General features: G+C 39.0%; 1 protein-coding gene and 1 pseudogene across 1 annotated transcript; both read right to left on the bottom strand.

Annotated features, from left to right (window-relative positions):
* Positions 1 to 28,829: 28,829 nt before the first annotated feature.
* LOC131370818 (protein kinase C epsilon type-like) lies at positions 28,830 to 34,256 on the bottom strand. Its single transcript, XM_058418327.1, has 9 exons — positions 34,221 to 34,256; positions 33,353 to 33,451; positions 32,488 to 32,596; positions 31,410 to 31,459; positions 31,242 to 31,307; positions 30,828 to 30,920; positions 30,678 to 30,722; positions 30,539 to 30,604; positions 28,830 to 29,951 (listed from the first exon to the last, which is right to left on the bottom strand). The coding sequence occupies exons 1-9, from the start codon at positions 34,254 to 34,256 to the stop codon at positions 28,830 to 28,832; spliced, it is 1,686 nt and encodes a 561-aa protein (XP_058274310.1).
* A 19,065-nt stretch (positions 34,257 to 53,321) lies between these two features.
* On the bottom strand, positions 53,322 to 58,814 carry LOC131370817 (protein kinase C epsilon type-like; annotated as a pseudogene).
* Positions 58,815 to 66,951: the final 8,137 nt, after the last annotated feature.

The following is a 66,951-nucleotide window of genomic DNA, read 5'->3' as shown; positions in this document are numbered from 1 at the left end:
GTGCAGGCCAGTCAAGTTCATCCACACCAGACTCTGTCATCCATGTCTTTATGGACCTTTGCTATGTGCACTGGTGCACAGTCATGTTGGAAGAGGAAGGGGCCAGCTCCAAACTGTTCCCACAAAGTTGGGAGCATGGAATTGTCCAAAATGTCTTGCTATGCTGAAGCATTCAGAGTTCCTTTTCACTGGAACCAAGGGGCCAAGCCCAGCCTCTGAAAAACAACCCCACACCATAATCCCCTCCACCAAACTTTACACCTGGCACAATGCAGTCAGACAAGTACCGTTCACCTGGCAACCGCTAAACCCAGACTCGTCCATCAGATTGCCAGACGGAGAAGCGCGATTCGTCACTCCAGAGAACTACTCCACTGCTCTCAGAGTCCAGTGGCGGCGTACGCATGACTCCACTGCATCCCGACGCTTATGCTGCACTTGGTGATGTATGGCTTGGATGCAGCTGCTCCTCGGCCATGGAAACCCATTCCGCATGAAGCTCTCTGCGCTACTGTTCTTGAGCTGATCTGGAAGGCCACATGAAGTTTGGAGTGTCTGTAGCGTATTGACTCTGCAGAAAGTTGGCGACCTTCTTCAAGCACTATCGCGCACTTTCAGCATCCGCTGACCCCGCTTCTCCATCAGTTTACGCGTGGGCCTACCACTGCGTGGCTGAGTTGCTGTCGCTTCCCAAACACTTCCACGCTTCTTATAATACAGCTGACAGTTGACTGTGGAGATATTTAGGAAGCGAGGAGAGATTTCACGACTCGGATTTGTTGCACAGGTATGCGTCTAGCTATCACAGTTCCACGCTGGAATTCCCACTGAGCTCCTGAGAGCGACCCATTCTTTCACAAATGTTTGTAAAACAGTCTGCATGTGCCTACTAGGTGCTTGATTTTATACACCTGTGGCCATGGAAGTGATTGGAACACCTGACTCTGATTATTTGGATGGGTGAGTTTAATACTTTTTTGGCAATATAGTGTATTTACATTTCTGAACCTTCTTTGCTGAGGATCTAAGTGTCTAATAAACTATCTGACTGTTTACAACTGTTACCACTACCAATGTAAGATTTTCTTAAACCATTGTTCATTTTGTGATGGCAAGTCTTTTTCATTGTTATGCAAGTCTTGTTTAATGTTCTTAATTTGCAGAGTTGCACTTGCATTTAATATTAACTTGATTAAAAATACTTGGAAAACAAATGGTAAAGGCTATATTTTTATATGGAGACATTAATTTGGCTGTATTGTAGCTCTGTAATTTACCAAACAGTCTTAAAACCAACATGAGAAAGAATCGATAAAAATCGTGAATCGTGATTTTTCCAGAAGAAATCGTGATCTAATTTTTTTCCATATCGCCACCCCTATATATATACAGTGATAGTATATATCATGCGTGTGACAGATATAATCCACTGAAACAAATCAGCATTTGTACTCAAGTACAGCTGTAACATACAAGCTATGTTTCAAATGTGTCTGCCACTCCACTGTAATATTTCAACAGCATGTCTCCCGTTTAATTGCTGCACTTCCATGCCGGCTATAATACCTCATCAATCACGTTAACCACCTACAGTACGTTAAAAGAGCGATTAGGTTGAATGACTTCCCCAAGTTTTTTTCTTCCACACTTCATTTCAGTAAGCTTTTTCCTCGCCACTGTCTCCTCTCACTGGGATCTAAACCTGCACCTGATTTCTGTCAAGTTTCATCTTGACAATTGCAGTTGAAGGGAATTTTCTGACATGGGGACAGGGTTAAAGAGCAGCTTGCATTATTTTGGCTGAGATTTTTTATTATTATTATTATTATTATTATTATTATTATTATTATTATTATCATTGATTGTCATAAAAATCCCATATTCCAACTGCAACAGCAAGTCAACAAGTGTCAGGCAAAGTGCTGAAAAAAAACAAAATTTTCAATAAAAGTGGTTGAATAAAACAAAAACAAACATAGTATTGATATTTCCATACAGGGATATCCTTGATGCATTGTGCATCCTTTACTGAATAAAACTAAAGGTCTCTCTCACTCACTCACACACTCACTCACACTCACTCACACACTCACTCACACTCACACTCACTCACACACACTCACTCTCACACTCACTCACACACACTCACTCACACACACTCACTCACACTCACTCACACTCACTCACACTCACACACACTCACACACACTCACACACACACTCACACAGCTACACTCTGAGAAGCAAAAACTGCATTTTGGCACAGTGACTGTAATGTACAGTCTGTATGTAGATGACTGTAGTGACTTTTTAGAAGACGAATAATGTACAGCAACAACAAGTTGTAACAATCTGCCTAGATACAGATTTTCTCCCGCCTGAGGCACTAGTACACACACACACACACACACAATCACACACAATACACACACACAACACACACACACACACACACACACACACACACACACACACACACCCCATTTCGTTGTCAATGCAAAAAGACAGGAATTCTCATTGCCCCCTTGACAGTGAGGGAACTGCAGAAACCGCAGAGACTCCTGGATCCCTCGAGCTGCGTCCGGATGCGTCCCAATTAAACAGCCGGAATTACCGCGAGAGGAGCAGAGAGCCTGATCGGTTGAGGTCCAAACGCTGATTTTTAAACTAAACCCGTTAAACCTCGACGGTAAAAACGGGACAGATGCATACTGAACATCCTGTGTGGAGTTTCTCTCCTGTTCCCCTCCTCTTTCTTTCTTTGGCTGCACTTCGGTAACCTTTCGGACAGCAGCAAAAACTCTCCGCCGCTCTCTGCTCAGCGTGCACGCCGCTTAAACTCTCGCCGCGACGCTTGCGCCACTCTTGGCAACTCGTTGAAAAAGAGGGCGCCGATCTGTCACGCGCTTTCCTCGCCGCCGATTTGCGTTACGGGCGAGCCCGAGCAGCCGCGCACAATTGCCGGTGTCACGCGCTGCCTCAGACTCGCTGGGCTTTTAAAAGGGCGCTCGCGTGCGCCACCTGCTGCACGGACAGCGGTGAGGCGCGAGCCAGATCACCCAAATCTCACACTCGCCGCAACCTGCTCAATATACATACACTCTGCCTGCACGTATTTTAGGAACACCTGTACACACTCGTGCAGGTGTCCATCATGTGGCCTCAGTGCAGTGCATAAACATAATGGAGATCAGGGATACGGGTCACGAGCTTAACGCTCATCTTAAAGATGAAAAATGTGAACTCATTCATTCGGACTGTGGCATGATTGTTAGTGCCAACCCGGCTGGATCGAGAAATTTGAGTAACTGCTGATCTGAGATTTTCACATCCAACTGTCTCTAGAGTTTACATAGATTGGTGAAGAAAAACAAACTAGTGAGCATCAGTTCTGCAGGCAGAAACACTGTTGGTGAGAGGTCAATGGAAATTGGCCAGACATTTTTTTCCACCTACAGGTGAAGCAGGCCCAGGTGCGACAGCGGAAAGCCACGTTGGAATCGCCACGGACTGGACGCTCACCTGTCCCAGGTAAATTCGCTGCATGAAACAAATCAGAGATCCTGGAGAACGACTTCAGGAGCCTGGTTGAGAAGGTACGCAGAACATCACCCATGACGAGGATCACTGTGTAAGGACCACTGCCCACGTTCCAGTGAGGAATCGAGAGGTTCAGTAGGCTATTTGCTTTTAATGAATGGTTACAGTCATAGTGTGAAGATCAGAAATTACCCTTTGTTGATAACTGGAATGTTTTTTGGGAGCATCCTAGGCTCTACCATACTAATGGCCTGCACCCTAGCAGAGTTGGAGCAGCAGTCCTCTAGCACAACATTTCCAGGACACTACGCACTCATCTGACTGGTAAGTCATACCTCAGATCACAATTATAATAGCTAGGGTTCAACTCACCATACTGATACAAGTGCACACAAAGCTCGTCCTATAGAAACTGTGTCTGTTCCTCAATAGTGAGATCAAAGAATAAATTTGTTAAAAGCTCTCGAAATTATATAATCACCATAAAACCAGAAAAAGGCCAAATAAGCATCCAAAAACTATTTCTAATGTTTGTGCTTCTCAACATTAGATCCCTTCCACCTAAAACACTTATTGTTAATAAATGATATCAGATTATAGTCTTGATGCACTCTGCCTTACTGAAACCTGGCTTAGACCAAATGACTAAATTGGTCTGAATGAGTCTATTCCGCCAGGATATTTCTATAAGCATGAGCCCCGCTTTTCAGACTGGTCGAGGTGGTGGTGTTGCAACTATCTTTAACAAATTTCTTACCGTTACTCAGTAAACAGGACCCAGGGTTAACTCAATCAAAGTGCTTATCCTTAATGTTACACTCACTGACACACATAATAATTCCCTGCTATATCTCGCTCTGGCCACCGTGTATAGACCCCGGGGCCCTACGTTGTTTTTCTTAAAGAGTTTGCACATCTACTCTCAGACCTATTGATTAAGTGTTGATTGTAGGAGACTTTAACACTCATGTAGATCGATGCTAATGCTTTTGGACTGCATTTTTGGATTAACTAAATTCCTTTGGGGTTAAAACAAAACATTACTAGACCAACTCATCGCTTTTAATCATACGCTAGATTTAATTATATCACATGGAACAGATGTCACTGTTATAGATATTCTACCTCAAAGCCATGATATCACAGACCATCACCTTTTAGCAGTGGCGGGCCATGTATTTCACACCTAGGCCTTCACTGGTGTCCTTCCTGAATGAATCCACCTCTATACCATCATTATGACACCATGGCAATAGATACTAATCAACCGTTAAATAGCAAAGTAAAAACAAAATTAGTCTACAGTATTTCACACCTCACAAGGAATAGTCAATTTTATTACACTCCACCTTGAAAATGCATTTGTAAGGATGTCTGCAACTAAATCGATTTCTTCTCCTCTGTCAGCCACTGTGAGTTAAAATATATATATTTTATTTAGTGTGCGGTTTTGTGCGGTTTGCTGCCTCTGACTACTCCAATTATCCAATCAAAGGACGGAAATTGCTGACGTAATCGTAATGCCTGCTGGATGGCCCCAGTGACGCCTAACTCTAAATCTGTTTGGTTAATGTAACAATTTCATTGCCACTTATTTTAAGTCACGGACGCCTGCACTATTGATTCTGAAGGCCTTAAGGCAGATTTCTTTCACCCTGGCAACACATGATGTCAGCCACTGGCTGAATTATGATTGGATAAATACTCTTATCATAAATATACACTACTGGAAGCAGCGCAACCAAGAGAAAAGCTATGAAATGTAGAGAATAGACTATTGGTAATAATTAAATACACATTAATGGAAAAATATATTAAATATATTAAAATGCAAGTCAGTGATTCAGATCACTGCTGTTTAGGCCAGCAGAGAAGGCCTTGTTGGCCCTGACGGTCCACCACTGCCTCTTAGTGTACACTCTACCTGTAGAACATATTAGCCATGTTAGCTCTGTTACTGATTTGGTAGAAAGATTAATCTGACCACCAAAGGCAGATTCACGAGTAACCTGCTGGAACTGTCTCAACTTCTTACTAGACCCCTAAATACAGATGATCGAGATGAAGTTACTAAAAGCATAGGCACTATTTTTACCAGCACTCTAGGCACACTGTTGCCCCCATCCGATTAAAAAAGGTCGGAGATTAAAGACACCTGCACCATGGTACACTTGTCATACTCATGCCCTCAAGAGAGCAACCCGTGAACCTCGAGCGAAAGTGGAGATAAACTAAATTAGAAGTTTTTAGAATTGTGTATAAAGACTGTATGTCCGGCTATAGACAGTCTCTAAAAGCTGCTAGGGCCAAGCATCTGAGCAAACTGATAGCAATAAACCAAAACAATCCCAGATTCTTATTTAGTACAGTGGCTAGACTAACAAAACATCAGATATCCAGAGAGAGTATTCCATCACAGTTTAGTAGTGAGGACTTTGTGAATTTCTGCACTGAAAAAAATTGATAGTATCAGGAACAAAATAATGGATGTTCAACCTCTGACAGCATCCTGTGATCCAGTCCAGCCTAAAGCTCCACATCTAGAGCTACAATGCTTTACGGGTATAGGACAGGAAGAGCTGTATGAACTTGTCAGCACGGCTAAATCAACAACGTGTTTGTTAGACCCGATTCCAACTAGATTACTAAAAGAAGTGATACATACAGCTGGAGAGCCTCTTCTAAACATTATTCATTCTTTCGCTATATTTAGGTCATGTCCCTAAACCACTCAAGTTGGCAGTCATTAAGCCTCTTCTTAAGAAACCTAAACTAGACCCTAATGAAATAACAAATTACAGACCGATTTCAAACCTTCCGTTTATATCTAAAATATTAGAAGAGGTGGTGTCTGCTCAATTATGCTCCTTCTTACAGGAAAACAATATCTTTAAAGAATTTCAGTCAGGATTCAGGCCCCATCATAGTACAGAAACTGCGCTAGTTAAAATCACAAATGACTTGTTTTTAGCTTAGGACCAAGGCTGCATCTCAATATTAGTCTTACTTGATCTTAGTGCTGCATTCGACACTATAGATCATAATATCCTCATAGATCACTTACAAAATCACATGGGTATTCAGGGACAGGCATTAAAATGATTTAGATCCTACCTGTCTGATCGATAGCATTTTGTAGATCTAAATGGAGAACTGTCCGGTGTAATGGCAGTGAAATACAGGGTCCCGCAAGGGTCAGTTTTGGGACCTCTGCTTTTTTCAATATACATGCTTCCCTTGGGTAACATCATTAGAAGACATGGGATTAGTTTCCATTGTTATACTCCACTTATATATCTCTTCTAAACCAGATGAAATATCTACATTGTCTAGATTAACTCGGTGTGTCAAAAATATAAATGATTGGATGATCGATAATTTTCTATTACTAAATCCAGATAAGACAGAGATATTACTTATTGGTCCAAAAACCAGTACACAGAAGCTCTCAGAGTTCAGCTTGCATTTAGAAGGATGTACTATTACTAGTAGCTCAACAGTGACCTTCCAGACTGTAATGCATTGTGTAATGCATTACTAGGTGGTTGTCCTGCATCTTCAATAAACAAGCTAAGAAGATTTCTGCTCATGACTGATGGTTTTTGGTCAGCATACTGATTTGTACAGAGAAAAAAACAGCTTGCGTGGATGAAACATTCAAGTACAAAGTAAATGGAACAACGTTGTACAACCTTCTTTCACATTAATTCAAGGTTGTTTAAAAAGACACTCAGCACCAAGTTACAAAAATGGTCTACTCAATGTATCCTAAAATAGATTTGTTCATCTTAGTGACGTGGTTTAAAAGGACAGTAACTGGATCCACTCTCCAGTAGACTCTTATTTCACACAGTGCAGTGAGGCAGACCGACATTTTCCCTTAAAAATTCCTATTTTTCTTTGTTTAAAGACTCTGAACAGCATAATTGCACCTCTGTAATGACTGATGATCTTCCAGTCCGATAACAATCGAAGGTTAATTCACAGTATGTCATTTTAATGTTCTCTTTTGTATATATCTTTCCAATTGAGTTTTTCTACATCCCTTAAATTTATATTCTTAAATATAAAAATGAACTTATGAACTTAAATTCATATTTACATCATCGCAACTAACCAGAAATGTTTAGGGCAGCCAGATGTGTGCTTTCATGTTATAATTAAGTCAGTCATACTGTGTTAACCTTTAGAGATTAATGATGCCTTGAGGCATGTTGGCTCTTAACACACGTGACACATACTAGATACTGTAGAATTGGTCCGATCCTTTATGTCATGAGACAAATATTTTTCTCCCTGTGAAAATGACAGAAGCTAAAGTTTTGTAGTTCAATGAACTTATTACAATACAAACATACTTTTCCTCCACATTCACTGACTTTCTGAAACGCCAAAGTAGCAAGGCCAGATTTCCTTCTCTACCATTGCTGACGGCTCCATCAGTTGTAATGCCAGCCATCTTCTCCCACTTTAATTCATTAATTCATTTCAAGACATTCTTTGACGAACTCTCCAGTAGCGAATGCTCTTCCACATTTAGCAATTAGAGCAGAAATCTGATAACTGACCCGTGTGGCGCTTTCTTGTGCTGATGAAGGACGTAGCAGCACGCTCTGCTCGAATTGAAGTTTGGCAAGCAGCTCATTGATTGATGGCGATTGTTGCAAAGCACGTGGCGCTGCACCTTGAATTGCGCATGTACATAAAAAAAATCTGATTAATTTACATTTCATTTCAGTTTACTGTTTTGTAGGTCAACAATAAAACAAACAAAAATTTTATGTTAAATTAGAAATGACGATCTGTGTCAAAGGCATCCCCCCTCCCCCTCCCCCTCCCTCTTTTCTCAGATAGTATGGCTAGTATGTACAGATAGTTTGGGCATCTCTGCTCTAGCAGAATGATTTTAATCTTCATAAGGCCCACTAGATTTCTTCAGCTCATTGGTTCAGAAAGAAGGCCATTATTTCCACCACATTAAGCAAACAGACGTCACCAGAGTTTATATTGTAAAATTTTATTTCATGTCAGAAATATGTGTGTGTACGAGTGTCTGTCTCGGTATGTGCGCGTACGTGAGTTGAGAAGCTATCAAAAGGAAAAATATATATTACACAAATAAATCGAACGTCAGCGGCACGACACATAGAGAGAAAACGGGAGATGAGTGTAGTGCGGAGTGTGGTGAGGGCTTGGTGGGGTTAGGGGGTGATGGTTGGTCGTCATGGTTACAGGTTTCTGCAGTTTGCTGCTCTTTTGCCCGTCTGTGGTGGGCGGCACGCTGATGTCCACTACGTTGTTCCCTGGAGTAATGTCCCAGGAGTAATGAATGTGAACGAGGTGGGTTATTTACCCTGTTATGGTTTTCCCATAATGCTTTGGGAAGAGAAGAGAAAGATAAAATAGACAGACTAACCACAAATTCTCAAATTATACAAAAGGGGAAAAGAGAGCGAGAGAGATAGCAAGAGAGAGAGAGAGAGAGCATGAGAGCTAGAGAAAGAGAGAAAGAAAGAGTGAGAGAGCAAGAGAGAGAGAGATCGAGAAAGAGTGAGAGATGTTTACTGCTGTTATAAAGGTTACAATAACAGAGGAAATACAGCATGAAGACACACTTATGATAAATTTGAATGATTTATTTTGAAAAATAGAAATCAGCAATGCAGCTGTCAGTGTGTAAAGGTGTGTGTGTGTGTGTGTGTGTCTGTGTGTAAAGGTGTGTGTGTGTCTGTGTGTAAAGGTGTGTGTGTGTGTGTGTCTGTGTGTAAAGGTGTGTGTGTGTCTGTGTGTAAAGGTGTGTGTGTGTCTGTGTGTAAAGGTGTGTGTGTGTCTGTGTGTAAAGGTGTCTGTGTGTGTCTGTATGTGTGTGTGTGTGTTAATAGATTTTAGAATAAACAACAAATTTTTCTTGGTGTTATTCAATAAAGAGAACTTTCTAGAAGCACTCCTAGCCCTTCAGCATTCAGCAGGGAATTAATGCTGTACGTCGCCCAAAATGATGTCATCAGTAACCTTTTCTGTGAACGTCAATGAACATGCGAATCGATGAAATGTGTACAAAATACTGCAACCTTTGTCTTATCTGTGTGCCCAGATGTTATCGGTGGAGATGTGCGACATCAGGAGATGGAGAGAGATGAGGGCCTGGCCAAGCTGCAAAATGTCATATCAGGCTGGTATCTCTTTCGTATTATAATAGCATTCATATTTGGATTATGCGTAACACAATATGTAATATAGTTGAATATATATTAGATTATTCCCATCTTTGCTGTGTGTATGAGGAGTTTGCATGTTCTCCCGGTGCTTCGGGGGTTTCCTCCGGGTTCTCCAGGGTTTCTTCTTCCTGTCTAAAGACATGCGTTGGTGAGCAGTTTGTAACTGCTGTAACATAAGCAATAACAGGCATAAACTTCACATTCCACAAGACTAAATGTAACTATAAATGGATAAAAAGTGCATGCTGTGCTTTAATAACTGAATCTTGTTTTACTTGTACAATAACAAGAAAAATATTTGTACATAAAATTTTGCCATTTCCTGAACAGCATACGTTTTTGTTGCCATGGTAACAGTATCCCAACCCAGTGCTTATTATTTTCGAGACATAAATAAGAGAAGGTTATGGATTTCTGAGCTTTTCCATTTACATTCTCAGTGTAGAAACAGTCAATCGTTCTCTTCTTTATTAATTAATGTCTCTTCTTTCATTAACAACAAAATATCCTGCACAATATCTACTCACTGAGATTGTCCAGAAGGGTCAGTCTTAAAGCAGCTCCTCACCAATTCCTTAAATATACTATATTGCTATATTGCCAAAAGTTTTTTTTGGACACCCCTCCAAATCATTCAATTCAGGTGTTGTTTTTCAGGGGTTGGGCTTGACCCCTTAGTTCCAGTGAAAAGAACTGTCGGAGAAAAATATAATATACCCAGCTTTGAATTATATACCTAGCCTTAAAAAGTAGCTTAAGTGCTAATGTACTCAATGCTCTAAGCTCTGACTTAGCAATATTCTGCCTAAAGAGTAGTGTGTATCTATCAAGAATAATTTAGCCATTTATTACGCAGTAAGTAGTTAACTCTGATTAATAATAGCTATAATAATCAGAGAAAGTCTCATAGTCTTTATAATAAACATGCAGAATTATTATTGGCAGCATGCTAGCGTAATAACCACACTGGGACTGAAGGAACAGAAAAGAGGAGAGATTTATTGAAACATTAGGAGTTACAACTCAGTCAGCCAGCCTATCCAATGGGATCAGTGGGACCGGAGGGTCAGTTGTAGAAGACGGAATCTCGGGATCCTGAGGAGAAGTTGGAGAGTAATCAGTGGGAGAAGTTGGGGGTGAATAGTCAGGAGAAGACTGAGGAATATCATGAACACTGTAAGGCATGGGCACAAATTCAGGAGAAAGCTGGGGAAGGTCAGGGGAATTAGGAAATGAAGAGGAGTCAGAGGAAGAATCATTAGAGGAAATCTCAACAGGGAAATCCTCAGTCTGGACGCCGTGAGAGGTGGTGCGTGTCCAATGCCAGTAGAAGGTCTGAGTAGACTGATCACAGGTTGTGGGGTGAAATTGGGTGCTCTGATCAAAATAGACGGTATCTCTCACGATATGGTGGGCAAGGTAAGGAGACTCAGGAATAGAGGATTCAGATAGGTGCTCCAGGAAACCAGTAAGTTCAATGGCCAAACAGGATAGCTGATACTGGCGATAGCGTCGCAGAGCACCCCTGGGACTTCTCCGGAAGATAGCGCGGCGGGCTGACTGAGCTAGGAAAAAGTAATGGGAAATGAGTGAAGATGAGTGAAGTGCATATTGTGTGACTATGTAGTCAGCAAAAGAGAGCGTGTACTAAGGTAGGAGGAACACAGTGTGGGAAGTAGGCCAGGTCACTGTGACATGACAGTGACAGGCAGGTAGAGGAGACAACAGCATAGGAATACTAGCAACCAACAGTGATGAAAAGGGAAAAGGATATGAGGCAGCTTAATGGCACAGCTTAGTTTAAAATTAGTAAAACAAAAAAACTTAGATCAAGTAGGTAGAGAGAAAAGTCATCATGACATAGAGGAAGAGAGCAAGGTACTTACACATTGTTGTGGAGGGCAACGCGCGAGGTCAGGATGAGCCGAGGAAGCACCTTTGAGAGGTGATGGTCAAATGAAGTCAATAAGGAAGTGGCGCCTATAAGTAAGCGCCAATTTTTATAAAAAATGGTTGACTTAGCCTAAAAATAAGGGGAACTGGTGAGGAGGAAAATTGACGTCATCGAGGGGAGGATGGTATCAATTTAGGGGCGGTATCGGGACAAATGCGAAAATAATGGGAACTGGGAAAACGTATGTAAACTAAGGAAGGAGGGACTAAAGTAGCCATACACTGAATATAATGGGAAATTGCTGGAAATATTTAAATTAGAGAAAAGGAGGCGCCCCGGGGCGCCTGGGGTATAAGTAGAGGGGACTTTTTCGGGGTTGGAGAGACCAGCTGCTCTCTTCAGATATGCATGGTGTTGACTGCATGACTGAATAAAGAAACCCGCTTCTTCTCATCTGTTGACTGAGATCTCTTTTATTTCGGCTAAGTTTTATAGATTGTGGAGGTTATTGGGAAAGCTAAGAGTAATAGATACAGACAAAATTCCACCCTGTGATATGTCCACTCGGAGGGGGCTCTGAGTTCCAACAGAACTCTTAATGCTTCAGCATACCAAGACATTTTGGACAATTGTATTTTCCCAACTTTGTGGGATCAGTTTGGGGATGACCTCTTCCTGTTCCAAGATGACTGTGCACCAGTGCACAAAGCAAGGTTCATAAAGACATGGATGAGCGAGTTTGGTGTGGAGGAACTTGACTGGCGGAGCCTTGAACTTGAGAGCGAAGACTGTGAGCCAGGCCTTCTCATCCAACATCAGTGCCTGACCTCACAAATGCGCTGCTAGAGCAATGGTCAAAGATTCCCATAAATACACTCCTAAACCTTGTGGAAAGCCTTCCTAGAAGAGCGGGCCAACTCCATATTAAACCTTAAGGATTTCATTAAAGTTTCATGTCATTAAAGTTCATGTAAAGGTAGATGTCCCAAAACTTTTGGCATTATAGTGTATATACAAATAGTGCTTACCTTGCTCATCTCCACTTGTTGCAAGTCTATTTGTTATACTGTACTGTATTAATTATCCAAACACTATAAGAGCTTATCTGTAGTTATAACTTGAAGTTTTCAAGCGTGCCTTCAATGTAATGAAAACTTCTGCAGAAACACGATACCACTAAGCCATCAGCTATCTTAGATTGCACTACCACTGTCTTATACGGGCAGGGCATTGAATTAGAGCAATGTCAGAGGTGTATTCTGTACCAATTTCTCTCTCTCACACACACACACACACACACACACGCACGCACGCACACACACACACACACACACACAAAAAGCCAGAAACTAAGCTTTCTTTGCACAGGCCTATCTAAAGGGTTAATGGTGCCACTTGGTCATCAACAGTAAAAATCACAAATTGTACCTCTTTCCCAACAGGGAAAACCAGCAACAATCAAGAATGCATGATTATATAGTGTCATGGCTGTGCAGTCAAAAAATGTGGTTATAATGGAAGGCAAAAACAGCCACCAACAGTAAATTAGGGAGAAAAATTTAATCAGATGCTGCAAAAAAAAACAACTAAAAATGCATCAAAGCTAATGTTGTTAATAATCTTTGACATGTCCAAGACTGTGATAAAAAGTAAAAAAATATCCATCAAAATATATCATCTGATATATTTTTACAGCAGTTTATTTTAGTGGATGTTTTCATCCCCAAACATAACATTAGGGTAGTGAATTTGAACTATTTATATTTTTTGCAGATATATGCAGAATTCTACAGAGTTACTGGAGTTGATCTCAGGCAGATCTTTCTTAGTTACTTGGACTCACTTGCACCACGATTGATAAAGCTCTATAGATCAAGAAGTGGAGCCTTGGGAGGAGAAACTCAAATACTCCTAGACAGACTTGATGAACGGGTAACAACATCAGTTTACTTCAAATTTTGAGGTTTTAAAAAACATAACTGCATACTACAAATGCTAGTTGTAGTAAAAGCCATTTACTTTGTCCATGTTTTTCCTGCTTCCTGTTTGTGTTTTAGACCACTGCTATCCTGACACACAGGATAATCACACGCAAATCTGCAGCACTTTGTGGCCTTCCCTTGTTTCTGAGAGAAAAGGAGGGCAATCTACTGAGAACGTATCTGGTAATATTTTTTATCTTATCCGTCATGTCTAACATGGCTGGCCTGTGGAGAAGTTTGTGAGAATGCTATCCTTTCTCAAATTTCTACAACCCAAACGACTCGCCTTAAAACAAACAATGTAAGTGTATTAAATATTTTAATGATTAGTGAACATAAGAAACCAAAACGCTCTAAACTTTACAGCAGCTGACTGGCAATTTGGGTCGTCAGTAAAGTGCTGTAATATCTTAATGTTGCATAAAATGACACATAACCCAGCACACTTGTTCATTTGACTGATGTAGGATACAACTAAGCTGAAAGATAAGGGTCTTACTCAACCAGTGCTGCTTGGAAGTGTGCTGGAATTTGAACACAACCTTCTGATCAAGCCTTCTGTCACTGAGCCATTACAGCCATGCCAGAGCAACACCATAACTAGTTTGCATTGATTCAGCTATTTCTCCCACTGAATTAATGGCACTTAAAGATTCCAGTGAAGCAGTGCAAGCTAGCTGTAGTGATGGCTTTGAGTCTCTGATAAGAAGGTTGTGTTCAAGTCCCAGCACAAAACATAACTTCCTTGATTGTACCCTTGAGCAAGATACTTCTTCTTTTTCTTATTTTTGTTCTGTATTGATTTTGACCCTTAGTTTGTTGTCTCTGTAGGACACAGTCCAGAAGGAAACCTGCACTAAGGGACTTAAAGTAGGTATCCTCAGTTTTGTTGAAGATGTGGCAATAACCAACCCAAACACAAGAAGTATAGCTGTGGTGCTGGAAGAGAAAATTGTGCTTGATGATGTTGATGACCTGCCAAATGCATTTGCTTTACTTTTTGGTATCATTTATGCACTTAACATTGAGTACCCGGAGAAGTATACCTTCGAGGTGCATCTACAGATATCCCTGGCACAGCAGATAGAGGTTGGAGAACCCTTTATGATATGAGCAGGTGCTGTAGATGCCCTAGTTAACACGATACTTATGTAGCAGTTCCAATCAGTACAATGAAGTACGTCTTGCTTTCTGCTGGACAGGACCACACTCTGACCTCTGCAATGCGTGGCCTTAAAGGGTAATTTGTGTGAGGTTGGGGCTGTGGGATGACCCAGTTGGCAGTAAGACTGTTTGATGCTCCCTCGGAGCGTGCACAGGTCCTGTTTGGAGGGCACTGATATATTCTATATCTCGGCACGCTCACCCAGCGAAGTTTCCCGATTATTACACACATAAAGTTAGTTAAATGAATGTGATTTCTATTTCTATGCTCTGTTGCAATCATATGCACAGGCTGTGAACACACTGTGCATTGTACACTGTCTGTGCAGATGACATGACATTCAACCTGTGAATCACATTCATACCTGTGCACTGTTATACATGATCACACCGTAACACACACTGCACTGTTATACATGATCACACCGTAACACACACTGCACTGTTATACATGATCACACTGTAACACACACTGCACTGTTATACATGATCACACTGTAACACACACTGCACTGTTATACATGATCACACCGTAACACACACTGCACTGTTATACATGATCACACCGTAACACACACTGCACTGTTATACATGATCACACTGTAACACACACTGCACTGTTATACATGATCACACTGTAACACACTGCACTGTTATACATGATCACACTGTAACACACACTGCACTGTTATACATGATCACACTGTAACACACACTGCACTGTTATACATGATCACACCGTAACACACACTGCACTGTTATACATGATCACACCGTAACACACACTGCACTGTTATACATGATCACACTGTAACACACACTGCACTGTTATACATGATCACACTGTAACACACACTGCACTGTTATACATGATCACACTGTAACACACACTGCACTGTTATACATGATCACACTGTAACACACACTGCACTGTTATACATGATCACACTGTAACACACACTGCACTGTTATACATGATCACACTGTAACACACACTGCACTGTTATACATGATCACACTGTAACACACACTGCACTGTTATACATGATCACACTGTAACACACACTGCACTGTTATACATGATCACACCGTAACACACACTGCACTGTTATACACGATCACACTGTAACACACACTGCACTGTTATACATGATCACACTGTAACACACACTGCACTGTTATACATGATCACACTGTAACACACACTGCACTGTTATACATGATCACACTGTAACACACACTGCACTGTTATACATGATCACACTGTAACACACACTGCACTGTTATACATGATCACACTGTAACACACACTGCACTGTTATACATGATCACACTGTAACACACTGCACTGTTATACATGATCACACTGTAACACACACTGCACTGTTATACATGATCACACTGTAACACACACTGCACTGTTATACATGATCACACTGTAACACACACTGCACTGTTATACATGATCACACTGTAACACACACTGCACTGTTATACATGATCACACTGTAACACACACTGCACTGTTATACATGATCACACTGTAACACACACTGCACTGTTATACATGATCACACTGTAACACACACTGCACTGTTATACATGATCACACTGTAACACACACTGCACTGTTATACATGATCACACTGTAACACACACTGCACTGTTATACATGATCACACTGTAACACACACTGCACTGTTATACATGATCACACTGTAACACACACTGCACTGTTATACATGATCACACTGTAACACACACTGCACTGTTATACATGATCACACTGTAACACACACTGCACTGTTATACATGATCACACTGTAACACACTGCACTGTTATACATGATCACACTGTAACACACACTGCACTGTTATACATGATCACACTGTAACACACACTGCACTGTTATACATGATCACACTGTAACACACACTGCACTGTTATACATGATCACACTGTAACACACACTGCACTGTTATACATGATCACACTGTAACACACACTGCACTGTTATACATGATCACACTGTAACACACACTGCACTGTTATACATGATCACACTGTAACACACACTGCACTGTTATACATGATCACACTGTAACACACACTGCACTGTTATACATGATCACACTGTAACACACACTGCACTGTTATACATGATCACACTGTAACACACACTGCACTGTTATACATGATCACACTGTAACACACACTGCACTGTTATACATGATCACACTGTAACACACACTGCACTGTTATACATGATCACACCGTAACACACACTGCACTGTTATACATGATCACACTGTAACACACACTGCACTGTTATACATGATCACACTGTAACACACACTGCACTGTTATACATGATCACACTGTAACACACACTGCACTGTTATACATGATCACACTGTAACACACACTGCACTGTTATACATGATCACACTGTAACACACACTGCACTGTTATACATGATCACACTGTAACACACACTGCACTTTTCAAAATCTATCGATACCCGTTTGCCAGATCAAAAGGGCAGATATATGAGGTGTGTCTGGGTTTATTTGGTGTCCAGAGAATGCACTCATGGAAGATCATGTCTGATTATTTTTTAAGGCTTCATACAGAATCTATTCAGCTTCTGTTTCTGTTGACATGTGAGTCAGAATATAAAACACACTTACGGCTGACAAGTGCATGAATTCTACACACTGTCTCAACACAGTAGTTTATAAAGATTTATGTCACAACAGAAGATGATTTTTACCTTTTCATATTGTAAAGACTGAGCTTTATGTAACTACAGTGATTGGTACAAGCCTCTGAAATGGCATGTTCCATTAAATATCTACACCAATACGAAGGTCATTGGAAATACCAAGATTGTGTGCACGTGTACGCATGTTTGTCTAGACATGCTGGATGGAAGAGTACGTGATGATAGGATGATATATTTTAGTTTGTAGTGTTTCAGTTAGAACTCCATCACCATATCACACAAAAATAATAATAAACATAATTTATTTAGAGTAAGTGCTCTGTGTGCTGCCATTGTCCAGTATAAAGTCCACTATGATTAACTTATTTTAATAATAAGAATATGAACAATAAAATAATTACAACACAGGACAGCTGTTCTAACTGTTAGATAAGCTTTATTTGAACTCCACTGATCAAAATGTTTGCTTACAGTTGCCTTTTAGTCCTACTGCCAACACGATTTTTCCATTTTCAGACAGTTCACATTTATCTATGACAAGAAGCAAGATATGCCACAAATGATCTAAAAGCACACCATCAGACTGAGCTTTGTCCAGCAACTTCCATGTACATTAGTGTCTTAAAAATCAATTTCAGCCACAGCAGTATGTCAGAGCTTGAGATGCATTTCCTCAAAACATCTGGAATCAGTTATAAATGTTGCCTGCACAGACAAAACAAGGACATTTTAAGACACATTGAGGCCATTTCTGTCATAAATGAACACACTTAAATTAATACACTTGGCTTCAAAATAAGGAATCTACAAAAGCCATGCAAACCAAGAGTCATCAGCTACAGCCTTTCTCATATGTTGAATAACATTGGTGATGTTATGAAAGTTATCAGGAATAAAAAAAAACAGCATCCAAATGTCTGAGACCACTAGTAAAAATGCTTCTTTTTTGCATTTTTTTCTAATGTAATACATTAATTTGTTTTACAGATTATATTATTTGACAACAACTTGAAGTAAAATCTTTGAAATTCCAATGGCGAGGTATATTAGTATAAGCTTTACTTCCACATACCCACAAGACAGTGTTAGTTGTTGTCAGAAAACTAAATGGACATTTCTGTCCAGTGATGAGACCATCATTAGATCGAGGGAAATCCTTATCATTAATAAAACAAAAAGGATTGGAGCCCTCTTCTGAAGCGATCACATCCACACGAGTCTTGCACTCAGAGTTGCCGAGGGATAACTGGTCATTAACATTCGAACAGAGATAAGTGTCACCCAACTTTTTTGGGACAATAAATACCTGAGAATTGCCCAATGTCAGGGGGAGAGGTGCACTCTTCCCCAGGGAGACCATGACATGACATGAGACTGGAGTTACAGCCAGGCCCTGGATCGGTCATGTCATGTCCTGAGCGAAAAGCAGCAGTTAGCTGTAGCAGCCAGACAATATCAGGGGGAACTAGACAGAAAGAACTGTTCTTATTGATCTCAACTGCAGTATTATTATCTAAAGGAAATGACGACCATCGAGTACCAATGTGATGACAGACCCAACAAGATGCATCATGAATGTCGGACAAATTGCGAGCGACTACTAAAGAAAAAGCACAGGCCAAATTTCCACCACACTGCTGCTGAGGTGTAAAACTACTAACATAGGGGCATAAGGCCCCTACTAAATGTATAATTAACATTTTTCCACTTATTTTCTAAGCAATGGCTGAGTTAGCCTATCAGGATCACAACGTGAGCAGGTTCTCGAATGACGAAAGAGTCTACAAACCCAGTGTCTAGGAATGTTATTAGTTCTAGACCTGGTCGGATTATCAGACATGTGTGAAAGCTAATACATTGGTTTCTATATGTGTATGTGAAAAGGTGAGATGAGATGAGGCCCCCTAAGGGCTGCTTGATTGCAGTTATTCTCCTTTCTTAGTTGTCAATGGAACAGGGCACTGTTTCACCCTGCTGGCGTGGATCCACTGGAGGTTGAGAATCAGTGAGGACAGCAGTGCGTGTGACTGCTAACATTCTAGTTGGATGGCCAAAGGCTGCTTCCCCCACTTTCCTGGGATTGAGGCTTTTTACTAAAACAGCATCACCTGGGAGAAAAGGGTGAGTCGGCTGATCTGTAGGTAGAGGGAGAGAGGCAGAGACATTACCATGCACACTGTTTAATTTTTCAACTAGTGCTTGAGTGTAATCGCTGACAATCACCTCCAGGTCACCTGAAAAGGAAACACCAGGATTACCTTTAGTCCAAGGGGTTGGAAATGGCCTGCCCATAATTATCTCAAAAGAAGATAGTTGGGATTCTGGATGTGGCGTCATGCGAATTTCACAAAGAACTGAGGGCAGGAGATCCACCCAGTTTCGGCTGTTGGTTTGTAATAACACCTTAGTGAGTCTGTCTTTAATGGTTCTATTCTTTCTTTCTACTATCCCTGAACTTTGGGAATGGTATGGAATATGAAAGTTCTAGTCAATGTTGAGATTCTGACAAAGTTTCTGGGTCACTTTGGATGTGAACAGTGTACCGTTATCACTGTCAATAGATTGTGGGATACCATACCTAGGTATGATTTCTTTTGCCAAAATCTTAATGACAGTATTTGCATGTTCCTTTGCACAGGGTAAAGCTTTAACGCATTTTGAGAACTTATCAACAATCACCAAAAGATATTTTAGGTTTCTCACAGGTGACATGTGTGTAAAGTCAATTTGTAAAGCTTGAAACAGCGCTTCTGGAGGGGGTAACGAATCGTGTTTGGCAGTTTTACCCTAAACGTTGGCTCTGGCACAAATCAAACATGCATCAAGTAGCAATTTGGCAGTTTTAGTGACATTAAGAATACAGAATTGTTTGTTGATGTTTCTAATCACCCCTCTTCGTGCGAGATATCATGTGAGATACCATGATAATGGCGCACGAGAAATGGTAAGACAGAACAGGGGAGTGCAATACGGCCCTGAGGACAGCGAATCAGTCCGTCCTTATCTGAGGGCCAACAGTTCTCAGAAGACCAAAACAAAAGATCTTGTTTTGAAGCCTGTGTTTGTAGAAAAGATATGTCAATATCTATTGTAGTCAAAATGTGTGTAAACAGAGAAAATACTGTGGCTGTTTTGTGTACAAAAGGTGAGGACATACCTTCTTTGGCAGCCCATTTTGCTACTTCATCAGCTAGAGAGTTACCACGAACCATTTCAGAATCTCCTGGGTCATGACCCTTGACCTTGACAACAGCTAAACGTTTAGGTAACATTGAGGCCTCTAGAAGATCCAAAACCAGTGTAGCATGTGAAATGGGTTTATCATTTGCAGCTTTAAAACCACGTGCATGCCAAATCTTACCAAAATCGTGAGCTACACCAAACGCATATCGCAAATCAGTATAAATAGTTACAACTTGATCTTTAAACAGACAACATGCCCTTGTTAGCGCAACAAGTTCAGCCGCTTGAGTGGAAAGAAAAGAAATAGAGTGAGCTTTGTGTACAACGTTAGGCAAAGAACATACTGAATATCCACATAAGGTGGTATTATCATTGGGTTTAGAGCACGAGCCATCTACAAATATGTGTGCTCCACCTTCCAACGGATGTTGTGACAGATCTGCATGCAGAGATGACGATTCTGAAATCTTAGCCAGACAGTCGTGTTCCAGCCAGCCATCAGGCACCTGTTCCTCCGAACAAGAGCGCACAAGGTGGTGGAGCAGGATAGCTGGGCTATTTTGGGCCGTTACGGGTTTGATAGTGAGATTTTGTGTGGTACAAAGGATGGCTTCATAGCCTGAACGACATTGTGCGGTCATATGTTGTGAATATTATTGAGGATGGTGACTACCTGATGTGGTGCATGTAGTGTAAGTGGGTGTGAAAAAACATCTCTTTCAGCATATGAGACCAGTAGAGCAGAGGCAGCAACTGAACGCAAACATGCGGGCATACCTTGGACCACAGAGTTATAGAATATATCAAACATGAATCAAAAACAGAAATAAAATAAATTTATACTTATGTGTGAAGAGCCTGAGCAATGTAGGAAAAAGTGAAAGAAAAGAACATGAAATGAAACAAAGGAAGAAAAGATGAAGTGGGTAAAGGGAAAGACCTTCTCCAAAATGTCCATCATCTGCTGGACTTGCTGCTTGAGGAGACGCTGAACTGCTGTGGCTAAGGCTGCTGGGTCACTGTAGAGCTCCAGAGGCTGAGAGAAGAGAACTTCAGCAAGCTGTGTAAGGTGATCCTATTGATAAATTACACACACATACAACATAGTGTCACTGAGTTTAAGATACAATCCTGAGAATTTGTGTATCATGGAATCAGAAGATATTGGAACACTTACAATAAGCACTGTGAAGTACAGCTCTGCTGCAGGCTCCCACACGTCCACATCCCACATGCTGATGAGCTCAACCAGGCGCTCCAAGAGTCCTCCCTTAAACTATTAGAAAGAAAGACAAGCTTCATTAATGTCATGTCTTATCAGGGTTAAAAAATATGGAAAAAGAAAACGAGATCAAATAGACCATGTTCTGAAACTCAGTCCAAGCATTTCTTATGAATCTCCTGATAAGACACTTACTGGCTGAGGTGTTGAGCCATTTATAAAGTAGCTGAAGAAAATCAGCTCATAACAAACATCCAGGAAGTTGTAGTGGTGGTCCTGCACAGAGGAGACAAGATACAAAAATAAATTAGCTTTACATATCGGAGTCCTGTTATCTATATTCCCAAAATCTTTTATATGTAAACATCTGTCATTTCACACAGGCGTTTATTAGCTTACACAGGAGGAGAGCTCTGCTTTAATTGATTCCTGAATGGAAGGCGTCCTCAGGAATCGAATCAGGACCTCGTAGGCCAACTGCACACCAACTGCATCCTGTTAAAGCAAACGAAAAAATCTCAGTCACTTTGGCTCTGGCTGAGTAACTGAAAGTATTTTCATCAGATCAATCTTTCATCATTCTGAAGTTACCTGCTTGTTAGCTGCTGCCAGTGGCATGACGATCTTCTTTTCCACCACGAACAAGAAGTTCTGGTTCTGGATGCTGGGAAGCAGAGTCTGAATATAAGACAGCACACAATATAAAAGTTAAAGCAGAGTGGACTTTACCTGCTCAGTAACAGCAGCTGAATAAAGGTTTTACTCACAGCAAACACCTCACGGAGAGCGGGCACCTTCAGGCCGATTTCAGTCACCCCTCTGTCTAAAAGATGGCAGCTAAGAAAGAAGAGATGTAAATGCTTAGTGTATGTTAAACATACAATACACTGTTACATCATTAAACAGTGAAGAGAATCGTACAAAATAAAGGGCACCTTCATCTCCTCTGGGTTAAGGCACTCCTCTCTCTCCTGCAAGCCAAATCATTAAAACTCACACAGTACATTTTACAGTATCCGAATCAGAGGAATAGCAGCATATGTAGATACACATCAGGTCTGAAACTCTGAATGACCTCAGAGTCGTTCTGATCATACTCTGAAGTGGAGGTCTACATCTGTCCATCTTCAGCCACATACAGGTAAGTGCAGGTTACTGCTGTAATGGTTTGCTGTTGAAAAAAAAATAATGACACTGCAGACAAAAGTACAACTGACAAAATTCCAAAAGTTACTAACTACAACATACACTTCATGACGTGCAATAAATTTACCACAAAATAATGTGGCACAATGAAAGATGTCTCCACTCAGTTACAGGAGATGAATTCGGTAACCCTCCCAGATTCAGCCTTAAGAGAACAAATTAAAGTGAACACAATTAGTCACTACAATTAACAAGAGTTTTGTGATGCTACAACGAATAATCCCTTACCTGTATGCCAGTGAAATAATCCTCTATGGTGGTTTGATAAGGGAATCCCTGCAAATGACAAAAAGCTGAAGCTCAAGATCTGTTTCACAAACGAGTGCATCTAATAATCATCAAGGTCAATTCTCTTCCTCAGAGTAATTAAGTCTGTGATTACCATGCGGTTCAAGCTGCATGTCTTGGTGCTTTTAAACCAATAAAGACGACTCTGTGGGCCCCTTATCATCCCCAGGAAGTATGTCTTGATGTCCACTGACTGGAAATAGAGACACAAAACTAAACATTAGACCTTGTAAAGAAGGATGTTTGTGTGTTTGTATCTCAGCTGCAGCACTGTAGAATACCCCAGACTGGGAGAGGGAGGAGTCTGCAGACACGCACTGGTCATCACGGCAGGCACTGTCCGGCTCACCAGCATCGAGCGGCTGTGAAATGTAGAGCATGAAGATCATAAATGCTTCTTATCATAGCAGATTTATTATAACATTCTTTACAGTTATAACAACCTTGTAAAATCCATTCATTAGCTTTAGTAAATAAATGAATGATTTGTTTACCTGAATGACAGCTGAAAGTTCGTAGTGAGGTTCGGGGGTCAGCACCTGCAGGATTGGCTCAACAACCTTAACGTGCACACACACACACACACACACACACACACATAGACAAAAGTGCCCTACAGGTTTCAAATAAAGATAAAATATTACTATTTAACTGAAACATACCTGGAGGACAGAGGGAGTATCTATTAGTTCCCCCAGCATATCCACAGAGTCTGCAATAAATTAATTCATTATTAATTCAGAATTATGACTCTTCAATTACACAATATCAAACTTTCCTAGTAATAAACCAGTGAGTTTGATAATTAGTTAACTTGTGAAGGAACAGAAAGATTGTGTAAATTCACTGTACATGTGACCTGATTAAACTCTCTAAAACCTCCTGCCCCAAATCTATAAAAAATATTATACTGTGTTATTATTAAAACTTCTTCCCATAGTGCATCCTGATGCCATGTGTTCCCCAGGTAAGTGACACACACACACCCGGCCATCCACATGATGATTCATCAGACCAGGCCACCTTCTTCCATTGCTCCATGGTCCAGTTCTGATGCTCACGTACCCATTGTTGCCGCTTTCGGCGGTGCACCCTGACTGGTCTGCGGCTATGCAGCCCCATACACAACAAACTGTGATGCACTGTGTATTCTGACACCTTTCTATCAGAACCAGCATTAACTTCTTCAGCAATTTCATCAACAGTAGCTCGTCTGTTGGATCAGATCACACGGGCCAGCCTTCGCTCCCCACGTGCATCAATGAGCCTTGGCTACCCATGACCCTGACGCCGGTTCACTACTGTCCCTTCCTTGGACCACCTTTGATAGACACTGACCACTGCAGACCGGGAACACCCCACAAGAGCTGCAGTTTTTCCAGTGGTCTAGCCATCACAAATTGACCCTTATCAAACTCGCTCAAATCCTTACGCTTGCTCATTTTTTCCTGCTTCTAACACATCAACTTTGAGGACAAAATGTTTACTTGCTGCCTAATATATGCCACCCACTAACAGGTGCCATGATGAGGAGATAATCAGTGTTATTCACTTCACCTGTCAGTGGTCATAATGTTATGCCTGCAATGCTTGATGGTGTACATCTGTAACCAAGCCCTTTAGCGTGAGAGCTGATTAATCAGTAGTCTAAACATGATTTAGTGTAAAACCAGTAGTCAGGGTTGTTAAAAGTGACCTACGAACAGGGTAAATATTTCATTGTGGAAATAAAATGAATTCTTGACCACGCTTAAGGATTTTATTCTACAATTTAAAGCAGTAGCCTAGGTCGCTAGCACGATAACTAGCATTAGGCTAATGGTCAGCAGTAGATGAGGTCGCTTGTGAGATCCATAACATTAGACTGTAACACTGGATTTATTGTAAAATCAGTGAGACATTAAAGTCACGTGGTAGGATAAAGCTCCTCCCACCTTGAGGAGGATGAGTGTGGTCAGGAGGAGCTCTTTCTCTCCGGAGGATGCGGGAAATGTTTTGTTCTTCTTCTTCTTGTTGTTTTATGTTGGTTATCGTTATTAATTATTGTAATAATAAAATCATTACTATTATTGTATTGTTCTTATTGTTAACACATACACTTTAATGCACTTATTTACTTACACTGATATATCAATATATACTTACTCAGAAATGCATGTCACTAACTGTCAGAGAAATTGTAAAACAAATCCAACAATCCCTTTGCTCCATCTGCTGGTGAGTCGATGAGATGGCATTAAGTAATCTGGGGCAATTTTTCTAAACGTTTTCTGTTATCTAGCAAATCTTTTAGGACAGTACACTGAGACTCTCTCAAACACCCAGGACATCCTTATCTCTTAATTATCCACAATGAATTGGCTATACTTTCTTTTTACCACTGTATTCTGTAATAAAGTTATAACAAGTGTAATTCATTATAATTCTATTCATTCATACACTTTCAGTAATTTATCTTCTTCAGTTTCACAGAGGAGCTGGATCCCATCCTGGAAAACTGGGTGTGAGGCTCCCTGGGTGGAACTCCATTCCACTGAACAAATAAGATAGGATAAGATAAGATCAGTCTTTATTCGGCCCACAGCGGGGAAATGTGCATAGTTACAGCTGCAAAGGTAAAGCAGCTAAAGAAAAAGATAATATCAAGACAAGGTGACATGAAATTATAAGCCATATTATTGACTGACTTAAAAAATACTTTACATAAAAGAAAGCCAACAATATATAAAAAATACACAAAGTATATAACATAAGATAAGATAGAACTTTATTAATGTTATTTGTTATTTGAAAGTGGTGTTCTGTCTCAGTGGTCATTATACTGTCCAAGCAATTGTACATTAATAATAGAAATAATAATAATAATAATAATAATAATAATAATAATAATAATAATAATAATATCTGTTAGAGATACAAAAATATAAAGAAGCCAACAACAACAACAACAATAATAATAATAATAATAATAACAAAAATAATAATAATAATAATAATAATAATAATTATTATGATTATTATTATTATTATTTTTATTGTTATTATTATTATTATTATTATTATTATTATTATTATATAGTATTATTAGTTAAAATAGACATTATTATACAATATATAATGATCCATAACATCTGGTATTATTAAACATCTCAAACCAAAGTTACACCCTTGTGTTTAACATGTTTCTGTATTTCTTATGTTTGTATTTTTCTTGTGTTTGTTCTGTTATGAGTGCAGATCAGTGCAGAATTCAAGAGATGTGTGCTGATGGACCTGAGCAAGTCCTTTTATGTGGAAAATCTTGACAGTGTCCTAAAGCTTGTACATTTATAATGCTCAAAGCTCTACTGTACACAGACATGTAGAAATGAACGCTATACTGCAGAGCTGGACAAAAATGTACATTATTCCAAATCTAATTATTTCCTAAACACTACAGGGATATTTTTCTTTCTTGTGATTTCTTTTGTCCTGCATAATTTGCGTAATAACTTACCTGAGGTCAGTGTATCATCAGGTATCAAGTCAAGAAGTTTTTATTGTCATTTCGAGCATAAATAGTAGATGCAGTACATAGTGAAATGAAACAATGTTCCTCCAGGACCATGGTGCTACATAAAACACAAAACTACATAAAACAACACAGAGCTAAGGACTAGAAAGTAAGTTAATCTAGCCACATACAGTGTATAGTGTGGAACCTAGTGCAAACAGAGTAAGAAATAAAATGAAAGAGTACTGACCAGTATACAGTCTATGTGGACCAGTGTGCAAAGAAAAGGAGGCTTGTGAACATGTACACATATGATAGCAGCAGCTGGGAGCAGCATTAAAGTGTGATGTACAAAAACAGCATTTAAACAGCATTAAAGTGTAATGTACAACGAAATATACAGTTTTGGCAGCACTGAAAAAAGGTGGTCCAGTAAACATAGATGTATATTGAATATGAATGTTCTGTTCTGGGTGTTGAGTCTGATGGCTGGAGGAAAGAAACTGTTACACAGTCTGGTTGTGAGGCTCAGATGCTTCTGTATCTTTTTCCAGAGGGCAGGAGGGTGAGGAGTGTGTGTGAGGGGTGTGTGGGGTCACTCACAATGCTGTTTCTTATCAGTACACTACACAGCTGTTCTCATCTGTTTTTGTTTATAAAGTTGTTTTTAAGTCTGTCATCTTTATAATTGTGTGTGTAGAAGCACATTTTTAATGTTCTGCTTGCTTATTTCTTTCTATTAATTTTGAGAAATGATTTATTTTAATGTAATTGATTATATATATATATATATTATTAGTTGAAAATAGGTTCAATAGATCTCTTTTTCTTTCCCAGACAGAGTATTAGTGTTGACTTTTTGTTATATAAAGAGTTTTTTAAAACACTGGCTGATGAACATCTGGATGTTTGAACAAAAGCAAAACAATTGATAAGTCTTCTATGAGGAAAAAAGGTTATTTATTTGATAATTACAAACACAGTACAAATTAATCTTTAAAATGATCAATTAATATTCAAATTCAAATCAAATTCAAATTTTATTAATCACATACGAAATCACACAGTACGACATGTAGTGAAGTGATTTTAACGACTGTCCTACATTTGAAGAAAGAAAAGAGTATAAATTAAAGTGTGTGGACATGAAAAATAAGGGATATAGTTAAAAATATATAGAAAAAAATAGGGAAAATTAAACAGTAGAAATTAAAGACAAAAATAATTGTGAAAAACCAGTAGTTCTCGTATATGCATATGCAAATATATGTATATATTATATATATATATGTATATAAATATGAATATGAATATAAATATGCATAAATAATATAAAAATAAACAATAAATTATAATGATAAAAATAATAATTTAATTTCATATATAATATAAAATGAAATATAAAATATAAAATACGGGGGTCTGCTGGAGCCTATCCCAGCGCACATAGGGCGAAAGGCAGGGGTACACCCTGGACAGTCCATCACAGGGCCACACAGACAAACAACCACACACACTCACTCCTATGGGCAATTTAAAATTACCAATCAACCTAATGTACATGTCTTTGGACTGTGGGAGGAAACCGGAGTACCCGGAGTAAACCCACGCAGGCACGGGGAGAACATGCAAACTCCACACAGAAAGGCCCCAGCCTGTTCGACCCCGGGATTCGAACCCAGGACCTTCTTGCTGTGAGGCAACAGTGCTAACCACTAAGCCACCGTGCTGCCCATCAAAATATAATATAATATAATATAATATAATATAATATAATATAATATAATATAATATAATATATAGTGTATATAAAAATAAAATATTATAATTTAAATGGTATGACAATAATAATAATAATAATAATAATAATAATAATAATAATAATAATATATGCTAATATTAGATTAGCAAAGTTAATATTTAGTGTTAATAAATGAGAAGCCATCAAACTCCTCTTGGATGGACTGGATGAAGAAGGAGAGATTCCCATGAGAAAGCTTGGGCTCCTCACGGGTGAATCTGCCATCAAAATTATTGACGTCCCTCTTTGATGTTATCTGTGGTTGAAACGGAGGAGTGATCTTCCTCTGTTCCAGCCATGACCAGTTGATCTCACTGAAGAAAGGGTGAGCTTTGATGGCATTCTCCTTGCCCTCGGACACCACACAGCCGAGACGATCCATGGGCTTCTTCCTCAGGAACGCTTTGAGGATGTTGACCGCATTCCTACTGAGGTCTGATGGATATTCCGGTTCAGCATTGATGATGGACTCAAACATCTTCTCCTCGTTGTGATCATGAAACGGAGCGTAGCCTGTCATCATCTCGTACATGATCACACCTAGGGCCCACCAATCCACCGATGTGTCGTATTCCCAATACTGTAACACCTCTGGTGCCATGTAGTTGGGTGTGCCACAAAAAGTGTTGGCAGTCTTGCCGTCTAGTATTCCCTCTGCGCACAAGCCAAAGTCAGCAAGCTTGCAGTGGCCATCGGCATCGAGGAGGATGTTTCCAGGTTTGAGATCTCTGTGTATAATCCCATTGCGGTGGAGGAACATGAGGGCACAGGCGATCTCAGCAGCATAAAATCTGGTGCGGGGTTCATCAAATCCACATGAACAGGAAATGTGAAATGCAAGATCCCCGCCATTCACAAATTCCATTGCGAAGCACAGTGAGTCGCTGGTCTGGAAGCTACAGTAGAGGTGGGTCAGGTAGGGGTGTTCACTGGCCAGAGCCAAGATCCGCCTCTCCATAAAGGTGCAGCTGATGTTTTCATATTCCCAGATCATGTCCTTCTGCATAAACTTCAGCGCATACACCTCATCAGTGCCTTTGAGCTCGGACAAAATCACCTTCCCGTATGTACCCTTTCCAAGCACACTGAGGAAGTTGAAGTCCTCCAGGCTCTTTCTCTCAGGCTGTAGCTCCTCATCCTCTCTGCTCTCCTCTGAATTACACTCATTCAGGACGAATGCTGTAGGGTCATCACCAGAAGCGGTGGGCAGCGGCTCATCATACAGCTCAGCGACCTTAACACACACAAACACACAAAATTAGTCACTGCAGTTAACAACATTTTGTAATGTCACAATGAATAAGCCCTTACCTGAGTTCCAGTAAGAAGGTCCTCAGTGTCCTTAAATTGAGAGAAATCCTGCAAATAACATTTAGATAAAGCTCAACATCTACAACCCCAATTCACAAAAGTGAACATTGAAGCAGAGCAAAAAGATCACAAGTGCTTCATATCACAAGAGTTTTATATTAAAACACAGAACATTATATGGATCTTAATGTCCACTGACTAGAAATCGAAAAACAAAACAAAACAACTTGTAAAATTGTGTGTGTGTGTGTGTGTGTGTGTGTGTGTGTGTGTCTCTCTCAGCTGCAGCACTGTACAGTACCTCAGACTGGGAGCTGATGGAGTCTGGAGACTGAACCTGATCATCACACCAGGCTCTGTTCAGCTCACCAGCACTGGGAGGCTGTGAAAAGTAGAGCAAAAAGTTCACCAGTGTTTCTTATTCTAGCGGTTTCATACTAACACATCTAACATTCTGTCACATGGACAATCCAGCGGTCATCTTTGTAAATAAATTGTAGGTTTGGTTACCAGACTGACAGCTGAAGTGTCTTGTTGAGGTTCAGTGGACTGCAGCTGCAGGTTTGCCTCAACAGCCTTAACACACACAAACACAATTAGTCACTGCAGTTAACAAAATTTTATCACACCACAATGAATAATCCCTTACCTGCATGTCAGTGGACGGGTCTTCAGTGTCATCATAAGAGAATTCCTATAAATGACAATTAGATGAAACTCAAGAACTATTAAAAAAAAAGCGTGCATATAATACTCACTACTGTCAAATCTCTTCATCAGAGTAATAAAGACTGATTACCTCATGATGCAAGGGGTACGTCTCTGTGGTTTCACAGGGTTGACTCTCTGGACCCCTTAATATCCTGAGGTGGTCTCTCTTGATTTCCACTGACTAGAAAGAGAACAACAAAAATAAACATTCAAACTTGTAAAGACGTGTGTGTGTGTGTGTGTGTGTGTGTGTGTGTGTGTGTGTGTGTCTCAGCTACAGCACTGTACAGTACCTCAGACTGGGAGCTGATGGAGTCTGGAGACTGAACCTGATCATCACACCAGGCTCTGTTCAGCTCACCAGCACTGGGAGGCTGTGAAAAGTAGAGCAAAAAATTCACAAGTGTTTCTCTTTCTAGCAGTTTCATACTAACACATCTAACATTCTGTCACATGGACAATCCTGCGGTCATCTTTGTAAATAAATTGTAGATTTGGTTACCAGACTGACAGCTGAAGTGTCACTGTGAGGGTCACCAGTAAAAATCAGCACTTTGGGCTCATCGACCTTAATAGACATAGACATAGACATAGACACACACACACACAGTTAGTAGCAGCCTAAATGTTTGAAATGTAGTTAAAATCGGACTATTTAGCGGACACTTACCTGGAGGACAGAGGGAGTATCAGGTGATTCTCCCAGCACATCCACAGAGTCTGTAAAAAAGGAGGTTTTCTGTGACTCAGAATAATGACTTCAATTACAACTAACATTTTCTATCATACATTTACAACCAATAGCCAAGTTTATTAACTAGTAGGTAAAACTAGGAGAAATATTGTAGTGTTGAGAGCTTAAAATGGGTAGCCATGTTTTCAAGTGCATTAGCATTCAGCTAACTATTCAATTAAAATCAGGCATTAATAATAAATGAGAATATTTAGCCATCTACTGATTTTAATGTTTTATTCTACACAATACAATATTTAGCTCCCCAGCTATATAGCCAGGTTTGTTAGCAGTGTAGCTAATGTTAGACCAGTGTTTCCCACACACACAAATGATAGATTAGTGATGGCAAGCAGATTCATTTTCTAATTATTTTATTTAGTAATCTTAAATGGAGAGAGAGAGAGAGAGAGAGAGAGAGAGAGAGAGAGACCGAGTTCAGCAATCTAACAATCTTTATACTCACTATGATATTGTGGAAATGACACGATTAGCTACATTCTAAAGGCAGATAAGACATTTGTAACAAAAAGACATTAATGACATGTAAAAGGTACATTAATTTAACATGGAATTTGTGTAATAATGAAACACATAGACAAATTCTCTAGATAAATAACATTAGGCCAAAAATTACACCGAAATTTAAAGAGGTAAAAGTCCGTGCGCGAGAGCTAGCGAAAAGTCCGTGCGCGAGAGCTAGCTAATCACTAGACTAAGCATGATTTTGTCTAAAACCAGTGGTCATTATTGTTAAAAGTGACCGACCAGTGAGGTAAACATTTTACTGCCGAAATAAAATAAATTCTTAAGTCAGTGTTATCAATCCGGTTAAGTATTTTGCTGTGTAGTTTATTCCTATGGCCGAGTTCGCTAGCAAGGTAACTAGCATTAGGCTAATTCGCGGCAGAAGAGGATATCGCTGATTAACTAGATAACATTAGACTGTAACACAGTGTAACTTAAACATGATTTATTGTAAAAACACTATGATATTAAAGTCAAATCATCCTACCGTGAGCTGGCTGAGTGTGGTCGGTAGCTGTGCTGCGTCTCTGAAAGTAGCGGTACACGAAGTAACCCGCACCTGCAGAGACAGCGAGCAGCCCCGCAGCACAGCCGATCTTGCGGAGAGGAAAATTTGTCACATCCGGGAGAAATCGTCTAAAGTCCATGGGTTTCTTCTTTTCCAGTTGCTTTCTTTAGTCCTTTGGGTTTGTTCTTCTCTAATCGCTTTCTGTGGTCTTGATTGCTGTTGTTTATCCAAAGTCAAGCACCAACTCAATGTTGTGGTTTGATTTAAAATCGTTCCACGTGACGCGCTATCACCATGGAGACAGTTTAAACAGAAATAAACAGTTCTTTGAACAACAGGACACGCCCACCATGACACGTGCACAGGTTCTGACACCGGGGCTCGAGACCTCACGTGGGATTGTCTGATCTTGGGATTGGGGTTTCTGCATAGAAACTCGATTTATGGATTATTTAATAATAATTAAAAAAATAAAATGAAATAATACAATTATAAAAGAATAAAAATAAAAATGTATTTATTATTATTATTATTATTATTATTATTATTGCTGCTGTTTTATGGTTGCAATATATAGTATAATAATGTCTATTTTAACTAATAATACTTAATAGTATTATACAGTAATAATATAACTGACTACCGGATATATAGATAATGTAGCAATATTTACATTCACAGGCGAGAGTATATACAAATAAGGCAGCCAAAACCAAAACAGGGCATAGATCAGCCTCAAAGTCAAGGCAAGCAAGGATTGAAACCAGATTGAAGCAGAAACACGACACGGAACTACACACAACACAAACACCAAATGTGAAGTGAGCAATCAAGCTCCTGGTACTGGCTTCTGTCCCAGCTTTATAGGGTCACCATTACTGATTAGTGGTGGTAGAAGCTGGATCATCAGGAAAGCCCGGGCTGGAGTACGGAGTGGACCAACCTGAAGAAGTTAAGCACGGGACAGGACACACAAAACAAACTAGTTCAGTAGGTTACAGACTTAGGATACTATTAGCTTAAAACTGAGCTGTTGCTGCTTTTATTTTTTGTTTTTTAAAATATATACATATAACATATAACAATACATAAAAATGGGGGAAAATAAGAGCTAGTTTAAGTGTTTCAGGAAGAGGTAGGTCTTCAGTCGTTGTCTGAAGACAGTCAGCAACTCGGCTGTACGGACATCTAGGGGAAGTTCATTCCACCACCTTGGTCCCTGAACAGAGAAGAGTCTAGATGTATGCCTACCTTTTACCCTGAGAGATGATGGGACCAGTCGGGCAGTGCTAGTGGATCAGAGGGAGCGAGGTGCAGTGTGAGGAGTAATAAGAGCTTTGAGGTAAGATGGTGCTGGTCCATTCTTGGCTTTGTAGGCCAGCATCAGTGTTTTGATCTGATGTGTGCAGCTACTGGAAGCCAGTGGAAGAACGCAGCAGTGGGGTGGTGTGGGAGAACTTAGGCAGGTTGAAAACAAGTCGTTCAGCTGCATTTTGGATCATTTACCGTGGATGAATTGCATTAAGAGGAAGATCTGCCATTAAAGAGTTGCAGTAGTCCAGTCTCAAAATGACCAGAGACTGAACAAGCACTTGAGTAGCCTCTGTGGATAAAAATGGTCGAATCCTTCTGATGTTGTACAGATGAAACCAACATGAGCATGTCACATTAACAACATGGGAGGAAAAGGATAACTGATTGTCCATGGTTACCCCAAGGTTGCGAGCAGTGGCCGAAGGGGAGACCATGGAGTTTTTCAGAGACAATGCAAGATCCTGGGCAAGGGATCACCTGGGATGACCAGCAGTTCAGTTTTGCTGAGATTGAGTTTCAGCTGATGAGCTGTCATCCAAGATGAAATGTCCACCAGACACGCTGATATCTGAGTAGATGCCATTGTATCTGAGGGAGAGAAGGAGAAAATAAGTTGTGAAAATAAGGTGGCACTGGCATAGCAGTGGTATGAAAACCCATGTGAGGATATAACTTTGTCAAGAGAGTGAGTGTAGAGGGAGAAAAGGAGAGGAGCTTGTGGGACACCAGGAGAAAGTCTGCATGGAACAGATGTCAATCCCTTCCATGTTACCTGATATGAGCGACCATCCAGATAGGAAGCAAATCATTCCCATGCTGTTCCAAAAATTCCAAGACTCCTGAGGGACAAGAGTCTTGTGGTTAACTGTGTCAGATGCTGCAGAAAGGTCGAGGAGGATGAGGACCGATGACAGCTTGGCTGATCTAGCAGCATGTATTTTCTCAGTAACCGCCAAAAGGGCAGTCTCTGTGGAATGTACTGCTTTGAAGCCAGACTGGTTGGGATCATGGAGGTTATTCTGCAGGAGATAGTCATACAACTGATTATAAACAATGTGTTCAGATATTTTGAAAGAAAAAGAAGTGAAAAAAAAGAAGAGCAGGTTTTCTTCAGTATGAGGATAACCCTTGCTCTCTTAAAGGCAGTTTTTACATGACCAGATGTTATGGATCATTATATATAGTATAATAATGTCTATTTTAACTAATAATACTATATTATTATTATTATTATTATTATTATTATTATTATTATTATTATTATTATTATTATTATTATTGTTGTTGTTGTTGTTGTTGTTGTTGTTATTATTATAAATATGAACAAAAGGAAAAAATCTATTAACAGCTAATAGATAGAACTTGCATAATTATGAATATTTAATGCACCTGTGTGAAACTCTTCAATCAGCAATCAGTCCTCTTCCATCTATAAAAGATGCCACCTCTGTGTTGCTATTTGCAAGCAAGTCAAAAATGTTCACCATTAATGTTTTGTGTGTGAATAAAATGTAAATAATATGAGATTCAATTTCCTCTGTTAAACAAACTTTTATTTCAAACTAACCACTGTAGCTGAAAATGTAAAATAAATCTCTTGTTGCACAGGACGTTTGTCAGAGACACATCCACCAAACCACAGGGGTTTAGAATAGAAAAAGCAAAAAGCTTTTATGAACTGTGTGTTACATCACTATTGTGTAATATCAGGTGCAGATGGACAGCAGCAACATTAATATGGAATTATATGAAAATGTTGATCATTACTTTAATAATTGTCTTTCATGCATAAACAACCACCTTAAGTTAATGAACAAATTAAAATATTTACATTCCTGGTGCTAATTTTCTGTGCAGCACAAATACCTAAAGTAGATCATTTTTATGCCTCCAACACTGTATTATAGCAGGATAGGAATAACCATCTGTAATCCTTACTTCTGTAATCCATAAGGACGGGGAAATTGATAACACCATAGATACATTACTTATTTGGTACACAGGATGCAAGATTCGCACACAATCTCACAAACATGGTGCACTTGGATTAACACTATTAAGAGTTAAAATGAATCTGTTAGTGTAACTATCCTGTCATCCATGTGCAATCCTCACTCCAAAAAGTCCTGCAATGAACAAAAATATTTATTTTTCCTTTAACAAAGGTATTAAATTTGACAAAGCAGTGCGCTCAAAAACCCTGCACAATGACCCTGTATGGTACAGTACCAACCAAAATGATGAGATACCTTACTGTTGCCCTATACAATACAGCCATATGGCACAACATAGTAAAATGAGTGTGTAGCATAAGACATTTGGATATCAAAGGGCTTGAAGTATCTCAACTCATGAGGTGATACAAATGAAACATTATTCACTTGGTCAACAACATTAAAAGCATGAAAATGCTCCTCTCCATTTCTGATACACAAAAAAACACTTAATTTCTCAGAAAGATACAGACAATCTTACTGAACACTGGCATCTCATGTACAAAATCAGTGCAAACAACAAGACCTGTGTGATACTCAATACCATGAAGTTTAACCCATTTCGTGACACTTATTTCACTTGACATATCAATTTGCACCTGTGTGAAACTTTTCAATCAGCAATCAGTCCTCTTCCATCTATAAAAGATGCCACCTTGTCACCTCTGTGTTGCTATTTGCAAGCATGGATCAAAGAGGTTAAAGGCATGGAAGGAGAGTAAGAGGCCATGGAAGAAGAGCCAGAGGAAGAGGTGTTCCAATGAAATTTGGGCAGTGGCGGCCGGTCAGTAGGGGGCGCTGGGATGCCGCCCCCTTAAAGTTAGCCAGAGAAGAACGCTTCTTTAACACATTAACAATAATTATATATTTTAATAACAAGATCATTTAATTGTACTATTCCTCTGTTAGTCATATTATCATTTATTTAAAAAAACCCATTAAGTGTAACCCATGTTGTGACACTTATTTCACTTGACATATCAATTTGAAAATGTTCCGAATTCACATCACTATTTTCAACATCACTCAGTATTTTTGATTTTACAGGCCCAAACTCAATACCTGTGGCAGACAGTGACTCCCAGTGATGGGTATGGGAATTTATGGGAATTTTTGACCATTGCTCTAGAAGCGCATTTGTGAGGTCAGGCCTCACAAATGAGAAAAGTTGCTCTGATTCATCACTCCAGAGAACACGTCTCCACTGCTCTAGAGTCCAGTGGCGGCGTGCTTCCCATCACTGCATCCGACGCTTTGCATTGCACTTGGTGATGTAAGGCTCGGATGCAGCTGCTCGGCCATGAAATCCCGTACCATGAAGCTCTCTACATACTGATCTTGAGCTAATCCAAAGGCAACGCAACTCTTGGAGGTCTGAAGCTATTGACTCTGCAGAAAGTTGCTGACTTCTGTGCACTGTGCTCCTCAGCATGCGCTGACCCCGATCAGTGATTTTAAATGGACTACCACTTCATGGACTGAGTTACTGTTGTTCCCACTAACAGTATGGAATATTTAGTAGTGAGGAAATTTCACGAATGGACTTAATGCACAGGTGGCAGCTGATCACTGTACCACGCTTAATTTCACTGAGCTCCTGAGAGCGACCCATTCTTTCCCAAATATTTGTAGAAGCAGTCTGCATGCCTAGGTGCTTGATTTTATACAAATGGGGCCATGGAAGTGATTGGAACAACTGAATTAAATTATTTATTTATTTATTTATTTATTTATTTATTTATTTATTTATTTATTTATTTATTAATTATTTATTTATTTATTTTTTTGGGGGGGGGGGTCCCAAAACTTTTGACAAAATAGTGTATAAGCTTATGTATTTGTATGTATATATATGTGTTTTCATTTTAAAAGTGATGCTTAGCTTTATTACAATGAGGTTTTGCCTTTTCATCTAAACATTTCAAATCATTACATTAAAAATAAATTAGTACCAGATGATGTTCTTACCTTTAGACTGGACCAAATATATAATTTGTACATACTGCAACAACAGCTATAAAAAGATGCCATAAAAAAGCCATACAGATGACAATGAAGGTAGATACAGTAAGCTCCCTGTACATTAAGCTCCCTGTCCCTCAGGAGAACCTGAGAAAATGCAGTTTAAAATGAACAACTGTAATCAGTTGTTCATTTTAAACTGCATTTTCTCAGGTTCTCCAAATGCATGTCTCACTGCTCTGTGGGTTTTTTAAAATCTAGTATTTACTTTATTTCCATCCATCATCTATACCCACTTTATGGTGGAGCCTATCCCAGCGCACATAGAGTGAAAGGCAGGGGTACACCCTGGACAGGTCACCAGTCCATCGCAGGACCACATATAGATAGACACTCACACTCACATTTAGAATTACCAATCAACCTAATGTAAACCCACACAGGCATGGGGAGACCTTCTTACTGTGAGGCAACAGTCCTAACCACTAAGCCACTGTGCTGCCCTATTTACTTTATTTCATGTTGTGTAAATTCAAGTGCATTTTGAAAGAACTGGCTGTTCAGGAGTGTGAGCACATTATAAAAATACCCTTACTTTAATTGCTGGGTGCTGGGTGAAGTTGCGTTTGAAAATATTGCATAATTACACAATTCATATTTTAACTACAATGCCTAAAAATGCCTAGTTCCTAACCAGAAATGTGAGTAAATGTGAGTTTTACTTTCTACTGTAGGTGTAAATATGAACAAAAAACTGTCTTCTAAAGCAAAAATAAAACTTTTTTATAGAAAACGCGAAAATCATTCATCTGCAATATTAAGACGTATGTAAAATAAATGAACTCCCACCATGGATACAAGAGACATGTTTATTTCATGAACTGAAGTTGAATTGTGCTTTTTAGGACAACATGGTTTAGAAAAGATACAGACTGGTAATAAAATAATAATAATAATAATAATAATAATAATAATAATAATAATAATAATAATAATAATAATAATAACAATTGGCACATGGCTTCATATAAATAGTCATTTATTCAGATGAAGAGATTACACAAAAAAGTTAATGTGTAAAAAAAAAGTAAAAAAAAAAGTAAAATGAAGACCCGGAAGTCCGATATCTCTGTGATGTCCTCCTGTCACTCACTACATTACACATTGATATAGATTACATGACGAACACACACATGTATCTTATGAAGTTTTTATTGGATTTATTTGCGTGTTGTTTATTTTTTACATTTCTTACCTGGCCATGTTGGTACACTTGGGACTCGAACCCCGACCTACCGTAGCAAGAGCATAGAGTCACCATTAGAAAATATGTATTGAAACACTTTTCTTTTAAATAAGTGAATTAAAATGAATTAGCCACAACGTCCTATAAGCCGTATGAAATATTGGGCTTGTTTTCTTGTCGAAAGCCCGGTGAGTGTATAACATGTTCACTTTTAGCCCGTAGCTTGTAGCTGTGGCTGATGAGAAATGACACCATACTTGATATTGTTGTCTAGATACTTTTCATAAGAACCAGTCTGGAGTGTGTGAGAATGATGTCTAATGTTTACATGCTTTGGTGCCTTTTTGTATCAATGCAATGAGCTGAAGTCTGCCGCCATGTTCATATGAAATTTAAAGGGGACTGAGGCGATCACGAATTTGTGTACAGTTTATGGAGAATCGCAGAATTATAGGAGGGCTGAGTAGAAAATGGCCTAGTGACGCCCATGGTGGCGTCATAATGATGGTATAGCGGTGGATTAATTCAATGAAGGACACCAGTGAAGGCCTAGATGTGAAATGCACTGGAATAACATGAGATTGACCTCATCCTTCATATCTACAGAATTGCAGCACTCTATTGGCTTGAGAAGCACTTCATCTGAATACCCTGTGCTATTATTATATATGTTTGTGTGTGTGTGGAGAGAGAGAGAGAGAGAGAGAGAGAGAGAGCGAGAGCATTAAATAACTTTTTAATTTAATAAAATCTGTCAGTGTGATTTGTTTGAGCTGCACTTTTCCAAGCCACTTTTCACTTTGCCTGTATGGTTAAGACAGAGCTCGCCCCTCCCCCACCAAGTTATCAACCAATTAGTGATTATCCAATCAGAGCTCTCCATGAACAACAAGAGAAAAACAAGCTCTCATTTTCTCAAGAAACTTTTCTACCTACCAGGATGGTTTAAAGTGGTTTAAAAGAAAGATGGAGCGGTCGAGATTGTATCACAGTGTGAGGAAAGACATGAAAAAGCCCAGGTAAGTAATTTGATTTTATTTGCACTAATAATATGATTGTTTTGGGCAGTAGGCTAGCAGCAGCGGCCCGAGTGCAGCCGAGTCTGTTTCGGAACCTATCGGCTTTAGACTGACGATGATTTAGCATTTTATATATCTTTTATATAGTGACATAAATCAATTAAATTAAGTTTTATAGTTTGGTACCTAAGGAACCCTCAGTTGGTGCTGGTGTGTCAAATGGCACATTTGGAGGGTCTGCCTAAACATTAGAGGTGAGGTGAGATGTTGTACAATAGATTTCTGTTTTTAGGTCTTTAATGGAGCCAGAGAGATATACAGTCTAAAAGTGTCATCTTTTATCAACCCTCACACCCATTATCTTTGTTGTACTCGCTGCTTTAAACACTGTGGGTTGTGTCTATCTTTTGAGTGCAGGTGAGGACACGTTTCAGCTACATTTGGTGGAGTTGGAACTGGAGGCCATGGAGGAGCAGATCTGCGGCCTACAGGTGAAGCATGCTCAGCTATAAGAGCACAATGGTACACTGGAATCATTACAAAACCAATACTCCCACCACCTCAACTCCATGTGTTTCTCTGCCCAGGCCCAGCGCAACCAGTCATGACTGCTTCCCACATACCAACAAGGAATTGAGAGCTTCAGTAGATTATTTGCTTTAAATGAATATTTACAGTCATGGTGTTAAGAACCATGCTCTTCGTTGATAACTGGAATGTTTTCTGGGAGTGTCCCAGGCTTTTCCGCACTGATGGCCTGCACCCCAGCAGAGTTGGAGCGGAACTCCTGTTGGACAACATCTCCAGGATGCTACAAGCTGTCTGACTGGTAAGTCATATCAAGTCGCAATTACAACAGTTATCGTCAATTAACTTAATGGATACAAGTGCACATGTAGCCCATTCTACAGAAACCACGTCCATTCCTCAAATAGTGAGACCAAAGACTAAATTCACTAAGATCTAGAAATCTTGTCATAATTCAACAGCTCACTCGCAACTAGCTCGCTCACACCCACAGCACTTGCTGTAAAAGAAATGATCAGATAAGTCTTGATGCACTCTGCCTTATCAAAACCTGGCTCAAACCAATTGACTATATTGATCTAAATGAGTCTACCCCATCAGGATATGTTTATAAGCATGAGCCTGTCAGACTGGTCATGGAGGTGGTGCTGTAGCTATCTATAGCGATTTTCTTACTTTTACTCAGAGAACAGGATTCAGGTTTAAATCATTTGAAGTGCTTGTTCTTAATGTTGCACTTTTGGTGGGGGGGGAAATCCGCTAACCCTTGCTCATGCTATTGTATATTGACCCCTAGGGCCCTATATTGATTTTCTAAAAGAGGTTGTAATTTTATTATTATTATTATTTTTTTTTTAGACATTTCAACATTTAAAAAAATCCTATTAAATCCTACTTGTTTGTTCCTGTCTTTTGTAAATGAAAACTATTTTACAAAAGAGAAAGGTGAAAAGGCCAAACCCAAAACCCCCAGAAAGTCATTTTATGAAACTGATCTATTGTTCTTCGATAGCTTCTTATGTCGGTATCTGCTGTCTGATTCATATTTAGAAGTTGAAGTCAATTTCAGAGGAGAGTGAAACAACCCTACCCCAGATCATTTATTTCCAAACAACCCAGGTATGAATTTATTCCAACATTCTCTCATACCTTTCAACATAGATAGATGGATACATACATACATACAACTTTGTCATTGTAAAGTACAGGTACATACATGAAAAAATATTGTAATGATAGATAGACTAGGAAGTGTACATCTGTTAATCTATAAAATTAACAATATGTACATTATATTACACAGAGAAAATATTATGATTATATTATAGCAGAATGTACAGGGTGGAGCAGAACTACAAAGTGGTGAGACATGAGTGTCCTAGTGGTGTTGTAGTGTAGAGTTCAAAAGAAAAACTAATACTATGAATTTACATCGTAAAGCCTTCTATTTTACAGCTCAATATAGAAATAAAGCGAAGCTACAGTGAATAGTAGCGATGGTGAATATTCCTTCTGTTAAACAGGGTTCTACTGTCGTAAGTGTAATTGTGGTACCACAGAACCCTTTTAAACCTAAACACCATGTTCTAAGGTTAAATGTAAACTCTGCTGAGAAAAACTCGACAGTGACACTAAACATAGCTGTTTTATACCACCGGCTAAAGTAGAAGAAATCGGTGAGAAATGTCTTATGATTTTGAGACCACTAACGTGTTGCATTTACATTATGTAGCACAGCCAGGTGAGAGAATTGATTATTATGATTTTACATCTCTATACCGTACGTAAATAAGACTAAGACATACCCGATCGGTCACCCTGCCATCATTTTTCATAACTTTCAGCCTCTGGCTTTGATGATACCGAAGTAATTTTCCAAAGTTTTATCACCTCGAAGTCTGTGGGTGCCTGTTCTGCCCTTTGTCACTCTCAAAGAGAACCTCAACATCTTCAGCTCTGCTACCTCCAGCTCTGACTCCTGTCTCTTCAGTGACGCTCCAAACCATACAGCATGGCCGGTCTCACCATTGTCTTGTACACCTTCCTCTTGATTCTCGCTGATCTTTTTCTATCACACAGAACTCCTGACACCTTTTCTCCACCCATTCCAACCTGCCTGCACTCACTTCTTTACCTTTTTTCCACACTCTCCATTACTTCTGTACCACTTTCACCTCTTCACCCTGTAACCTTACTGTTCCACTTCCCTCCCTTTCATTCACACACGTACTCAGTCTTACTACGACTGACTTACTCCACCTCTCCAGGTTTTCCTCCACCTGCTCCCTGCTCTCACTACAGATCACAATGTCCTCTGCAAACATCATTGTCCAAGGAGACTCCTGTCTGACCTCGTCTGACAACTGGTCCATCCTGATACAGTCCCACCTCCACTTTGAACTCCTCTGTCTGACCTACAGCACACCTCACCACTGTCCTGCTCCTATCATACATGTCCTGCACCACTCTGACATACTTCTGCTACTCCTGACTTCCTCATACAGTACCACAGGTACAAAAGGTAAAACCTCAATGAAGGCTAAAGGTATCACTTTAAATTACAACAATTCTGAAGCTGTCAATTTAAAATCACTGCCCGATGTCGCTAGTTCCCGAAAACATTGTATGGTGTTAGACATGTTGGGAAACTCTGTATGATGAATTGATTGGGAGAATAAACATAACATTTCTTGAAGGAATCCCTGATTCTTTGTGTGATGAACTATTTCCCAAAGCAAATTTACTGGTAATGGTTGACTTGATGGAATCTGCGAGTAAAAACGATAAAGTAGAAAAGGCTTTAACAAAATACACACATCATCGTAACCTCTCGGTTCTTTATCTGATTCAGAATCTCTTCTTTCGAGGCAAGGCAAGTAGAGCAATCAACCTAAATGCCAACTTCATGCTTCTTTTAAAAACCCTAGAGATAAATTACAGATCAGTGAACTAGCTCCTCAAATGTATCCTGGTAACAGCAAGTACTTTTTAGAATGTTTAAGATGCTACTTCTAGATCTTACAGCTATTTATTTGTTGACCTGAAAGCACAAACACCAGAAGAACTCAGTCTCTGGTCTGGGGTGTTTCCACAAAGAGAATCCTGTTGTGCTTCTAGCTAATTTCACCTTGTCTCTTAGATCTGTTTTGTGAGCCTAAAATGTATCTTGCATATTAAGTTAATATTTTATGTTTTGCTGATTATTTAGAAAACGACGTTGTGATTATTTCTGACGACGAGTTTCCTGAAATGTCCACACAAGTCCATAGGAATCTAATGAAGGCTGGAACATCAGGAACCCCAGTCTATCCAAAGACCCAAAGCTGTTGTAGTTCCACAGCCTTGAACAAACCAACAAACTTCACGTAAGTCACATCATAAAAGAATGAACAGTTTGTTAAACCTTTCATATATGTTTATTTTGTGTCCTATTCAGAAGTCGAGGATACAGATTGTCAGTGATGATTATAGGGATCGTGTTATAAGCGGCTATTTCCACTTTATTATCTTTAATAATAAATGTTGAGCCTCTTCGGATTGTGCAAGTTTCCATGCACTTGCACCTAAGAGGTTCGGCGTTCATACTCGGACTTGCCATTCTGAGGGTAAGAAATACACAAAAAAAACTTGGTAAATCTTGTTGATAAAATGTGTAAAAACCATTAAAATTCTATCCATATTATGTTATGTACGTCTGCTTATCCTAAAGACGGTCATATGGGAACTTAAAGCCAATCCCACCCTGGTCACGTTGCACACCAATTGTTGACGGATTCATTAGACTCGTTCAAACACTTCTGTAACTAACTCTTGATTTGCGAGTATTTATGAGCGATTCATTAGAGAACCGGTTCATGAGTCATTTGTTTGAGAATCTGACTTAATCTGTTGCGCTATAAAGACATAGAAAGAGCGCACTAAAATGCGAGCTGTCTGTCATCTGAACAAAAACTGACTACACTAAAATGAAGCATTCATTTCATTATGCATGCTTAAATATAATTTATTTAATTATTTTACTGTAGATTAACCTGTGGTGCTGAAAAGTGGTGCAGAACACAGAAAATATACAGAAAATGTCCTCTGAAAAAAGCTACATCCTGTCAGAGTCTATTATTCGGCTAATAAGCTAAATGTCATTATATATGGACTTTCTTGATATTTTACAGAACCTTATAACTCTTTTCGACTTAATTTATTATGGCGTTTTAAGCCTTTTTAATGTCATTGACATCATTTTTAAACTCAATTAAAAAGTTCCTCAGAAAAATCAGGCCCGCTAAAAGCAACGTGCATTTCAGCCTCGTCTCAAAGGGGCCAAACAGACCATTGCTAAACAAGCAGAGGGCAAAGAAACACACTTTATTATTTAACCCCAGACATACAACAGACACTTCCACATAAATCAAAAGACATGTAAAATGCTTGTGTTGAACCTCAGGGGTGTGACAGTGTGCTTTGCTGTAAACTTTTTTCCAACAATTTAACAGTAATCCTGAAACAGATGTGTGCAAATAAATTAGGTGAGATTGAGATTTTTTCATTTGATGTGTGGAACGGCTACGAGACAAGTTAGTTAAAAGCCATAAACGATCGTTTCATCACCAAACTCTGTTTTTTCTCTCTCTTGAGGTCAATAAGCCAACAGAAAATATTACAGAAAAACCAAAAAGTGCAAATTCCTCTGTCCTGAAGACTCCTTAAACAATTGAGCCATTTATTATTAGTCTAGATTATGTAGCATGTCCATTATACAAGTTTTAAAGGCTTTTGAAATTTTGCGATGGCAGAAATAAACACAAAATCAAGCAAATGACAGAATTCAGAAAAGCTTGCAGTTTTTCAAAGTTACAGCAGGTTTTCTACGTGTTGTGTCGAGACGTGTCATGTGATGTCATCACACACATAACGCGCATTCAGAAAAAGCCCTCTTCAGTTCATGAGTGTGGAGCGTGAGTAGAGCTCTCATAGCCTAATTACACATGTCTTCACTGGTAGGGGTTTAATAGAAGTATTCTATGATTGCAATTTCATATTTCATATCGTCTTGTAGAAGCCTTTGCCAGAGAGATTTTTTATAGGTTAGAAACGAATCATAAATGTAACGATGGAGTTGAATCTGGCAACATGGCTACTTATAAACGTTTACTATGAAAAATGAATAAATACATATGTATCTGTCAGAATAAAATGCAGTTAATGTTATTGTGGTAACTATCTCAGTTAAGATTTTGGTGCTAGACTGATTTAAGTTTCCCACTTTCACTCCACAAACTCCTATATTAACTGCTTTACTATGTCCTCTATGAAGACAAGGATTCTCTGTATGAGCTCATTTAACCACCTCTGATTGTGTCAGCATACAGCTGGGAAAATAATCTATTTTTTAATATGATTTGCTACATACATCTACATCACACAAGGTTTATTTACTAACAATTGTAAGCACAATGACAAATGAAGGACCACAGGAATAGAACTTGTTTTTTTAACCTACATAAAAGCTATAATCATAATTTTAAAAAATCCATTGCGTGTACACAAAGTATTCAGATATACTTCAATTTTCTATGTGGATTTCTCCAAGAGCAGCTTGTCATCTATGAAAAATTCTTTATTGCTACGTATGGCTGCAGTGGAGACACACTGAGAGCTCTGATCTGGTCACATCTATTTTATGACACCGCAAGTGGTAGAGGAAAAAAAACAATAAATGTTGAGAGCTGCAGTTCATGCGGTTTGACTGCCCCATTAAAGGTTAACATGTGGCATGCTTTTGAGTCCAGTAGATTAATGACTTTTGTATGCGACATAAATGCAGCATATCTGTGTCCACATAAAGTCATATAATGCGGCAGGAAAAGTGTTAAGGAGCAGAAATTGAGCAGTGTGCTGTTATAGGAAAGTAATCAATTAGAATAGGAGTGGTTGTGATTGTGATGTGGTCATTACTACCCCGAATTCACCAAAGACAAGCAAGAGTTTTATTCATTTATAGACACAATGCATCCAAATAGTTTGCTAATGATTACAATTTCATTTATATTTTTCTTTTTTTAAAAGCTTGGGAGATTTTGCGCTTTCTAAAAAAAAATAAATAATCAATCTACTCTATCCAGGCATAACATTATGACCACCTGCCTAACTTTGTGTTGCTCCCCCTTTTGTTGGCAAAACAGCCCTGATCCATCATGCACTGTGTATTCTGTCAGAAACGGCCTTTACTTCTTCAGCAATTTGAGCAACAGTAGCTCGTCTGTCGGATCAGAACACACTGGCCACTGAAACTGCAGTTTTACTTTCAAGTTAACATAAACAATTTACCAAGCAAACCAAAAGAGTAAACAAAGCAGACGTCGGATGGTCATGACGATCCATGCAATAATGAGAAGGCTTATTAATGTCATAGGGACAGAGCTGGAGCAAGATTTTTTAAAGCCAATTTAAAGGGGTGTGTTTGACTTGGGAAGAGATGACTGTAATCTGAGGCCAGGAATAGGCATTTGCTTGAGCTTGTGATAACGTGTCATATCATTCACTGGATGGTGGTTCAGGGGAATTGGAGTTGGCTGATTGCAGAGGTGGATACGTCAGTACTGGCAATGAGATACTAAAGATGTCCTCTGTGGGTCCGAGTATTGAGCTAAGGACCTGGTACTACAGGTTTGCAGAAAGAAACATGACTAGCATGACGGAGTGACAAATAACACTGACATGGTAACTGAAGTGTGTATCATTTGACAGCTTCAGAGCTTCTCTGAACATATCCTTACTGTACACACCTAATCACCTGGTGTCTCAGACTGGTGTTGTGTTATTGAAATACTAGATCCCAAAGTCTGCATGCTTCTTGCTACACTCTAGCGTAGAGATGGGATGGTAACAGAAGGTACGATAAAGGATGATAAAGAAACACCCTGCACAACTTTTATACGATTACAGCAACTACATTGTGGAAGCAGTATTTACACACTTACCAGGAAATTGCATCAAATAACAAACCCCCCTCCAGGCTAACTGAAAAGCCACATACTAGCTTACCTTATACAATCGACAGACAATTTACTTCCCTAACTCACTATCTAACCAATACACAGAGACAAAAAGGACAGAGGACAGCTCTATACCTGGTCATTTGGACAACACACACAAACGGGAAGCAATATGAGTGTAAACACATTGAGCAAACAGAAATAAAGGAAGGCAGGCTAAAACTCAGTGTCAACAGCAGGCTTAGGGTCATGCACCAAGAAGTCACAAAGCACAGATTAATGGACTTTGACGGTCCCTTAAATACTCTTGTGACAATGATGTAAGTGCAACTGCCAGTGGGCTGGAAATGATATTTCAGGAACCTAGAAGTGAACACAGTGTAATTCCTTTCCACTTGTTTCCCTTTTTCTACCGATCCCGAGGCATCTAGAGATTGTGCCAGCTCCAGTAGACAGAGGCCAACCCTGCGAGGATCCAGAGATGGACCAGCTCCAGTTGCTTCATGAAGATTTTGGATATTCAAAGCGAAGATGCCAACCCTATGTGGACTTTGAGGACGACAACAACCTCCTAATTAATACACAACATTCTACATATGCTGTATCTGCATCACACAACTCCCACTGACTGTATATGACTGTAGAAAGGACATTGTTCATAATCAGGTTAATAATAATTTATAATCACACTCTCCGGTGTCACCCAAATGAGGAGGGGTTCCCTTTTGAGTCTGGTTCTGTTCAAGGTTTTTTCTTCATAACATCTAAGGGAGTTTTTCCTTTCCACAGTCGCCTCAGGTTTGCTCACTAGGGAGGATTTTGTCTAACATTAATTTTGGACTTTTGTATTATGTTTCTTATGTCCTGTAAAGCTGCTTTGAGACAAAGTCCATTGTTAAAATTGCTATACAAATTGAATTGAATTGAATTGAATTGCTCACCACATCAGACATTGTCATTATACATTTTACTCTAGCAGATTCTCTAGAATCTAGAAAACTTGCAGATTATGGTCCGTATAGACAATTACAGGAAACATACTGGCAAGGGTGTAAATTTGGTTTAAATAGTGGGATTTGAATTCCATTTCCTGCATTTACATACATGTAGGGACTATGGTGATACAAAATCCAGGAAATAATGAAGTTGATTATAATGATAAATTCTGCCAAAAAGTATGTATATAAAAAAGATGTCTTACTTTCTTTATTGTTTAATAGGGGCCGATCACCAGAAAATCTTTTTATGAAGTCAAAAATGTTCACCATTAATATTTTGTGTGTGAATAAAATTGAAATAATGTAAGACTCAATTTCCTCTGTTAAACAAACTTTTTTTTTAAACAAACTGCTGTAGCTGAAAATGTAAAATAAATCTCTTGTTGCACAGGACGTTTGTCAGAGACACATCCACCAAACCACAGGGGTTTAGAATAGAAAAAGCAAAAAGCTTTTATGAACTGTGTGTTACATCACTATTGTGTAATATCAGGTGCAGATGGACAGCAGCAACATTAATATGGAATTATATGAAAATGTTGATCATTACTTTAATAATTGTCTTTCATGCATAAACAACCACCTTAAGTTAATGAACAAATTACAATATTACATTCCTAGTGCTAATTTTCTGTGCAGCACAAATACCTAAAGTAGATCATTTTTATGCCTCCAATAGCAAGTCAGACACTAACTAGTATAAACCAGTATAAACCAGCACTAACTGGTATAAACCAGCACTAACTATAACTAACTCAAAATCTATCGATACCCGTTTGACAGATAAAAAGGGCAGAAATATGAGGTGTGTCTGGGTTTATTTGGTGTCCAGAGAATGCACTCATGGAAGATCATGTCTGATTATTTTTTAAGGCTTCATACAGAATCTATTCAGCTTCTGTTTCTGTTGACATGTGAGTCAGAATATAAAACACACTTACGGCTGACAAGTGCATGAATTCTACACACTGTCTCAACACAGTAGTTTATAAAGATTTATGTCACAACAGAAGATGATTTTTACCTTTTCATATTGTAAAGACTGAGCTTTATGTAACTACAGTGATTGGTACAAGCCTCTGAAATGGCATGTTCCATTAAATATCTACACCAATATGAAGGTCATTGGAAATACCAAGATTGTGTGCACGTGTACGCATGTTTGTCTAGACATGCTGGATGGAAGAGTACGTGATGATAGGATGATATATTTTAGTTTGTAGTGTTTCAGTTAGAACTCCATCACCATATCACACAAAAATAATAATAAACATAATTTATTTAGAGTAAGTGCTCTGTGTGCTGCCATTGTCCAGTATAAAGTCCATTATGATTAACTTATTTTAATAATAAGAATATGAACAATAAAATAATTACAACACAGGACAGCTGTTCTAACTGTTAGATAAGCTTTATTTGAACTCCACTGATCAAAATGTTTGCTTACAGTTGCCTTTTAGTCCTACTGCCAACACGATTTTTCCATTTTCAGACAGTTCACATTTATCTATGACAAGAAGCAAGATATGCCACAAATGATCTAAAAGCACACCATCAGACTGATGGTCAACAATCCCTTTGCTCCATCTGCTGGTGAGTCGATGAGATGGCATTAAGTAATCTGGGGCAATTTTTCTAAACGTTTTCTGTTATCTAGCAAATCTTTTAGGACAGTACACTGAGACTCTCTCAAACACCCAGGACATCCTTATCTCTTAATTATCCACAATGAATTGGCTATACTTTCTTTTTACCACTGTATTCTGTAATAAAGTTATAACAAGTGTAATTCATTATAATTCTATTCATTCATACACTTTCAGTAATTTATCTTCTTCAGTTTCACAGAGGAGCTGGATCCCATCCTGGAAAACTGGGTGTGAGGCTCCCTGGGCGGAACTCCATTCCACTGAACAAATAAGATAGGATAAGATAAGATCAGTCTTTATTCGGCCCACAGCGGGGAAATGTGCATAGTTACAGCTGCAAAGGTAAAGCAGCTAAAGAAAAAGATATCAAGACAAGGTGACATGAAATTATAAGCCATATTATTGACTGACTTAAAAAATACTTTACATAAAAGACAGCCAACAATATATAAAAAATACACAAAGTATATAACATAAGATAAGATAGAACTTTATTAATGTTATTTGTTATTTGAAAGTGGTGTTCTGTCTCAGTGGTCATTATACTGTCCAAGCAATTGTACATTAATAATAGAAATAATAATAATAATAATAATAATAATAATAATAATAATAATAATATCTGTTAGAGATACAAAAATATAAAGAAGACAACAACAACAATAATAATAATAATAATAATAATTATTATTATTATTATTATTATTATTATTATTATTATTATTATTATTACTATATAGTATTATTAGTTAAAATAGACATTATTATACAATATATAATGATCCATAACATCTGGTATTATTAAACATCTCAAACCAAAGTTACACCCTTGTGTTTAACATGTTTCTGTATTTCTTATGTTTGTATTTTTCTTGTGTTTGTTCTGTTATGAGTGCAGATCAGTGCAGAATTCAAGAGATGTGTGCTGATGGACCTGAGCAAGTCCTTTTATGTGGAAAATCTTGACAGTGTCCTAAAGCTTGTACATTTATAATGCTCAAAGCTCTACTGTACACAGACATGTAGAAATGAACGCTATACTGCAGAGCTGGACAAAAATGTACATTATTCCAAATCTAATTATTTCTTAAACACTACAGGGATATTTTTCTTTCTTGTGATTTCTTTTGTCCTGCATAATTTGCGTAATAACTTACCTGAGGTCAGTGTATCATCAGGTATCAAGTCAAGAAGTTTTTATTGTCATTTCGAGCATAAATAGTAGATGCAGTACATAGTGAAATGAAACAATGTTCCTCCAGGACCATGGTGCTACATAAAACACAAAACTACATAAAACAACACAGAGCTAAGGACTAGAAAGTAAGTTAATCTAGCCACATACAGTGTATAGTGTGGAACCTAGTGCAAACAGAGTAAGAAATAAAATGAAAGAGTACTGACCAGTATACAGTCTATGTGGACCAGTGTGCAAAGAAAAGGAGGCTTGTGAACATGTACACATATGATAGCAGCAGCTGGGAGCAGCATTAAAGTGTGATGTACAAAAACAGCATTTAAACAGCATTAAAGTGTAATGTACAACGAAATATACAGTTTTGGCAGCACTGAAAAAAGGTGGTCCAGTAAACATAGATGTATATTGAATATGAATGTTCTGTTCTGGGTGTTGAGTCTGATGGCTGGAGGAAAGAAACTGTTACACAGTCTGGTTGTGAGGCTCAGATGCTTCTGTATCTTTTTCCAGAGGGCAGGAGGGTGAGGAGTGTGTGTGAGGGGTGTGTAGGGTCAATCACAATGCTGTTTCTTATCAGTACACTACACAGCTGTTCTCATCTGTTTTTGTTTATAAAGTTGTTTTTAAGTCTGTCATCTTTATGATTGTGTGTGTAGAAGCACATTTTTAATGTTCTGCTTGCTTATTTCTTTCTATTAATTTTGAGAAATGATTTATTTTAATGTAATTGATTATATATATATATATATTAGTTGAAAATAGGTTCAATAGATCTCTTTTTCTTTCCCAGACAGAGTATTAGTGTTGACTTTTTGTTATATAAAGAGTTTTTTAAAACACTGGCTGATGAACATCGGGATGTTTGAACAAAAGCAAAACAATTGATAAGTCTTCTATGAGGAAAAAAGGTTATTTATTTGATAATTACAAACACAGTACAAATTAATCTTTAAAATGATCAATTAATATTCAAATTCAAATCAAATTCAAATTTTATTAATCACATACGAAATCACACAGTACGACATGTAGTGAAGTGATTTTAACGACTGTCCTACATTTGAAGAAAGAAAAGAGTATAAATTAAAGTGTGTGGACATGAAAAATAAGGGATATAGTTAAAAATATATAGAAAAAAAATAGGGAAAATTAAACAGTAGAAATTAAAGACAAAAATAATTGAAAAACCAGTAGTTCTCGTATATCAAATAAGTGTGTGTATGTATATATATAGAGAGAGATCTATGTATATAAATATGAATATGAATATAAATGTATAAATAATATAAATAGTAAATTTATAGTAAATTTTATTTATTGATAAAAATAATTTAATATAATATAAAATGAAATATAAAATATAAAATACGGGGGTCTGCTGGAGCCTATCCCAGCGCACATAGGGCGAAAGGCAGGGGTACACCCTGGACAGTCCATCGCAGGGCCACACAGACAAACAACCACACACACACACTCACTCCTATGGGCAATTTAGAATTACCAAACAACCTAATGTACATGTCTTTGGACTGTGGGAGGAAACCGGAGTACCCGGAGTAAACCCACGCAGGCACGGGGAGAACATGCAAACTCCACACAGAAAGGCCCCAGCCTGTTCGACCCCAGGATTCGAACCCAAGACCTTCTTGCTGTGAGGCAACAGTGCTAACCACTAAGCCACCATGCTGCCCATTAAAATAAAATAAAATAAAAATATAATATATAGTGTATATAAAAATAAACTAATATATAAATAATATATGTGTCAGCTCTATTATATATAGGAAGATACAATATATACATGTGTAGATGTAAATGGACAAATTTAAATGGTATGACTAATAATAATAATAATAATAATAATAATAATAATAATAATAATAATAATAAATGCTAATATTAGATTAGCAAAGTTAATATTTAGTGTTAATAAATGAGAAACCATCAAACTCCTCTTGGATGGACTGGATGAAGAAGGAGAGATTCCCATGAGAAAGCTTGGGTTCCTCACGGGTGAATCTGCCATCAAAATTATTGATGTCCCTCTTTGATGTTATCTGTGGTTGAAACGGAGGAGTGATCTTCCTCTGTTTCAGCCATGACCAGTTGATATTACTGAAGAAAGGGTGAGCTTTGATGGCATTCTCCTTGCCCTCGGACACCACACAGCCGAGACGATCCATGGGCTTCTTCCTCAGGAACGCTTTGAGGATGCTGACCGCATTCCTGCTGAGGTTTGATGGATATTCCGGTTCAGCACTGATGATGGACTCAAACATCTCCTCGTTGTGATCATGAAACGGAGCGTAGCCTGTCATCATCTCATACATGATCACACCTAGGGCCCACCAATCCACCGATGTGTCGTATTCCCAATACTGTAACACCTCTGGTGCCATGTAGTTGGGTGTGCCACAAAAAGTGTTGGCAGTCTTGCCGTCTAGTATTCCCTCTGCGCACAAGCCAAAGTCAGCAAGTGGCCATCGGCATCTAGGAGGATGTTTCCAGGTTTGAGATATCTGAATAATCCTGTTGCGGTGGAGGAACATGAGGGCACAGGCGATCTCAGCAGCATAAAATCTGGTGCGGGGTTCATCAAATCCACATGAACAGGAAATGTGAAATGCAAGATCCCCGCCATTCACAAATTCCATTGCGAAGCACAGTGAGTCGCTGGTCTGGAAGCTACAGTAGAGGTGGGTCAGGTAGGGGTGTTCACTGGCCAGAGCCAAGATCCGCCTCTCCATAAAGGTGCAGCTGATGTTTTCATATTCCCAGATCATGTCCTTCTTCATAAACTTCAGCGCATACACCTCATCAGTGCCTTTGAGCTCGGACAAAATCACCTTCCCGTATGTACCCTTTCCAAGCACACTGAGGAAGTTGAAGTCCTCCAGACTCTTTCTCTCAGGCTGTAGCTCCTCATCCTCTCTGCTCTCCTCTGAATTACACTCATTCAGGGACAAAGTCTTTTCTGCTTCTTCCAGAGGCTGAGACGCTTTGTTGACCCTACAGCTTTCGTTCTGGTCATCATCAGATGCAGTGGTCGGCGGCTCATCATACAGCTCAGCGACCTTAACACACACAAACACACAAAATTAGTCACTGCAGTTAACAACATTTTGTAAAGCCACAATGAATAATCCTTACCTGAGTTCCAGTAAGAAGGTCCTCAGTGTCCTTAAATTGAGAGAATTCATGCAAATAACATTTAGATAAAGCTCAAAATCTACAACCCCAATTCACAAAAGTGAACATTGAAGCAAAGCAAAAAGATCACAAGTGCTTCATATCAAGAGTTTTATATTAAAACACAGAACATTATATTGCTCTTAATGTCCACTGACTAGAAATCGAAAAACAAAATGAAACAACTTGTAAAGACGTGTGTGTGTGTGTGTGTGTGTGTCTCAGCTGCAGCACTGTACAGTACCTCAGACTGGGAGCTGATGGAGTCCGGAGACTGAACCTGAAGTTCACACCAGGCTCTGTTCAGCTCACCAGCACTGGGAGGCTGTGAAAAGTAAAGCAAAAAATTCACAAGTGTTTCTCATTCTAGCGGTTTCATACTAACACATCTAACATTCTGTCACATGGACAATCCTGTGGTCATCTTTGTAAATAAATTGTAGGTTTGGTTACCAGACTGACAGCTGAAGTGTCACTGTGAGGGTCACCGGTAAAAAATCAGCACTTTGGGCTCATCGACCTTAATAGACATAGACACAAACACACACAGTTAGTAGCAGCCTAAATGTTTGAAATGTAGTTAAAATCGGACTATTTAGCGGACACTTACCTGGAGGACAGAGGGAGTATCAGGTGATTCTCCCAGCACATCCACAGAGTCTGTAAAAAAGGAGTTTTCTGTGACTCAGAATAATGACTTCAATTACAACTAACATTTTCTATCATACATTTACAACCAATAGCCAAGTTTATTAACTAGTAGGTAAAACCTAGGAGAAATATTGTATTGTGTTGAGAGCTTAAAACGGGTAGCCATGTTTTCAAGTGCATTAGCATTCAGCTAACTATTCAATTAAAAATCAGGCATTAATAATAAATGAGAATATTTTGCCATCTACTGATTTTAATGTTTTATTCTACACAATACAATATTTAGCTCCCAAGCTATATAGCCAGGTTTGTTTAGCAGTGTAGCTAATGCTAGACCAGTGTTTCCCACACACACAAATGATAGATTAGTGATGGCAAGCAGATTCATTTTCTAATTATTTTATTTAGTAATCTTAAATGGAGAGAGAGAGAGAAGACCTGAATATGATGCCCCAGAGGTAGGAGTAACCACACCCACACACAGCAGTGAAATAAAGCGGATATATTATAATGTAGTGAGATATACAACACAGTGAACCGGGGAAGACTTCAGCATGGACCAAGGCCAACATGCACAGAAACACTCAGGATAGGAACTAACTAACCTACACAAAAGACAAGAAACAAACAAAAAGACAATTACCTTCCCTAACCTCCCTTACCAAGAAAAACAGAGACAAAAACCCACACCCCTACTACCGGATATATAGATAATGTAGCAATACTTACATTCACAGGCGAGAGTATATACCAATAAGGCAGCCAAAACCAAAACAGGGCATAGATCAGCCTCAAAGTCAAGGCAAGCAAGGATTGAAACCAGATTGAAGCAGAAACAGGACACGGAACTACACACAACACAAACACCAAATGTGAAGTGAGCAATCAAGCTCCTGGTACTGGCTTCTGTCCCAGCTTTATAGGGTCACCATTACTGATTATTTTAAAAATATGTAAAAACATAATACATAAAAATAGGAAAAAATAAGAGCTAGTTTAAGTGTTTCAGGAAGAGGTGGCAGTGGTGGCTCAAGTGGTTAAGGCTCTGGGTCATTGACCAAGAATCAAGCTCCTGGTACTGGCTTCTGTCCCAGCTTTATAGGGTCACCATTACTGATTAGTGGTGGTAGAAGCTGGATCATCAGGAAAGCCCGGGCAGGAGTACGGAGTGGACCAACCTGAAGAAGTTACGCACGGGACAGGACACACAAAACAAACTAGTTCAGTAGGTTACAGACTTAGGATACTATTAGCTTAAAACTGAGCTGTTGCTGCTTTTATTTTTTGTTTTTTAAATATATACATATAACATATAACAATACATAAAAATGGGGGAAAATAAGAGCTAGTTTAAGTGTTTCAGGAAGAGGTAGGTCTTCAGTCGTTGTCTGAAGACTGTCAGCAACTCGGCTGTACGGACATCTAGGGGAAGTTCATTCTACCACCTTGGTGCCTGAACAGAGAAGAGTCTAGATGTATGCCTGCCTTTTACCCTGAGAGATGATGGGACCAGTCGGGCAGTGCTAGTGGATCAGAGGGAGCGAGGTGCAGTGTGAGGAGTAATAAGAGCTTTGAGGTAAGATGGTGCTGGTCCATTCTTGGCTTTGTAGGCCAGCATCAGTGTTTTGAATCTGATGTGTGCAGCTACTGGAAGCCAGTGGAAGAACGCAGCAGTGGGGTGGTGTGGGAGAACTTGGGCAGGTTTAAAACAAGTCGTTCAGCTGCATTATTTCATTTACAGTGGATGAATTGCATTAAGAGGAAGACCTGCCAGGAGAGTTGCAGTAGTCCAGTCTCGAAATAACCAGAGCCTGAACAAGCACTTGAGTAGCCTGTGTGGATAAAAATGGCTCGAATCCTTCTGATGTTGTACAGAAGAAACCGACATGAGCATGTCACATTAGCTACATGAGAGGAAAGGGATAGTTGATTGTCCATGGTTACCCCAAGGTTGTGAGCAGTGGCCAAGGGGAGATCATGGAGTTTTTCAGAGACAATGCAAGATCCTGTGCTAGGGATGAATCACCTGGGATGACCAGCAGTTCAGTTTTGCTGAGATTGAGTTTCAGCTGATGAGCTGTCATCCAAGATGAAATGTCCACCAGACACGCTGAGATCTTAGTAGATGCCATTGTATCTGAGGGAGAGAAGGAGAAAATAAGTTGTGAAAATAAGGTGGCACCATGACCAACATGAAGCAGTCATCAGAAACAAACATCACACACACAACTTCATTTATACACAAAGCCAAATGTTAAACACCTCATTCTGCTTACAGAGAGTGGAGAATGAGAAATAAAAACTAATCTTTATAAACAGACATCTGCATATGAATGCTAAATCATCGCCAGTCTAAAGCCGATAGGTTCAAACAGACTCGGCTGCACTCGGGCCGCTGCTGCTAGCCTACTGCCCAAAACAATCATATTATTAGTGCAAATCAAATTACTTACCTGGGCTTTTTCATGTCTTTCCTCACACTGTTTGTGATACAATCTCGACCGCTCCATCTTTCTTTTAAACCACTTTAAACCATCCTGGTAGGTAGAAAAGTTTCTTGAGAAAATGAGAGCTTGTTTTTCTCTTGTTGTTCATGGAGAGCTCTGATTGGAGAATCACTAATTGGTTGATAACTTGGTGGGGGAGGGGCGAGCTCTGTCTTAACCATACAGGCAAAGTGAAAAGTGGCTTGGAAAAGTGCAGCTCAAACAAATCACACTGACAGATTTTATTAAATTAAAAATTGGAGAAATTTAATGCTCTCTCTCTCTCTCTCTCCACACACACAAGCATATAGTAATAGCACATGGTTTCACATAAGAGCAAGCTGTGGCATTCAGATGAAGTGCTTCTCAAGCCAATAGAGTGCCGCAATTCTGTAGATATGAAGGATGAGGTCAATCTCATGTTATTCCATTGTCCATTTGACATCAAAGCTACTGCACACATGACCACAGGGGAGTGGATGCATACAACCATAAATGTTTTCAAAAGCTTAAAAATGAATAAATAAATCATTGGATTTATCATTATGAATTAAAATCTCCCAAAAGCCGCTGCAGACCATTCATGGCTATATTACAAAGCTTAGGGAAGGCATCCAGTGACACCGAGGGCCTAATGAGAACAAACACCACTTCTAGCCAAAATTCCACATGGAGAGATCTCGGATGTTGTGTAAGATATGCTTTAATGTATGATAAGCTCACATGGATATTACACACATGGATAAAATTGTTGATACCCTTCTATTAAAGAAAGAAAACCCACAGTGGTCACTGAAATCACTTGAAACTGACAAAAGTAATAATAAATCAAATTTACTGAAAATTGATGAATGAAAATCAGACATTGCTTTTGAATTGTTTTTCCAACAGACACGTTTAAAAAAAGCTATCTAATGAAACTGGCCTAGGAAAAAATGATGGTACCCTTAACTTTTGAGGCAATCATTATAATCAAGTGATTTCTGTACCTCTCCATGAGACTTCTGTACCTGTGGACAGGTATTTTGGCCCACTCCTTGTGAGCAAACTGCTCCAGGAGGCTGCTTCTCCAGACTGCATGTTTCAGCTCTTTCCACAGATGTTCAATAGATTTAGATCAGGCTCATATGAAGGCCACTTCAGAATCACATCCAGTGATAAGAATAATTGTGATTTCTTAATATTAAATCTAATGCTAGCTTGCAACCACAAACGATTTTAGTGTGATTTTACACTTTAGTTAGTTAAGTAAGCTAATGTAATCAGTAACTCTTGAGTAGTAGCCTATTTTAACCTTACTGATGTTATACAGCAACCCAATAACACAAGTTAACACAGTGAAAACTTTTTTTGTTGTCTGTTTCAAATAGTTAACTAGCTGTTTTACCTTTTGTATTAAAGCTCTCATATTGTGAAATGGTAAACACTTTAGGACTTTGGTAACATTAGCCTAATCTTCTGGCTGGTTATATATAGCACTTGATGTTTAGTAGAATGAGATTTCCACAAATTCAGCTTTCACTGACTGCCTGAACATATAACGCACAACTAGCCAATATGCATATAATAACTATTCTTTGCCCAAGTAGGCTTCTCTGGAAGTTGAGTCATGTCAATCTGGACTTCTTGTTAGATCAAAACGTTTCACTACTCATCTGAGCAGCTTATTCAGTCTGAGGGAATTTGGCAGAATTTGTGGAATCCCATAAACTTCCCAAAGGGTAAAGAACATACTCGGTTCCAGATAACCGCACCTGGATGACTGAGAATCTTCACAGACTCAGTAGGCTTTGTTACTCAGTAAACACTGATGTTTATCAAAGAGAGGGAAATTGACATATGGAATTATTTATTTCAGAAAAGCATAGTAGTCAGTTGAAGAAATGTTGCTGACTTCATGAAAAAGACAAGCAGAAAAGTGAGGTAGCTCCTTCAACCTCAAGACAACTGAAGTCAGGATAAATCAAGGTTATGAGTCAGAGGAATGTTGATAATGTTGTATTGAACTTTGTTATCCAGAGTCTCCAATCCTCCAACCCAGTCTGGATAGAGGGTCTCCTCCCTCATGTCATGCCACACCTTATGCTGCAAAAAGAGATGAACTTGCTATAGAAAGGAAAGAAAACCTTGAAGGAGCAATGAAGGAAATAGATCTTATTGCCACAACCACAGATTGTTGGAGTTCATGTAGGAGAATTTTACTAGGTGTCACAGCCCACTGGTTTGATCCCAGCACTCTGAGAGAACTCGGTGGCATTTGCATGCAGACAGCATGCAAAGGACAGCATACTTTTGATGTTTTGGCTTGTGCAGGGCAGCACGCTGACTTAGTGGTTAGCACTGTTGCCTCATAGCAAGAAGGCCCTGGGTTTGAACTGGCAGGGGCCTTTCTGTGTGGAGTTTGCATGTTCTCCCGTGCTTGTGTGGGTGTACTCTGGTTTTCTCCCACAGTCTAAAAACTGTACTTTAGGTTGATTGGTAATTCTAAATTGCCCATAGGTGTGTGTGGTTGTTCGTCTATATGTGGCCCTGCGTTGGACTGGCAATCTGTCCAGGGTGTACTCTCTGCTTTTCGCCCAATGTGCACTGGGATTGGCTCCAGCAGATCCCCATGACCCTAATTAGGAATAAAGTGGGTATAGACAATGGATGGATGGCTTGTGCACTAAATGAAATACATTCAGAATTCAGCATCCAGAACAAGATTGTTAATAAATTAAATTGAGAATAAATTAATTGATGATAAATTAAATTGATAATAAATTCAATTTTATCAAAGCCTTTGCTTGTATGCACTTCACTGAAACTTCCCATGTAAGTGCTGCTTTTTCAATTACTTGAATTCATATAATAAGGTGTTAAAAACTAAGTGTAGCAATAATAATACAGCAGGTCTTTTAACCCTTTTATAAATCCCAGCCCGCGCATGTAAACCTGCCATTAGGATCTGATTTATCGTGGAGAAAAATAAAGAAAAGTTGAGCTTCTTTATACTTTATATTATTACTCCCTTTAAATGTCCAATAAGATGGCTCATCAATACCATTACATTACATAATAACATTAGCATCTCAGTAAATGTCTTTTTCAGGTCTGGAATACATCGAGGATCACCTGGAAGAAGAGTGCTTGAATCAGTCACCAGGTATTGGCTCCTGTGCCTCTGATGAAAAGGACTTCTTTGCAAGCATGAAGCCAACTCATGGTCAGGAAACTGTTAAATGGCAGTTAAATGGTTACCTTGCAAAGTTGATGAGAGAGAAATTCTGAAATACTTCCAAGCACTCTGCAAGTTGTCTTTAAGATTAAATACAGCTTTACCTGCTTCAGCTTCATGTAAGAGACTTTTCAGTTCAGCAGGTCTTATTTTTAGTCCCAAGAGAGCAAGAACAGACGGGAGCACCTTTGAGAACCAGCTCCTTCTCAAGCTGAACAAGAGCTTCTGTAGCTTTGCTTGAATACTGGTATCCTCTACTAGTGGTAGTATGTAGCTGATTTGCAGAGAAATCTTGATTAGGTCCAGTTCTTATAAAGGAATATCTAGATCTAATAATCATACACACATTCACATATATGCACCTGCACAGACCTATACATATTCATGAACATTCAATGCATCTGCAAACACCATGATATGCCTTAGAATATTTACTGCCACCACCCATTGTGAGATATGTTGTTATTCTATATCATGTGATTTCTAATGGCAAGTTATGATGATTAGGTCAGCTTTTATTGTTGATATTTGACCACCAAGTAAATTAGTCTTTAAATGTCACGCAGGATATTGCCCATTACAATGCATTAGTTAACTAAATACTGAAACATTGACTGTGATGAAGTTGAACTTTTTCTGAATCTGTAGTGCAGCAAGCTTTCTATTAAAGTGAATCTGCTGAGATTCTTGCTTCTCACTTGTTTAAAACTGATTCCCAGGACACAGGAGTGCTCAGCACACATTAGTTTTTCTGTATGAGTTACCAAGTCAGACTGCTCTGCTATAGTTTTCTTCTGCTGTGATGCATTTTTTTAATGTTTAATGTTGTTTCAAGTCAAGTTTTCATGTAGGAAACAATTTACAAGCCACAGACCCTCGCCTTTATGTAATGTTGTGTAGTGTCCTGTAAACACACACACACACACACACATCATCATCATCATCATCATCTTAACATCTGCATGGTAAAAATGTTTTATCAGGTTTTAATTTGTTACTATAAAATAAATTCTAACAGGAAATCTGCAATGTTCTCAAATCCTGCTATTTTACAGCCCCCATGTTCCCTTGCACACCGTGACTGCTCAGAATAATGTTAACTGTCATCTGTATCATGTTCATTTCTAAGACTTGGATTAACAGGCATGTGTGAGTAGAGTAACATTAGGTTCTTCACACATAATGAATAATTACAAAAATGACATTAGCACTTAGTGATTAGTTGTTTTTTTTTTTTAACTTAAGTACTTTTGTACATTAACTGAAGTGGAAATTTTAATGGAGAAAAAATGCATGAAAAACAACAATTTATCTTACCTGAGGAAAACTTGTTTGCACTCGTGATTGCAGGATACAATTCTGGTCGCCAGCATCTGCTAAATTAAAACAAAAATACTTCTAGAAAAAGCAATGGTTATGCTAAATCAAAATAAGTGTTATGACACTTGAAAGTAACTGTCTCGTGAGGATCTGGTGGGGACAGGGATGCCCACTTGATGAACATGAAGAAGATGACTATGATGAAGAAGCTGAGCTTCAAGATGTTGGTGCCATCCTTGAGTACCAACTTCCACAACATCACAGATGTGCATTCCATCTCCTGAATCTTGTATAAGCCGCTGATGCCAGACATACAGGAAGTTGTCTTGGTCTGCTTTTGGAAAATGCCAGGCGCTTGTGGAATAAAAAGCCGGTCCACCTCAGCATTTGAAACAGTGCAGAGTGAATGCAGTCTCCGGTTCCTGTGAGCCAATGGAGCTCCTACTACCTTGCTGTAGAAAGACTGGTTATAAAAATATACTTGCTGTTAACATGTTGTCTAAAATATATTTGTATTCTGGTTGTTGGATAAAATAGTACAATTTCAAATTTTAATGATACAGTTGTATTTGACTTAAAATTGATATCTTATGGAGACTGGTGGTGTGTAGATAGTGGTTCATAAACTGAATTGAAAGTTATTTTTTAAAGAGTAAGCTGAATTGGGCTTTTTAGGTGATTATGCTGCAGTTATGAAGTCAGTTTCTAAGGCCCTAAATGTCCTCCAAGGAGAATCATCTGTCCACTACATGGGTTTCCTGCTGCAATTCTCTACCAGCTGCAGGGAAAGTTGAAGAGGCTTCAGTCGATCAGCAAAGTCTGGAGGACCACTCCTTAAGATCCCTACAACGTGGAATTCAGAAGTGTTTTGGGTGATGTGATGTCATGAATTACCCACAGTGCATTGCTGCCTCCATCCTCCTGCTGAAGTTCAGTACAGGCTGGACAAAAGAAGAGCATCTTAAAAGCCGGTAATAAATCTTCATTAATTCAGGAGGGAATTCTCTGGCTACTATTTAGATAGGTTAGACTTGATGGTTTGTATTGTCACTAGTGAGTTTCAGGAGAATGGAAACTTGAATTAAAGTCATTTACTGACCTGGATGCAGGAAGCAGATTTGTGCTGTGAATGCTGGTGCAATGGGGATCATCTCTAGAGGCACCTTCTGACCCCAGACTTTTACTGTAACTCATTTTATCCTGATAGTTTGTTGTGCTATAGCCCTTCTCATTTGATTTGCTTATAAGCATGACAAAAATCACAATAAATCATCAGATTCTTTACAATTTTTCAATATATGTGTGAAGATTTTTGTAACATGCAGGTAAATGTAAATGAAAGTGAAAACTCAGAGTGCTAAAGCTAAAGACAGAAACCTATTTCTGGTGTTTATTCAATACATAAAACACATCATTCATTTCTAAATTATTATATTTGTGTACATTTGGGGGAATAAGATTAAATAAAATCATTAAGAAACACTGAAATCTAGGAATGATTGTGGGAGGCAGGAGCATTCAAAAACACTAAGATGCCACTCTCCATTTTTTACATTTTAGTTGCATGAACCTTTACATGCTGCTGGTTGACAAAACTTCACTAGATTTGTCTATTTCTTTGAAATGTAAAAGTATCATTAATAGTTGCTTTAATTAATTCATTGAAATCAAAACTGAAACTTTTGTGTGTGTTTTCTTAAGTGATTTCTTGATCTGGATTAAAAGACCAGCTTTTTGACTTTTAGATTTTAGAGTCGTGTTTGATTAATATTTCCAAATGCAGCTTTTCAGTCCTCTGTGAAAATATAATCACAGTGGATATGTTATAACAATTTTCATAAAACAGAAAGAAAATGCTTCTAATATATACAGTATATTCATGGGACAGTTTATTTAAGAACCAAATATACAGTTCCTTCCAGTTTGATTGGTGCCTTGATAAATATGGAGAATTATTAATGTATTAAATAAAAATTACACACAATAAAAACAATTATATAAACAGTAAATGAAAACTATTCTCATTAAGAATATAGTGAAAATAACACTAGTTATAAAAGGAGAAGGAGAACAGAATCAGATCATTGTAGGCATAGTGACCACTAACAGGTGTAAATCAGGTGACCATTAACAGTCCTACAGAGCGTGTGTATTTGTACTTCTACAGCGAGTGTGTTTATAGTCCTACATTGTGTGTTTTTGAAGTTCTTCAGCGTGTATTCACAGTCCTACAGTGTTTGTATTTACCTTCTTTCATTTGTGTTCATCTGTTCATAAGAAGATCAATCTGACATGGGAAACTCACTGACTTACTTTCGCTGCTTGAGACGGGTAAGATTGGATGACTTTACTTTTCTTTACACTGTATCTGGAAATTTTTTACAAATTAGCAAAACTTGTGCTTTTGTGTGGATTATGTGAAGAAACTAAACCTTGTTGTATTTGTGTTGTCCTGAACAGAATGAGAAAAACAAAGTGAAGTGAGGAGTAGCTGATGAAGTGCAGGCCATCTCCTGAAAAGGTAAAATAGGACTAATACAATCACATTTGAGGGAAGATTGTACCAAAAGGTGTTCCCAGGTGCAGTTCATGTGATTAGATGTAGCTTTAGAAAATTAAAACTCATTTCTCAACAATGTGAGCTCATATTGTCATCACACCCAGTTATGTGCATTCCCATGTGTGTACATCTGTCCCAGAGAGTGGAAGTGTTGAATCAAACCTGAATAATGTTTAAATGTATAGAAGTGCTAATTCTGCTGTGGTTCTTTCTCTATTATAGTGTACAGATATTAGAAAAGAGCAGTGAAGATGCAGCACCTCAGCCTCTGGAAGAAGCAGAAAAGACTTTGTCCCTGAATGAGTGTAATTCAGAGGAGAGCAGAGAGGATGAGGAGCTACAGCCTGAGAGAAAGAGCCTGGAGGACTTCAACTTCCTCAGTGTGCTTGGAAAGGGTACATACGGGAAGGTGATTTTGTCCGAGCTCAAAGGCACTGATGAGGTGTGTATGCGCTGGAAGTTTATGAAGAAGGAAACGATTTGGGAATATGAAAACATCAGCTGCACCTTCATGGAGAGGCGGATCTTGGCTCTGGCCAGTGAACACCCCTACCTGACCCACCTCTACTGTAGCTTCCAGACCAGCGACTCATTGTGCTTCGCAATGGAATTTGTGAATGGCGGGGATCTTGCATTTCACATTTCCTGTTCATGTGGATTTGATGAACCCCGCACCAGATTTTATGCTGCTGAGATCGCCTGTGCCCTCATGTTCCTCCACCGCAACGGGATTATTCACAGAGATCTCAAACCCGGAAACATCCTCCTAGATGCCGATGGCCACTGCAAGCTTGCTGACTCTCGGCTTGTGCAGCAGAGGGAATACTTCAGACGGCAAGACTGCCAACACTTTTTGTGGCACACCCAACTACATGGCACCAGAGGTGTTACAGTATTGGGAATACGACACATCGGTGGATTGGTGGGCCCTAGGTGTGATCATGTACGAGATGATGACAGGCTACGCCCGCTTTCATGATCACAACGAGGAGAAGATGTTTGAGTCCATCATCAGTGCTGAACCGAATATCCATCAAACCTCAGCAGGAATGCGGTCAGCATCCTCAAAGCGCTCCTGAGGAAGAAGCCCATGGATCGCCTCGGATGTGTGGTGTCCGAGGGCAGGGAGAATGCTATCAAAGTTCACCCATTCTTCAGTGGGATGAACTGGTGAGGGCTGGAACAAAGGAATAATTTTGATGGCAGATTCACCTGTGAGGAGCCCAAGCTTTCTCATGGGAATCTCTCCTTCTTCATCCAGTCCATCCAAGAGGAGTTTGATCGCTTCTCATGTATTAACACTAAATATTCACGTAGCTGACCCTACACACGCCCCACACACACTCCTCACTCTCAGGCCGTCAGGAAAAAAATACAGAAGGATTTGAGCCTCAGAACCAGACTGTCTTACAGTTTCTTTCCTCCAGCCATCAGACTCAACACTCCAGAACAGAACATTCATATTCAATATACATCTATGTTTACTGGACCACTCTTTTTCAGTGCTGCCAAAACTGTATATTTCATTGTACATTACACTTTAATGCTGTTTAAATGCTGTTTTTGTACATCACACTTTAATGCTGCTCCCAGCTGCTGCTATCATATGTGTACATGTTCACAAGCCTCCTTTTCTTTTTGCACACTGGTCCACATAGACTGTATACTGGTCAGTACTCTTTCATTTTATTTCTTACTCTGTTTGCACTAGGTTCCACACTATACACTGTATGTGGCTAGATTAACTTACTTTTTAGTCCTTAGCTCTGTGTTGTTTTATGTAGTTTTGTGTTTTATGTAGCACCATGGTCCTGGAGGAACATTGTTTCATTTCACTATGTACTGCATCTACTATTTATGCTCGAAATGACAATAAAACTTCTTGACTTGATACCTGATGATGCACTGACCTCAGGTAAGTTATTACGCAAATGATGCAGGACAAAAAGAAATCACAAGAAAGAAAAAATATCCCTGTAGTGTTTAGGAAATAATTAGATTTGAAATAATGTACATTTTTGTCCAGCTCTGCAGTATAGCTGCTCATTTCTACATGTCTGTGTACAGTAGAGCTTTGAGCATTATAAATGTACAAGCTTTAGGACTTGATTGTCAAGATT

The sequence above is a fragment of the Hemibagrus wyckioides genome, linkage group LG20 (genome assembly GCF_019097595.1).
Source record: "Hemibagrus wyckioides isolate EC202008001 linkage group LG20, SWU_Hwy_1.0, whole genome shotgun sequence".
NCBI lineage: Eukaryota > Metazoa > Chordata > Actinopteri > Siluriformes > Bagridae > Hemibagrus > Hemibagrus wyckioides.
This window is presented reverse-complemented; position numbering and strand designations above follow the sequence as displayed.

Coding starts and splice junctions, on each gene's coding strand:
- LOC131370818 (XM_058418327.1), bottom strand. CDS start 34,256: ATGGTCTCCCCTTCGGCCACTGCTCGCAACCTTGGG. Junction 32,597..33,352: donor TAAAGCTGGGACAGAAGCCA/GTACCAGGAGCT, acceptor CCTCTCCGCAAG/ATCGGCTGTGCTGCGGGGCT. Junction 29,952..30,538: donor ACACTTCAGCTGTCAGTCTG/GTAACCAAACCT, acceptor GTGTGTGTTAAG/GTCGCTGAGCTGTATGATGA.